Genomic DNA, 72,089 nt, shown 5'->3' with positions numbered 1-72,089 from the left:
TAGACCCATGGTAATAAGCATAAATATTAGTCGTGGATATAGATTAATTTTTTTTGATTAATCTAGATTAAAATGGCTCATTTGAATTCTGCCTAATACATTCAGAATATGTGTGCTACCCAAATAATGACAAAGTAAGTCTCTGAGAACGGATTTCTCAAGCCAGGTGGCGCATTAGACCAGAGACTCATCTCCTGTTTCCAAAATGCATCACAAACTGCTTGAGAAAGCTGTTCTACTATGATAATTGGTGATGAAGAAAATGATGTTCAATAAAATGTACTTGTGTTTACTTCCGCATTAGCTAAGGGATGCTTTGCGTTTAGGTGGTACTTGAGACTGGAAGAGCTCCTACAGTAAACCAATTCCGCATTGCACAAGGTGCAAACAACCTTAGTCTTGTCGATGTTTCCATTGGGAAGCTTCTAAAAAATAAATTTTCCCTGAAGCAAACCCGGCGGCTTCAAAGCTGCATCCATGTTAGCACGTCACGTTTGATGTGGTAATTTCACAGTAACGTTATGTTGTGTTCAGACCAAACGCGAATGGCGCCTCAAGCGCGAGTGATTTACATGTTAAGTCAATGCAAAGACGCGATAGACCTACTTATGGCGCAAATAACGCGAATTGTGCGAATGATGAGGCGGCGCGAATTGCGAGAGTTAAAAAATCTTGTTCTCACCCCCTACAGTGCAGTTAAGCTGGTATACATCCGCGCTAAAATATCAAGGTGAAATTCATCATAGCTTGCGTTGTATAGACCCAGCTCCCAACCCAACTTTGAGAATAGATTAACGGCAACATTTTTTTTATCGCGCGATAAGAGTCTCACGTTAACGCAGCACATTAACGCCGATAACGGCCCACCAATAATAAATATATAAACTGTATGTGCGCAGTACAATCGCAAAGCCAACTTAATAATGATCACTATAAATCGCTTTGAAGGATGCTTGGTTTGTCATGCCCATACTTGTGTACATATGTAATAACAATCACAATGTTTGATCAGTGCAACATTCAATATTGTGATCCTTCAATAGATACCCGATACTTCTAGGATTGTTACAGCCATCTCTTTACGCAGCTCTGACAAGAGGTCCATTCTAGAATGTATCACGATTTCTGATGGTGTCACTGGAAAAGCCTCCACTACCTCCTTAACCATCTGTTGTGAATGATAAATAGCATATGTTAAACTTGCAAAATACTAAAGTCATAGCAGAATAAGAAATTGAAATAGTACACTATTGAGGTTAATGTAAAAATGAGTGTTGTTAAAAGGTAATTCAAATGTTATAGTTGTCATGAAACTCAGTGTGAGACATGGCGTGAGAACCCAAGTGCAGGCAGACACAGACGGTATTGATGTAGACAAAGATATTTATTAAATAAACAATAAGACAAAACAAAGACCCACGATGGGGTAAAAACAAGACAGGACTATAAATATAAACTTTAACAATAAACGAGGACACTGACTAAACTAAGACTACAAAACAAACACTGGTACAAACACTAAACTGACACTTACTACAACTGGGGGAAACAGGAACCAGAACAAGTACAGCGGTACACGAACAAGAACAGCAACAGGTACAGACTGCAACATCAAACAATGCAAACAGCAGACAGCAGACAGCAGACAGCAGACAGCAGACAGCAGACAGCAGACAGCAGACAGCAGACAGCAAACAGCAAACAGCAAGAAGCAACAAGTAATGCACGAGCAACGAGACAAAGAAACATGAGGACTCTTTATAGGGAAGGTAATTAACAGAAACTAGGAAACAGGAGGGTAGGAATGATCACGCGACTCGGGGAGAGTATGGAAGACCGTCATTGTCAAAAACATCTCTCCCCACATAAAACCATCAGGCAATGCCATGGCTCCACTTGAGACAAGAATAAAACATGACATGATAGTGGAACCATGACAATAGTCACCTGCATAACATATACTCCACAGCTGCAACCATCTTCCTGTAGACTGTGGTTCAAGACACCATGAGTCTATGGCACATCCACCTAGACTGTTTTACCATGATATATCTGCCACATTTTGAAGTATCTTCTGCACGTGTTAGAATTGTATATTATTGAATTTAGAACCGGTTAATATTACAAAACTGTCAAGTTAATTGTTAATAACCCTGCATTAATATGTACTGCATGATTATAAAAAAATTCAATAATACAATACCTGAATCTTGCGGCGGCAATTTTAGATTCTTTCACTTCATCTCTTCCTTGGGGATCCACTACAAACACTTTCTGCATTGTCCTGTTGAGATACTATTACAAACATATAGTTTTGTTAGCTTTCGATGTCTGTAAGTTATGAACTATGGTTTGGCAATGGTTTTAATCACCAGAAATTTCCAGTGGTTATGTTGTACTTGCATGAATCCAATTATGGCCTCATAGTTTTGTAAGTTGACCTGCAAAAAAGTTTAAATATTACACATTACTTGAATTTCTCATTCCGACCTTTTCGATTTGCATTGAATAGTATCTGTGAAGTCTTACCTTTCGGAATCTGTGTTTAGACATTGCAGCCCTCTTATCAAACACAACAATACCAGCGGAGTAGTGGTTGAACAAAAATATTTTTCTTCCATGTTTTGAATTAAACAGTTTTTGGATGTAGCCTTCAATAATCTGCAAACATTAGAGAAAATTCTATTCATGAATTTAAATTGGTACTAATTACAATAAATAAACAATTATTTGTCAAATATATCTTTGCTTACTAGACTATAAGTAATTTGGGGTGAAATTCCAAGAACTTTAATAACTGTTTAGCATTTTGTTAAAAGTTTTAGTTATTACTATAAAATACACTCACACTCAAAGTCTACAAATAGCATGCTGCATCCTTTTACATAAAACTGTAACACTACAGTTTTGAAAATACATACTCAAATGTATGTTTGGAATACCATAATTAACTCTGGTGGCTGAAATACTTATCTATCTGGGGGATAAATCCCTGATAACAAATATAGACAAATAATTACCTTCTCGTTCAACCAGTTGTGTGGTTTCAGGATTTTGAACTCTGTTAGGCGCAATGTATATGTAACATTCTGGTCAATTGACCGAATTACTGCTACAATACTTTTACTGCCTTTGGAACTCCAACAAGCCTTAAGAACAGAGACACAGACACAGAGAGGTGCACATGTGTGTGCACACACACAAACACACACACACACACACACACACACAAATTAGATCCGTATTTATTTGTAATGCAGAGATTTAATCAAGTTGTTTTGTTTACAAAAGTCCTGATCAGGTTGTTTGAATTTTTGAACCTTTGGGAATAAACCCAAAGGTTCACATACTTTTTCCACCCTGCACTATGAATGTTTACATGTTGTGTTCAATAAAAACATGAAAACGTATAATGTTTGTGCGGTATTAGTTTAAGAAGACTGTGTTTCTCTATTGTTGTGACTTAGATGAAGATCAGAACACATTTTATGACCAATTTATGAAGAAATCCAAGTAAGCCCAAAGGGTTCACATACTTTTTCTTTCAACTGTACATAATATAACAAACACAAACATCATTTTTTTACCTCCAAAATGTCCTCATGGTAGACATGACTTGTTGCATCAGTGGCACAGTCTGCATCTCTCTTTCTGGACTGCCGCTGTCCAGTAGAAGGTTTTGATGCCTGTGGGGACAAACAGAGAAAAAGGAAATATATAAATGTTGTGAAACACAATAAAATGTTAGAGAGTATGTGAGATGTACTTCATCATATGAGGAGTTTTCAAGCTCCTATGTTAATGTTCTGTCATTTGACTTGATTGATAATGAAAAGAACCAATTCATTGATATTAAAATAAAATTACCCAACCGAAATGTACAAGCTTGATAAAAATGATCATTTTAGGAGAAAATTTGAGATGGCACTTGGAGGCTTCTGCATCAGAACTCTTCATATCATCATGCCCATTTGATATTGTTGGAGTTTAAAGGCGTCCTGCATGTTCAAAAATTGAAGGAAGGCAATCTCTAAAAAGTATTGAAGTTTATTGGTCAGAAAGTATCAAAATACAGCGCCGGGTTGCTGGACAACACTCCTCTGTCCTTCCCAGGAACAACCACCCCCACAGCACATATTCACAGCATTTATTGTTATTTCACGCCGATCTCTCTTCTGCTGGGGGGCCAGGATCTTCCTTGTTTTCACCAATCACCAACTTCTGCCTTACCTCGTTCCTGTAAAACACTTCTGAAGCAACATTCCAGATACCTCCCCCAACCCCCTAAACAACTGCAGCCGAAGATGCCCCGTCTCCCCCCAAACTCACATTCCTCTGCTACAAGCAATTCCCATCAGGACACAGCCTGGGCATCAAATGCATGCATCAAAACACTCACAATATTATGACTTCACCTTCAAACAAGACAAAACCAATTACAATTATTAAATGCAATTACGCAACTGATTAAATGATCAAATCCTTCAATATGCCAAAATTGGACTTTGTCTCACCTGTGAAGATTTTGATGCCTCTTCGCCATTTCCTGATTCCTTCTTTCTTGACTTAGCCTGTCCAACAGAAGGTTTTGATGACTACAAGGACAGGCAGAAATCAAGGATATGAAGCAGACTGTAACAAGGAGCCCTTGTTACACATTACATGTATTTAGTATAATATAATTCGTATAAATTATGCATGATTACACGCAAGTAACCTTAAACCACAACATAATCCCAACCATAACCATATTGTTAGTAAATGTAAATAAATTGTATTATTCCGTACTTGTATATGTATAATTACAATGCAATAAACAGAAACTTTAAATAATGTGTGACCTATAGAAGCACTTATTACATCATCTTTGTGTGGTAATTGTGAAAATAAGAATTTATTAATTGTTACTGTACTCACCTTTTCTTTAGGAGAAGGCACTACTTCTGGGGTATGAAAGTATTTAGTTTTTCCTCCTTTCGGTCAAACACGCTCTTTTTGGACCATATTTCTTCAAAGTCCTCCAAGCTGCTTTGTTTTCTTTTGCAAGGCATCTGTAACATTTGGTCCGGAAGGTCATGTTTTATGATAAGTTCTCTGTACCTTCCTTGTAAGGATGCATACATTTTTTGTATAATGTTGCTGGCCTGTGGTACAGTTTTATCTGTAGGATTTTGGCTTTGACAATACAAAACCAGTTTTCAGCATGACAATTTGTATCATGTGTTTTTTGCTCATTGTCATCTCTGATAGACTCTCTGTCAGTGTATCTTTTCAGATCCCTAAGCATTATTCCTGACCAGAGTGGGAAAATCATGAGCATTTCCAGTATCCCTGGACATTGATATATGTTATTGTCCATTTCAGTTTCCTTCTCCAGATCTTTTATAGACATGACAGCCTCAAGTACAATTGCAAAGTCTTTTGTGAATGGTGACCTTGCCAATATTGTGTTGGCTTCTGGGATGATTTTTGAAGACACACCTTTACACATTGTGTGTTTGTTTTGGAATAGAACACATGGCGCATGCAGTTGAAAATGTCTAATGCCCTCTTCAGACTTGTGGTGTTCAACAGTTGTGCCGTAAAGTGAGTGGCAAACTCTTTTAATCCCTTGTCTGTTGTTCTTCTGCCAAAAGCTCCTTGGATTGCCTTGATTATATGTGCAGAACATAGGTGAAGAACAGTCAGTCTCCTGAAGTCTGTGATTGTGTGGTTTCTTTTCACTAAGTTGTAGCATTCCATCAGGTAAACATGTATGTCTAGTTTATTGAATGACAACAGGACACTCTGGATCAGTGCCCAACTGAAGTCGGTTTCAAGCCTGGTGTATGTGGTAGACAGTGAGTTTTCGTATTTTTGTTACAGTCTGATGTAACCAGAAAGAAACATTTGGGATTATGTGGTCATTTGTTATCATTTCAGACACAGGAAGAGGAGGCTTGTTTTTTCCCTGTCCTGGTAGATTAATGCTGTAGTACAAAACTCTCTTTGTCTGGCTTGGAATTCAACTAACAACCCCTCAAGTAGCATCCAAATGCAGTGTAACAGGATGTCCTTTTCTGAGATGTTGTACAAGAATCACAAGTCCTGTCTCCGTGTATAGATGGACTCCAAATGGGTCCACCTGCAGATGTTGGATATATCCTGGCCAAAACCTATATGACAGATCTGTGTCTTTCATGATTTTCTAAGTCATCATCAGCTCCAGGATCATCATGCAGTCTGCAGCTTTTATGAATTTCACTAGAAATTACTTTGAGTACATTTTTATTTAAACTTCTAGTGATGTTTCCTCCCATCAACTCCGGAACTGGTGTTTTCCTGAGATTTTTGTTGTAGAAAATTACGTACTTCTTGAACCACTTCTTTGGGAATCTTGCCTCTCTTCTGGTAACTTGCTGGGCGGGATTTTACCTCCCCTTTCAAATGGGTTATTTTGCCAATTTGTCTTGTCACCTGAATTGGAATTTGTTTGTCACTGCTTAATGGTTTGTGTCTAATCTGGAAATGTACTGTGCATTGCATGTTTTGAAGGAGCATGATGCCTTAATTGTCAAGTATGGACACTTGTACTTTCTACTCTGGGTGACTCTTAAATGCTGGTATTTAAAAACCAGTGTGCAGCAAGGATTTTGTTTTAGGAATTTTTCATAAAGGACAAGTGTCCATGACTTCTGCTGTCCAATTTTCTGCTACCCGGCAAAGGCCTTTTCCTTTTCCATATACGTGTGGAAATATAGATTGTAAAAGACTTGGATCCTGGCTTTCTGTCTCTGTTGGCTTCTTAAGGCGTTTCTTTTGGTCTGCAGACTTTGTTGCCACGTCTGTCACGTTGCCTTATAATCCCAAATGTTTCTTTCTGGTTACATCAGATTGTAACAAAAATACGAAAACTCACTGTCTACCACATACACCAGGCTTGAAACCGACTTCAGTTTGGCACTGATCCAGAGTGTCCTGTTGTCATTCAATAAACTAAACATACATGTTTACCTGATGGAATGCTACAACTTAGTGAAAAGAAACCACACAATCACAGACTTCAGGAGACTGACTGTTCTTCACCTATGTTCTGCACATATAATCAAGGCAATCCAAGGAGCTATTGGCAGAAGAACAACAGACAAGGGATTAAAAGAGTTTGCCACTCACTTTATGGCACACGTCTGTCACGTTGCCACGTTTGTCGCCTGTCTGTAAGCTCCCAAGATGAGACATGGTCTGCAGACTTTTCATCACTGTGTTTATCATCAAAGCTTTTTGGTTATATTACAAGTGTTCTGAGTCCTCTTCTATTTTCATTCCACACAACATAAACCCATTTATGGTTTTGTAAAGTATTAGCTCCAAACACAGCTGTAGACAATTCAGACCATATCTATGAACTCCAATGAGTTTTCCTTCGTGTTATATTGACATCATGAAAACTGTTTAACAGTTGGCAAAATCCTCCACTTCGACTTCATAAATCATCTTTTCCAATTGTTTTACCTCTCTTCACTCTACCCATGTCAACATGAAACACTTTCTAAAGCAATATCATAATAACAAAATTGCAAAACATACTATTCACGAAAATCTGCATCAAATCTTAAAAAAACAGCTGTATATTTTCCAAATGACACGTTCAGGCTATGTCCTGTAGTGATGTAACGGAAGGTTTTACGACCGAGCGGAAGTCAATTATTTAATATAAATCATACAATCAATCAAACAAAAATCATGTTTACTATTATATATTTACATTCCAAAACACTTTATAAGAATGACAAACGATATCATTGTAAAATTATATTTGTTGAAATTGGATGTGTGACCACACTGCCCACTAGTGCGCATAGGCTGCTATATTCCACTTAAATTGAGAAATTAGACTTTTTCAAAACTTAAGTATAATACTTAGTGTTAATAGACACTCCGTTTCCTTAATGAGTACAAATAGCCCGCCTTGTTGGCAGAGACTATTTTGACCACCTGCGCCCATCAATAAGTGATTGGAATAGACCAATCACATATTGGTGCGTAAGAATGACGCTATATCAAATCTACGCCTCCAGTGGTGTAGGGTGGAACGCCTGTATAGCTTCTCAGTGTCTAAGACAAATCTCATTTAAGATTTCAAATTCTTTTTTAAAATAAAATTTAGGCTAACATTAGGGGTACGTATAGGGCTTTAATATCTCAAGAAGTTGCCATCATTTTAATATTTTTTTATAAATATAATGATATTCACTTGTTAATATTGTATAATGTTCAATGCTGATGTGCAAATAGTAACATTATCTGATATTTAATATATGTAACAATATAATAACTTAATCCACAGAAAATACAGCTAACTTCGGGAATACAGGTGTGCTTCAGGCAAAAAAAAATATGGTGTAGTTAGTTTTAAGGTATAATTTTATTTTAGGGTCCAGTACTAATTTGTTAACTAATTTATGATTTGACAAGGACCTAATTATATTGAGGTGCTTCCCTTATGAAATAAGATATGCAGCAATTTAAATAACTGTTCAACATTACTTTTTCTTGGAAAACATATGGAACTCTTCTTTTGCATTCTTCAAAGTTTTAGGCGAGGGATTCTGTATGATCAGGATCTTATCTAGAAACAAATCCAGATATCAAACTATAGTTCTAAAGAGATTTATATTTATATTTCTTTATCAATATTTTTTTTAAGTATAAGATTAGATTCAACTTTATTGTCATTATGCAGAGAACAAGAACAAGCTAATGCAATGCAGTTAGCATCTAATCAAAAGTTCAAGAACAAAGTGTTTTATATGCAGATTGAAGGGTTTTAAAGTCATGTTTTTTATTACAATGTTCATTTGAGTATAATCTATGTTTTTATACATTTTATTTCTTTTTATGGCTTATATATAATCAATAGTAGAATGTGTGTATTAGTATAAACAATTATGAATAAAGTGTGTGCTTAAAGGTTTGAAAGATTAAGGGTGAATATTAGAGTGCAGATGGAATTTTCGACAGGATATGGGGGTTGGGATTCAGCAGCTTGAGGGTTTGCACGAGAACTCAGCAGTTTGACCTGAGGTCATCCTGCACATGCAACACGCATACCCATAGAGCACGGGTTTTAAGAAACAAGGTTATGTGGAGACCAGGGGGGAGGAAATATGCTGTTTTGCAGATAGTAAAAGAAGAAGAGTGCGGCCGGAATGAGCACGAGGGGGGTCATCACTCCATGGGACACAAAGAAAGCAGCAAATGTGGAGGCGCTCGGGGGAGGCACAGCTTGAAGAAAGAAGATACACCCTCTCACATACACACTATAAATATGTTGTACACTGTTTGAGCGAGGCTGATTCTCTGTGAAGACTCTTTTGTCTGAGACAGTCCAGCGCTGAGTTCAACTTAATAAACTTCAACTTTTGTTCATCCGAAGTCCATAAGTCCAATTTTTGAACGCGCAGGACAGCAGATGTCCATCAAGATAAGCATAACTTAAGCATAACTTATATACAGTTTACATACACAATATAAAGAAATGATGTACAGTATATAAATAGTAGTGCAATGTAGGGTTATACCTACAGTAAGGTCTGCAGTAATGTAAGGACAGTGGTAAAAATACACATGGTTGTACATGAAGTAGCATTGTTAATCAATGTACAGTCTGTGAAATGTTATTGCACTGCTAATATTTAACAATGGAAATCGTTTACTTGGACAGTATCATTGTAAAACAGTTTCTTTATGACTTTCTTTCTTATACAGACAAAAGAAGATATTTTGAAGAATGTTGGTAACTTGCAGGGGTTTTGAGTTTTTTTTTGTGTTCTGCAGAAGAAAGAAACTAATTTACTGATGCTGAGGAAGGAAACATAATGTATTGTTGGGTGGAAACTTTTGAACAGAATAATGATGTGTTAGTTTTTCTTATTTTTTACTTTTTTTCTTTTAGCAGTGTGTGATCAGAAGCTAATGAAGATACTTGTATGTTTTCCAGAAAACAAAATAAGTACAATTTACACTGATCTTAAATTCAAAGTCTTCACTCCTCTGCTCTTAATGCATTGTGTTTCCTTCATGGCATCCATAAATGTGTACAGCTTTTGTAATATTTCAGGGCTTTAGACTAACATTTGAGAAAGGTGTTTTTTAAGGTGGCAAGTCATGGGGGGAGGCAAGAAAAATTTTAACACTAAAACTACATCCAAACTTGTTTAATATGTTAATAAATTAAAAATGTATACAAATCACGTCTTTAAGCACGTCTTTAACAACTAAAATTGTTGTATGTTACTTTTTTCCTGTTTTCCTACATAACTCGTATATTTGAGTAACAGCTCAGATCACTTTTCAGATCAGCAAAAAATGGAAAAGAAATCTAACTTTGTTTTTATCTCTTCCTGTTTTTTTAATCAAAAACTACATTCCAAATATTCTAAGGCTTTAAATATAATGATAGGCTAATAGGACTGACTTTTCCTGTGAAAGTTAATTAATTGTGTGTCTTAAGAATGCGTATAGAGAATATTTTAGTTTTTGTTTTACAAAGAATAATGCATAAGAAATGTATTTAAATTGATACATTGTCTCTAAAGATATACTTGCAGAAATGTGCTATTCATAAGTGCGTTTAACCACTACTTTCAGACCGGGGAAGATGGAGATGCTTATTGCATTTTTCTTCTCAACAGGAGCAGTAAGGAAAAACCAGTGTTGTGCCAGTGCAGCAGACAGTGAAGTTGATTCTTTCGCCATCCGATGGTTTAACCTAGCTTCTGACCGTGGTGGCGGCCGAAAAGAACGAGCGAGAGCAAAAGAGGCATTATCTGAGGTAAATAACTATTTTTCATCAACATATCATTACACTGAGTAATATTGGCTTCTTTATTAAGAAAATATGTTATTCAACTTATAAGCAGTAAATGCCAAACCCATTTGGACCTCTTCCACCGCAGGAATGATTTCGTAGTCCTTTAAAGAATGAGTCCATGTCCTGCCCTTTCGTTCCACTAGTCTTAAAAAAATGTGTGGTCTTGTGAACAATTGGTTTATAGTCAAAAAACAAGGTGTGACATAACTTTACCACAGGCTCAAATAACCCTGTTTTCCCCTACAGTGTAAATATGGAAATATATTTTGCAACCTGTATTCTCTAGCTAGTGTATACAGCTTTTTGACCGTTGACTAATTTACACTAATTTAGACAGGAGAGAAAGGCCCTTTTCCTTGTCTCATCAAACGTTTGTGGTCTTTTATTTGCAGGTTCCTCATGGGATTTAAATGCAGATTTGAGCATGGTTCCTACCTGTCCTGTTTGGTTTGTGTTTATAATTCATATGAAATGTTTTAAATGTATTTCAACACACCTCTAATGCTGTTCTGCTTCAAATATATATATATTGATCCAAGTGATGAGATTGTTTAACTATTTTTGTTGCACTATTTTAAGGTCATTGGAAGTCAGTAAGCATAGTAAAGCTGCTTTAAAAGAAATATGTTTTTGCATTGTTTTGTGCAAATTTGTTATATGCTAAATAAATGGAAGGTGCTTCTTCAAAAAGTGCTTGAATGCGTTCAATTTACTTTAATATCAAGTTTTATTCTGAATGTTTGTTTACAGTGTTTACAGTTAGTGTTCAATGGGTAAATGGGGGTTAGGTTTAGTTGGAGGGTCAGGGTATAAAATAAACAGTTTTTACAGTATAAAAATAAAGATGTCATGGGCAAGTCCCCCTAAAACATGACGAAGTAACGCGTGTATGCGTCTCTACAAAATGAGCGTTTCAGATCTTGAATGGATTTGGACCAGATCCAGAACAAAACTGTCTCAGACCTGGCCCACACTTGGGGCAAATCATCTGTATCTGATCCGGAGCTGGTCCTTAGCTGGCCCACTGCTGCTCCAGATGAGAAAAAAACGGATATGTGCCAGTATTGTCTCGTTGTGCTAAAAGACACCGGCCCAAGTCTGTTGTGAGGATATGGCCCAGAACTTACGCTGGATCTGGGCCAGATCCAGACCAGATGATTTTTGCTATCTGGGATAAAATTGTGTTATCAATGCATAATAAATATAATGGTACCAAATGGGTCCATTTTTTTAAGAAACCTACCCACATCTAGGGAGTGATAAAAGAACATATGAAGATAGAATACGGTTTCTTTTGTTTAAAAGCTGAGACTCAGTTCCTTCATTGGACATATTGTTTTCCATATATTCTTTACAGAAAATGTACTGTGAGCCATTAAAGTTTGGTGAAAATGTTAAAAAACGCTGGCTGGCAACTTAATAAAAAGGCTGGCGGGGAAAGAGTTAATGTGGCAGCATTTGACCATAAGTCATTGAGAAATCATGGAAAAACTGAGCATAAATATTTCACTATATATTGTATAACTCAAATACCTGTATGTTTTTTTTCTTTCATTAGCTCCGAAATGGCCTCAAAAATGAAAACCCCATGCAGCCGAATGTGCGTTGTGTGGGGCTGCGCACAAGCCGCAGAACCCTCGGCTACATAGAGGTTGAGGGTTTTATAATCCCTGATAAAATCCACATCACCACGTTGGCAGCACTGTGGGATGGTAAACAAGTCTATATCTCCCCCCAAAAAGGCAAACAACTCAGTCTTCGAAAAATATGTGACTTCTTACGTAAAAAATGACCAAGTCACAAACAAATACGGGAAGGTTTGCTTTGATCTTACCCAGAAGGATGGAGTTTTTAAAACTGCTCAACTCCCACTGAGTGAGGAGGAGCATCAGAGGGCCATGGAGGTCCTCCTTCCATCATCCAAATCTGGTGAAGAGCACAGCTTGTTTGTGGACGGAGGTTATGTTACCTTTACAGGGAAGAAACATAATGTGAGTAGATTTAAGTTTAACATAATAGAAGTGCAGTTTTTAACACTGTCATTATTTTTAATGGGGCTGTAAAAACAGGCAATAGTCCAAATTCTTAGATAACGAGAATCAATGTTTGATATTTAACCTATTCATTTCACTATGATTTCAATCTTTGGCATGGCCTCACTCAGTATTAAGATATCAACGTTATATTTATAACAGAATGTTCTTATGTAGTATGACTTTATGTAGAAAACAGTTAATCTAAATAAATACTTTTTCACAGGCAGGGTGTGACATGTGACCGTCACATAAATCAGATTGTATATACTTTGCATTATTTGCACCTAAATATATTTGTATTAACAGCTGAAAGTCGTAAGGATGACAACATCAGTCACGGGGGATGTTCCTGATGTTCCTGGACCTCAAGTGTGGCTCCACTATTCTGAACATTACACTGTGGTGTGATGAAGTCCTGTCATCAGTTCACCTTGATGAAGAAATCTTCCTAACACACCTCAGACTCAACACTTACAATGGAACGAATAATCTGACTCATCAGTTTACACAGGGTACCCGCGGGGTCTTAAAAGCATTGAAAAAGTCTTAAATTTGATAATCTAAAATTAAGGCCTTAATAGCCTTGAATTTGGTATACAAAGTCTTGGATTTCGTTACAAAGGTCTTATTTTTATTTTTTTACTTTTCCTAGGATTAAGTTCATACCATAACAAAATGAACTGTTACTAGTGTAGGCTAATTAAAAATTCACGTCATTGCAGTAAGCGCGAAAGCTCGCGCACCCGTTACTATGGTTACTAGGCGAGTGAAGTAAATTACAGAACAAGATAGTAGCTAGCCTAGTTTGTCGGCTAAAATGGGAAAGTGTCGGTTTAATCCGCTGTGGACAAGGAATCCGAATTACGTTTGGGTCAAGCCTGTGCCAGGAAATGAACGCGAGGTCTATTGCTGTTGGTGCAGGAAATCTTTTAAGCTAGCGACAATGGGTGTTACGGCCCTGGACTCCCATATGAAGGGTGCCAAACACACCGCGTGTAGCACCGCTCGCCAGCGCCAAACACCTATTGGCCCGTTGTTCTGTGCACCGCGGATCACTTCGGTTACTGAAACAGCTCTTACTATCAATAATGAAGACATTTCTAAAATAGAAATGCCACCACAGCCAAGGAACATTCTATCGTACTGTGGCTCGACACCAACTCTGCGGGCAGAGGTGATGTGGGTCCTTAAAACAGTCTCTGAGCACTACTCTTACACTTCAAATGAAAACGTTAGAGAGATTTTTAAAATCATGTTTCCTGACTCCGAGGTTGCAGCTACATTCTCGTGTGGAAGCAACAAAACGGCATATATTACTAAATTCGGATTAGCTCCCTTTATAACGAAAGAACTGACTGACCATGTCAATATGTCCAACGGGTTTGTGATCATGTTTGAGGAGAGTCTCAATAAGATGACGAAAAGTAAGCAGTTGGACTTTCATATTCGCTAATGGGTGGTCGACCACGTCCAGTCACGATACTTCGGCTCGCAGTTCATGGCTCATGCAACTGCGGTGGACTTGCTCAAACATTTCAAAGTAAGTTTTTATTCTGAATTTTTAAATAATATATGATATAGTAAAGTAACATAACACGACCAAGTGAGCTGTTCTATAATATCACGATTGCAAATGTTACATTGAATGTATAGTTTAATAAACAAGTAGCCTAGCTAATATGTAGTCTTTTACAATTTAGACGCAATATCGTTTTGTTCTATTTCAACGACGAAAATAGTTACAAAAGACAAGCAACACTAAAGTGCTGTTTTGTTATTGAATGATTCAGCATTTTGAACAAATCGTTTTAATGAATGACTCAATGATTCATTTATTAAGACGGTCACTTGCTGCCACCTATTAGTTTATTGTTTAAAGGCATCATTGTTTTTTATATATTATTTGTTTAAACATCAATCTCATCAAAACTATTTATTACAGTTGCAATTTTGCAGTGTAAATGACTTAATTTGATTGATAACGGCAGCCTTATTATTAAAACTGAATTTGATCAAATGTAAGAATTTGACAGGAAAATACACACAATCACACAAAAATACTGCACAATTATGCAGATTTAAGTATGTAAAGTCTGATGAGAATATTGGTTCAAAATAAATTTGATTTATTTATGACAGACATTATTTAAAAAGTAGAAACATATTATGTCATTAAAAATGTATTGTAACATTATTATAAAAACTTCCTTATGTGTGATTTAAATGGAGGTAGCTTACAAATAAATCATTTTATAAATAATTTAAATAATAGGGTTCCAATTTATACAGATTTGACATTTTCCCCTCATACTTCTGTAGGAATGGGTATGAAGTTGGCATTGAATTTCATTTAAAATGGTATTAAAAAGGTCTTAAAAAGCCTTGAATTTCATTTGGAGGATCCTGGGGGTACCCTGTTACAGTCACGGTACAAGTAACCCTCCCAAATTTTTTCATAATTTGAGACCAATTTGAATCTGCCAAATGAATAAATGTAAGTAAAAAAAACAGATTTTTATGTTTATGAGAAAACAAATGTGTTTTTTTTCTTTACCGCAAACCGAGTAAACACGCTATATTACACCAAATACAAACAGTAATGTTCGTTTTAGCCATGCAATATCACCCCTTTAATGAAAGAAAGAAAATACACTATCATAATTATTATTTGATGATGATTCTATTTATAGCTCATGATTTTGCATGTACCTTTATTATTTTATCCAGGTTCTTGAACTGAAGTCCATTGAAGAGGACGTAGAAGTTATGGCAGTGTCGGAGAAAGAAGACAGGCTCTGCCTTATGACAGAGGACTTTAAGGAGGTTATGATGCCCTTTGATATTTGCCAATTGACCAGCGATGACATCTTGGTAGATCTGAAAATTAATTTTTATGTTGTGCACATTAGTTAGAAAATCACACAAATTGAACGCTTTCCATCAGAGATGTGAAAGATTAAGTAATCAACAGTCTGTTATTACAATACGTTCATTTAGGTTCATTTATCGTAGTTGTAATGTTGCAGTTTAACTTTGTGAGACGGGACTAGCAATGTTTTTGAAGTTGTTTCTTGTTCTTTTAGTTGAACTTAAATAAATGCATATGTTGTGCAGGCACTCATTTTGAATGGATCATCTGTCTTTACTCCTTTTGGTACTTTTGGAGTACATTCTGTACTATTTTTAAATGACAACGACTCTGTCCCAATTAAATCACCATTAACTTATAGAATTTTACATTTCTATGCATTTTGTATGCAAATAGTAGTTATTTTGTATTTTGATAAACATGTACATATAGCTTCTGAAGAGCAGCACGATATAAAAAAGCCTTCATGCACAATAAGTCACAAAAATAGCCTTCATTTCATCATCCTTTTTTAAATATTTATACCAGTTTGTTCTATTATCATGTTTATGAGCATCATTGTTTACAGCTTTTAATTGTTATAAGTCCTTCAGTTATCCTGTGTGTAAAGGGTTAAAATAATCAGAAGATGGTGAAAAACATATATGCAGGACGGTTAAAGATGATATGTTAAGTGCTTATTACTATCCTACAGCAACAAACAAAGCTGAACAAATGTTGTTTTAGTATTAATTTACAGTATTTCACAATAGTATACAAATGTTAGAGTAACACAGACATACAGTACAATCAATAAGTTTCATGTTTAGTTTCATACTGCAGAGACTGAAATGGTATGAATCTTTAGACATTGCATAAAGACTGTGCAGGACTAAAGTGATAAATTGAAACTTACGTTACATTAACCTTTTGACTTGTTTATCTTTTTACTTGTAAACACGTGCATCAGGGCTTGTGAACACGTGCGTCTCATCCGTGCAAGCTCTCAACTTGTAACTTCTGTAATTATTTAACGGAGAAATAACGAAATGTACTTTGAAAAGAGTGTTTGTGACACTGTTTCATATGTTCTGATGATAACTGATTAATCAGCTGAACAAGATAATCAAACATGTAGATCGATAGAAACATTATTTTCAAAATTCATCCTCAAAACATACAAACAGACACTTAACAACTTACATTGTGCTAAAACCATTCTAAATTACTAACATGAAACCATAGATATTTAATATTATAACACAGCTACTGAATCACCTGAGTTACCTTTCAATCAAGTAGACAAAATGGACTCCTGTTCCGAGGAAACCGGAAGAAGTTCTCTGTTACAACAAAACACACGCCACCTAGTGCTTAAAACCTAAAAATGTTGTATCAATCATAAGAATGTTATTAAATATCTTTCCTGTAGCTCAGTGGCAAGAGCATTGCGTTAACAAAGTAATGTTGTGGGTTCGATCCCTGGGGATTGCAAATACCTATGTAAAATGTATAGGATAAAGCAATGTGCATACCTGCACATAACCAGACAATCAATCAGACATGGAAATTAAAATATCACGTGTTCAAGCAGTTGAACTTTCCCCGAACAAACTCATGCGACACAACAAACTATGCTTGTACACATTCATCTTTATTGGCTGTGTCTAGTAGCATACCCTATTCCACAAATAAAATCTAAACATAATGTAATACAATGTTTTCAAAAAAAAGCAAATTTACTTCGCTTGATAACACATCTGTACACACCCATACACACCCATGTGTACAATTACATACATATTCATATGCACACATGTAACTTCATGCAAAAAATACAAATCATGATAGCCAGAGCCATACGGAAATTAACCATACTTGTACTTCAGTAAAAAAAACACTACATAGTACAACCATGGTTGTCACAAAATAACTATAGTGTTGAATTTTTTATTTTTTAACCCATAGTAAACAATATTCTTTGGTTTTAACTTTTAACTGTAGCAAAATCATGGTTATTTTTTGTAAACATCAGTTCACATGAATCTTTTTCTGTCGCTGTCTGAACTGTTAAAAAAAGACAAAAGTGAGCAGACCACATCATGTGTATACACATCTGTTGTCTGATGTGAGACGGTTCAGGTAAAGTTCAATCGGTCAAAATGAGCACGTCTGATTGGTTGTTTTGACAGGTGCAAATGCCGTCTAAGAATTGACTATAAAACCTATTCTGCGTTCATCGGATACATTCTGCACGTCTGAGCTCCACAGACGATGAAATGGCTTCACCAGCATAAATATGGAACTTCGACTATACCGATATCGTTGTTGGTTTTTTGCACTGCGTGTCAGAACTGAAAATCTCAAAAGTAAAGAAAGCGAAATATTTCAATGCGATTTTACATGTCGATCAAGAGGAATTTGGCAATTTAGTTGGATTCTCACTCAGGAATCGAGTTTCCTACCTCCAAGCTCAAAACGCCAAGACAGCAGTCAAACTAACCAACGTGTCCAAACCATTAGGTGAGTATTTATAAATTAAAAAATTCTGTTACTATGTTCAAATTATTTAAACACTTAAAATGATATTCTTTTTCCTACAGGTCGAGCAGGTGATTGATATTTTGTTCTGTACAGGTGGACCACCGAACCTCTGGTTGTGGATAACGTCCACTTTACTTCCAAAGATCCACCTGGAAAAACACAAAAAACTGTAGCTGAAATCCTACAAATGGGTGCCAAAGATCCGCTGAGTTTTTTTAACAAATGCTTTAACGCTTTTATTATGTGTTCTACTGGTTGCCACTACCTAAATATTTTGTCTGTGTTCTTATACGTTACAGGTTGGCTCCATGGTTGGACATTTAGTCTCTGTACATGCAACAGGTGGTACTTTCAAAAGCTGATTATATCAGTTTTCCGCTATTTTGTTTTGCTGTCACAATTCCGAGTGAGCATCTCATTGCCTACATTCCTTCCCTAGTTTTTTCTACCCACAACGCATTTCTGATTTTGAGTCTAGATACAATGTCCATTCGTTCACTCATTATTTCATACGAATCAACCGTCTGATTAAAAACAGCTGTTAGAGAGTGACCGCTAATGCCATAGATTTCAAGTTAATGCCACGATTGATCTTATACTTTATACTCGCTTATACTTTGTTCTTTACAGTTATTTTCTACTTAACATTTGTATAAAGTCTTTGTGTTTAATATGCAATTTTCTTTCTTTATATCAGCCGCTTTCAGGAAATGGCCTGAAAATAATTGATAGCTCAATGCATTTATACATTTAGACGTTGTATACATGACTTCCTGAAGTTCAAACCAAACATCAAAATGGGGAAAAAATGGGAGATATTATATGATGTGGTTCTACCAAATAAGCATCATTTTAATGGCACGACCTTCTAGAATATTATTGCACACAAAGTCAATGTCCTACTCACCAAGGTGTATCCATCTTCTTGTGGCTACTTCCTGCAACCATGAATGTGAATCAATGAATCCATTTAAGATGGTCATGGATTTTTCTTATCAATATTAATCCTTCAGAACACAAGAGGCTATTTTGAAGAATGTGCATTGTATTAACAAAAAATACCTAGATCTCTGCAATAGAATATCATGCAACCAACCATTTAGACTGACCTATATCTCTTGGGTAGAACATCGTATAGACACAGGGGCTTGGTTCGTTTCACTTGTGGCTTACTGTGTTATCAAGTGGCAGATGCCATGCCACACCCATAGCAACTAAACAAGTTAGCTAAGCAGCCTAGACCTATATCGCTGCAATTCAAACTAGTCCTAGGTTTTTCAAGCAATTTAAAAATTTCCACCACAGTCCAATTCTCTGGACTCTCTTTATCAATCATTATTAAAAACATTATCAACTTTTTAATATCTGTGACCATAACAGGGTCCTTTATTATATTACTTGGAAAAGTTTACCTGATATCTTGCTACTCCTTAAGAAATAATGCAACAGACTTGCCCTGAAGTCCATTTATACATTTTGAATGCCTTCATAACAGTAGAAAATATCATTCATTTCAATGTCTTTTTTCATACACTTCTATTATAACCACAAGGTGGCAGTAGAGGATCGTTCATAGGCCTTTTCTATTCATTAGTAGATTTTGCATATCAAATGTATGCTCAAGTATTTAAAAAACATGAATATGTTCATATCATTTATTAGTTGTAGTTATGCTGAACGACTTTTTTTCAATAAAACTGCTGTTTATCAAATCATTGATTTCAATAAATTAGTTTTGTTCTTTGCTGGTTAGGCTTGTGTCCTCATTTCTAACTGTTTATGAAAATGTGTGTATAGTCTCATTGGATACACTGCAACTCTTTATAATTATAACTACAGTAAATGTTTCATCCAAGGGCCGATTGTAGGTTTGTGCTCAGCGCCTTCAATGAGAATTTATGAAGAGTTTGATTCTAAACTGAGTTATCTCATTTTCTCTTCATTAAATAAATATATTTATCAACAATCTAATCTCAAATATCTCTATTAAATACTGTATACATTAATAAAATAAATAATTAAGAAAGATTATTCAAAGTAAAGACAAGTTAGACAAGCTTTTTTTCATACACTTCTATTATAACCACCAGATGGCAGTAGAGGATCGTTCAAAGGCCTTTTCTATTCATTATTAGGGTTTACATTTCAAATTTATTATCAACTATTTTAAAAACATGAATATGTTCATATTGTTTGTTAGTTGTAGTTATGCTGAACGACTTTGCTTCAATAAAACTGCTGTAAATCAAATCATTGATTTCAATAAATTAGTTTTGTTCTTTGCTGGTTATGCTTATGTCCTCATTTCTTACTGTTTATGAAAATATGTTTATTGGATTCACTGCAACTCCTTATAATTATAAATACAGTAATTGTGTCATCTAAGGGGCGATTGTTGGTTTTCAATGTTTTGTGTGTTCAGTCTCCAATGAGAATTTATGAAGTGTCTGATTTCAAAATTAAATAATACAAACAGTATCTCATTTTCTCTTATTTTAAATAAATATATTGATCAACTATCAAATATGTCGACCACAGACTGTATACATTCATAAAATAAATAGTTAAGAAAGATTTCTCTTTACATCAGCTGTTCAGAGCGGACCGCGACGCAGAATCAACGGGAGAATCGCGCGGAGGTGGGGTATGTTTCTACATCAATGAAAGTGGTGTACAGATACAACAGTGATGAAGAAGATGCGCTGTCTCGACCTAGCAGCACTCTTCATTAACTTTAAGCCCTTTTACTCGCAGAGAGAGTTTTCCTCCTTCATTCTCATGTGTGTTTACATTCCTCCGCAAGCGCACGTGAGCGTGGCGTTACAACAGCTCGCCGATCACATCACGGACACAGAGCAACAACATCCGGACTCTGTTATCATTATTCATGGCGACTTTAATCATGCAAACTTACACTCGAGCTGCCAAAATACAGACAACACATCACATGCCCTACCAGAGACAAAAATATTTTGGACCATTGCTACACCACAACACAGAATGCATATCGCTGTGTCCCTAGAGCAGCTTTAGGACTGTCTGATCCCCTTATCCCAGCCTAAATTCAGTAACTAAAATCTGCCAAACCTGTGGTAAGGACTGTTAAAAGATGGACCAACAGAACAGAGCGGGTCCTGCAAGCCTGTTGAGAGAGCACCGATTGGAGGGTTTTGGAAGCTGTTACCACCGATCTGGACGAGCTCACAGAGACTGTGACATCATACATCAGTTTCTGTGAGGATTTCTGCATTCCTACTAGGATGATAAACCCTCCCACATAGCAAAAGACTCCGGGGCGGATCCGTCTTCAAGTCAGCTGGTCCGCTGTTCTCTCAGATTCAGTTCAGTCATCCGCACAGAACATGTCCCGCCTCCACACAACGCGCTGTCAACTCGCGACGGACGCTGAGCGAAGTCTGACCGAATGCAGTCACGATCATCTCCTCACACAGTGGAAACGGTGGAGCCGGCTGGTCGGTGAAGACGGAACACGGTAAGAATAGTTAAATATGCTTGATTTGTAAGTTCATGTCTGTTGTATTAAGACCTTTGGCTGTTAGAAATGTATGTTGGTCAAAGCTCAAGCACATTACGTTAATGCACTTGTCCACCATATCAAGGAAGGCTTGGTGACCTGGTGTGTGTGCATTTGTGGTTAAAGTTAACATTTAATGAACACACGGTGTAGCTGCAGCTAGCAAAGGGGTTCACTGTTAAAGCTGACTGGAAAAATATTTTCAATTACTGTCAAATAAATGTCACCAAGACATGTGAAGCCTGACAACATTTAACTACAAACACATTATGTTGAAAACTATAAAAAGGAAATATGAGTGCAGATTGCAGATACTAACTGTGTGTGCAGAAGATGTTTTGACCTCCACTGAGGAAAGTCAGAATGAGGGGATGTCACTGAGTACATCACACTATTTCTTAAAGGGCCGTTTACCCCAAAATGACAGAGTAGACGGCAAATACAGGGACGCATGCAAATGCTGAATATTACTATGAAAATAGAATATAGATTATCCAAATTATTTGTTTTATTAAATACATTGCTGAGGACAATAGGAACTTTCAAAAAAGATTTTAATGTTGTGTAATGTTTCCACTTTTTAAACTGACTGAAGGTAGTTAAGCAGTGTGAGGGACATGCCAAAATCACATACATCGAGTCAAAGAAAATTGTTATAAAATGATAAAACACATTTTAAGAACCTTCTTATTGCAGTTGTAAGTGTGTAAATATTAGTACATTTATAATAAAACCTCTAAAAGCTATTTTGTCAAATACAGGGTGTGTTTAAATGCATATTCTTAAACTGGTTGTTTAATAAGCAGACAACCAAAGGCTATAGATATAGAAAGATGATTTACTACTATTTCTATGAATGGGAGAAACTGTGACGTGCAATATGGCAGAACAAGTCCCATAGAAGAGCCAATTGCTGCTTGTTTAAGTGACTTCAGCTGCAGCCGTTAGAAGCTATATATACACTCACACTTACGACTGCTTATGCGCATTGTCGCGTTTAGCCTGAAAAATAAGCTTTTCTAATGTTCATTATTTTGGTATAAAAATACCTCATACAGGTTTTTCTTTCAGCATGAAGAAGTTTTGTTTGTGCAGCGTGTGTCACACAGTGTGCAAATAATATATAGTTTTTTTCACATCTTCCCTTTGTGCCTAAATGGACAAATTCACACAGATGTATCTTAAAATACCTGCCTTTGCACTAAGCATTACAGAAAGAACACATGTGTAACAGTACTGTATATTGGATCCGTCCATTTGTCTTAAAGGGATAGTTCACCCAAAAATGAAAATTCTGTCATCCTTAACTCACCCTCAAGTTGTTACAAACCTGTATGAAATTTTTTGTTCTGTTTAACACAAAATAATATATTTTGAAGAGTGTGAACAGTTCTTGGGCACCATTGATTTCCATAGTATTTTTTGCCTACTATGGAAGTCAATGGTGCCCAAAGTAAACTGGTGTAAGAGTCATCAGGTCACTGAACTTCATCCATAATCCTCTTGGCCTACCACCGGCACACATTCTTCCATACATTCTACATGTTGAATCAGCCGAAAAAAACAGACCGTGATGGCCAATGGTGCAGAACACATCGAAAAAACGTAGTCGGTCGATGTTTAAGAACGGCCCAACGTTGCCTGACAGTCGATAGTCAGCTTGGTATGAATATATGTAATTATTTAACCAGTGTTAATTGTAAGAAATTGACAGGATTTTTTTTACATTTCAGATTTCCTCCCTGGCAACTATTGGGGGCCATGACACAAAACGTGTCACATGAAACATCCTTTCCCACATGTTCCATGATGATGTTGGGAGGAGGATCAACTGGAAGGGCATAAATGGGAAAACAATCTTTTAATCAGATGGAGTCTAGGAAAATCCTCATGTGTAAGTAAATGTAATGAAATTTGCCTGGTTTAAAGAATATGCACATCACTTTTTTTGGTTAAAAATGTATCTAACGAGCGAGTACATCATGTATCCTTCTTGCGAAGTTTGTTTTTGTCTTATCCTGAATACACCTAGGGTTTAAATAGTGTTTTACTGTTTAACTTTAACTTGTGTGTTCAGTGTTCGTTTACCAGTTAAGATAAGGACAAGTTTACTACTTTAAAAAGTATTTTTTAAGTTTATATTCATCAATCTTTTAAAAACCCATTTTTTTTACAAAAATTATATTTAATTAAATGATTCTTGAGCTACATTAAAAAAAGTGTTATTTTCCTTAAATAAATAAAAATATTTGTACAATTTATGGTTGCATTTCATTTTCTGTAATACAATTGTATACATAAATACAGTCTGTAATGACCTATTTTTCAAGTTTAATTGTTACTGGCTAAAACGGGTGAATTTAGATTTATGTGTTTAAATAATTTCCTCATGTGTTATTAATATTAATAAAGGCAGGCATATTAAAAATGAAAGCAATCCATTCTACCCAAAGTTGGTCAATGATATTTGAAATATTTCTTTAGCTAGTTTTGGCCAGAAAACTATTAAATGAGGGATCTGAAGGTATCTAGAGAGTTTAACTAGATCCGTGGTGGATCAGCTGCTTTATAAACGGGTCCTGAACGGGTCTGCCCCAGATCTGGTCTGGATCCGCCATCCTTAACTGTTCTGGATCCGCTGCGCTGTGCATGTGGACTCCATTACGGATCCGTTTTGCACATCCGTTCCGGAGCTTGTGGTAGTTCCGGGGCGGATCCGTTCTGGAGTCAATTTGCTATCTGACTTTTGTACTGACTCAGAAAGCAGTGATGAACAGCACATAAAAGGACAACATCTCCCCGCATTGTCTTAAAATCTTTCAGCTTCTTGCATTGTACAGAATAAAGGAATAAATACAAGAGTGTGCGGATGTCATTGTAATTACTTGTATGATATCACATGGAATGTACACAGTGGCCCAAAGTTTACATACACCTTGCAGAATCCTGAAAATGTTTTAATAAATTGTAATTTATTCATGTTTTTAATTTAGTTCTGCCCTGACAAATTATTTCACATATAGACCACAAAACAGAATAATAAAGGAATTTATAAAACAGAATCATGTTCATGGTTTACATATCACTTATTCTTATAATACTGTATAATGTACCTGGACAATCAATTACAGTTTTTGTGTGTCTGACTGTTGTTTAAGAGTTTTTGTTTATTTAACTTGTACACTGATCTTCATACAAATCCCTCAGGTCCTACACATTCTGATTTTCAGCATCTTCTCCATGTCTGACCTCTGTCCAGCAGTAACTCTGATGTTGAGATGTTCTTTACACACGGACATATAATAGTTGTGTATGAGTGATTGTTGTCAGTCTGTAAAGATGAATCTAACATTGTATAGTCACAGCTGGACATTGGTCAAACATGCAGAAAATGCAAAAAAATCAAAGACCAGTGAACAGTTTAATGGACCAGGACAAACAAGAAACGCTTAAACAACCGCACACACACACTGGCATTGATTTTCCAGGTTATATTATACAGTATTAAGAATCAGATGTATGTAGACTTTTGACCACCATACTGTATATCTCTTCATAGGCCTGTCTATATGTCATGTGCAGGGCAAATTTCAAAGTAAACGTAAGGCAATATGATACTGTATAATGCTTGATAATAATAATAAAATCATCCTCTGTGTGATAAGAGGAAGCCTCCCTGAAGTTGCAGCAGAAAAATAAAAGACTGAAGAAATAAATTGAAAGAAATGTACTTTTTGAAGAAAAAGTTGAAGGCAAGAGCAGTCAGATGACTATGTCTGGGTGAGGTGTGTTAAGAATAAGATCACGTTAGTTTTATTATTTTATAAAATATTCCTAGAGGTCCACTCACAGTATAATATTTCTAACATTTCTATATCAAACCATGTAAAGTGAACAAGGTACTCCAGGGGGTCCAATCCTGGTCCTGGAGGGCCACTGCATGCTGAGTTTAGCATAAAGACTATTTAGGGAAGTCATGCCACTCAGTGGCCATGTTTGCAACACGCCTCCGACAGTTAGGGATGTTATTATGTATTTCAAACAAGACCTGAATAGGGAATACTGATATTTAAACAATCACTGGCTAAATTAAACAACATTTTTAAAAACAAAATTTAAAAATGACGTAAACTGTACACATTTGTTTCCTATGATCAAATGCGCTTTAACACATTATTTTTCACGCTGCTTTAGATAATAGCATGCGAAAAAATTCGTAAGGCAGCCATATTGAGTGTTGTGTTCCTCCTGATTCATTAAAATTTTAGTGACGCATCTTGTTCATATTGATATCTTTGGTTTAGCTCCAGCCCCAATAAAAAACACATGAACAATCTAATCAAGGTCTCACTAGAGAAAACATTTTCCAATGTTACTACAAACTTCCAAGGGATGTGTAGAGGCAAGCTAAACTCTAGCAGAATAGTGCTCCTCCATGAGAGTGGACATCCCTGATGTAGTCACTGACTGCGTCTGAAACCTCTAGTATAACAGTACGTACTGAATTAGAATAATATCTACCTATTGACTTATAACACAGTACGTTCTATATAATATGTGTGGGGTAGTATGAATACATTTTGGACATACTGCATCCGCCATGTTTTATTGTCACGTGATGTGACCCGCATGCTCTTTGACCTATGACATATTAACAACAACCTGTACATTTGCGTTGCTAAAAACTCAATTTAGTCACATTTATGCGTACTTGCATTTGAAAACGGACATCTGCTTAAAGTTTTCCCCTATTTTTTTCAGTAATTTTGGAAAATTTACCGTAACTCGGCTCCAATGGCATCATGGGATAGAGAAGAGTTTTCAGACACACGCACAAATCTTGGCCGAAACAGTAAACCCTCCGGGTATTTATCGCCTTCTGTTTTTTGCACACTGAGGTTTCGGACATACCATTCAAGCCTCATACTTATTCTTGCCTACTATATAGTATAGTAACCAATGTAAAAAAATGAATGCAAATAATGTGTGATTCTGTGGGTCCTTGCCTGTCAGAACAATCACAGATCATGGATTCGTTTTTATAACTTACACGTTTTCTCGCATGTTATGCCATTACTGTCAGACCTTTAGTACCTAGGTTGCTCCCTATTACTTTTAATTGTATTATTATTTGTAATATTGTATTACTATAATATTGCTGGGGTGGATAAATGCAAATGAGAACTGCATTGCATTTGCGACATCAGGATGGGCCTGATTTCAAAATAAGCTGCTTTTGTAAAGTATTTAAAATGTCAAAATATTAACTAAGTAAATATTGCATACTTCAGTTCTTTGTCAGATAGCATATTTTTACTGTACATGTACATGCTAATATGATCTCATAAAAATGCACATTTATTTATTTTTTGGCTTGCACATTAGGTCTATTTATTGTGTTGATTAAAAATAAAAATCGCAGTTCACAAGCTCTTTTTTGTGGGAGCAGGAAAGTCAAAGAAGTACAGATCCCATGAAGATGATTGAGATGATTCAAGCTCTAGTTCAACCTCCAGCTCCACCTCAAGGTCCACCTCCATTTCCTCACTTTCATCCTTATCCCCTTCAAGCTCAAAATTGGGAAAACCAAAAACCAAAAAGAAGAGGAAAGAAAAGTACTATCATCCTCTGGCAATGGCAAGAGGTACAGTAAACAGTATACCTTCTCTGTGGGTGGAAAGCCTTTGTACATTTTGGGACATTGTGTAACTTTTCTACAAAGAGGAACGAGTACTATAAGAACTAATTCAGCATGTACAAACCCAATTCCCCAAAAGTTGGGACACTGTACAAATTGTGAATAAAAACAGAACTCAATGATGTGTAAGTTTCAAATTTCAATATTTTATTCAGAATACAACATAGATGACATATCAAATGATTAAACTCAGAAAATGTATAATTTTAAGGGAAAAATATGTTGATTTTAAAATTTCATGGCATCAACACATCTCAAAAAAGTTGTGACAAAGCCATGTTTACCACTTTGTGGCATCCCCTTTTCTTTTAATAACAGTCTGCAAACGTCTGGGGACTGAGGAGATAATTTGCTCAAGTTTAGAAATAGGAATGTTGTCCCATTCTTGTCTAATACAGGCTTCTAGTTGCTCAACTGTCTTAGGTCTTCTTTGTAGCCTCTTCCCCTTTATGATGTGCCAAATGTTTTCTGTGGGTGAAAGATCTGGACTACAGGCTGGCCATATAAGTACCCGGATCCTTTTTCTACACAGCCATGATGTTGTAATTGATGCAGTATGTGGTTTGGCATTGTCATGTTGGAAAATGCAAGGTCTTCCCTGAAAGAGACGACGTCTGGATGGGAGCATTTGTTGTCCTAGAACTTGGATATACCTTTCAGCATTGATGGTGCCTTTACAGATGTGTAAGCTGCCCATGCCACACGCACTCATGCAACCCCATACCATCAGAAACGCAGGCTTCTGAACCGAGTGCTGATAACAACTTGGGTTGTCTTTTTCCCTTTTTAGTCCGGATGACATGGCGTCCCAGTTTTCCAAGAAGAACTTCAAATTTTGATTCGTCTGACCACAGAACAGTTTTTCACATTGCCACAGTCCATTTTAAATGAGCCTTGGCCCAGAGAAAACGCCTGTGCTTCCGGATCATGTTTAGATATGGCTTCTTTTTTTACCTATAGAGTTTTAGCCTGCAACGGCGAATGGCACTGTGGATTGTGTTCACCGACAATGTTTCCTGGAAGTATTCCTGAGCCCATGTTGTGATTTCCATTACAGTAGCATTCCTGTATGTGATGCAGTTCCGTCTAAGGGCCCGAAGATCACAGGCATCCAGTATGGTTTTCCATCCTTGACCCTTAGGCACAGAGATTGTTCCAGATTCTCTAAATCTTTGGATGATATTTTGCACTGTAGATGATGATATCTTCAAACTCTTTGCAATTTTTTCTCTGAGAAACTCCTTTCTGATGTTGCTCCACTATTTTTCACCGCAGCATTGGGGGAATTGGTGATCCTCTGCCCATCTTGACTTCTGAGAGACACTGCCACTCTGAGAGGCTCTTTTTATACCCAATCATGTTGCCAATTGACCTAATAAGTTGCAAATTGGTCCTCCAGCTGTTCCTTATATGTACATTTAACTTTTCCGGCCTCTATTGCTACCTGTCCAACCTTTTTTGGAATGCGTAGCTCTCATGAAATCCAAAATGAGCCAATATTTGGCATGACATTTCAAAATGTCTCACTTTCAACATTTGATATCTATATTCTATTGTGAATAAAATATAAGTTTATGAGAATTGTAAATTATTCCATTCCTTTTTTACTCACAATTTGTACAGTGTCCCAACTTTTTGTTTGTATATCACGTGTATATTTGCTCTAATATGTTATTGCATTAATGGTGAAGCATGGAAATGTTGTGTGATGTTTTAGAAACAGTAGAGCGCGTGCTTTTTAAATGTATTAAATATGATATTCAGCCATATAGTCTTTTGATCAATGTAAAGAATAGGCCAGTGAGTGTTGTGGAGCTTTTGGGAAAAGGTTTGAGTGATAATATATAAAGCGGTGTTAATATTTGTAGAACACACAGGACTAAAACACAGGATTTATGACTATATGAGGATGAGAAGGTTCAGGAGTCCAGTGTGGAAGCTGGAGGAGCTGAACACGCAGGGAGAGTTTCCTTTAGCCTACAGTAGGTGGCGCTAATACTCCTGACGAGAGAACGAACATTAAACAACACGAAGAAGAAGAAGCTCAAAAACGAAAGTAAAAATATTCTGAAAATATCCGCCATCTCAGAGGCTCAAACTGTCGTCAAACAAACACAAACAAACACGGTAAGAACTAATCGATAAACTTCCCTTCAGCTTCTAATATAATGTCTTTATATCTGATCATGTTTTTATTTCACTTGTTGTCGTGTTAATCGATCTGAACGCTTATTTAAACCGATGAGATGTTGAAGATCCAGACGAGCGCGAGGATGATCATGAAATCAAACATCACAGAATCACATCTGACACACATCACATCATGATAAAAGAGTGTTTGTTATTACACTAGACTATTAACATCATTTGCTCTGTTTCATGGTGTTTTTGGTCATTCTATGAAACGACTTTACGATCACGTGACCAAAACCGTTATATCCCTGCTGAGAAAAACATTAGAAACACAATAAAAACTATTACAGAAACTCTAACGGTTTCTATTAAAATAACATTATGAACTATTAGCTTTTTCCATTGAAACCATTACAAAATTCAGTTTTGTAGTGTTATTTTGGTCATTATTCCAATAGGAATTTTTTCGATTTTTTACAGTTTCTTTGGCATGATTCTATTGTTTTTTTAGCTGGGATGTGTTATTGTTTTCTTTTCTTTGTTCTTATATTCTATCACAGGCTTTATTTATTTTTTACAACATCTTTCTGGTTCTCATTAATGTTTCTGATATACATATAAACGTATGTATCTGCACATGGGTGATAACATGTGATGTGATAGGACTTTCTTTCACTATCATATTATATAGATCATATTTTATCTTCCAAGAATCAATATGATGTCACATAATATTAATGCTTCCAGATAGTAAGGCATCCCTGCAGGCATATCTTTCTCCAAGCTGAAGATTGTTTGCGTACTGAACTTTAACTGATGTTGACTGAGATCTAAATCAACACGTCAACAAACGTCAATATTGGAAAATGGCCACTAGGTGACGACTAAACACCATGATTTTGGAACACGCACACATGTCAATATTGGCTGTGTGTCTCTATTTATTCAAAGCGCTCATGATAAGAAATGACAGCCTGTGATGTAAAGGTCTTTATCACACGCTTTAGATAACAGAAATTACCGTGTCAACTTGCTACATGAAAAACAAGCGCATTTTTACATTAAAGTGGCGCTGTGCAATGGGATTAACACATTCTCAGTGACATGGCTTTTAAAAGTCTCTCACTTTCATTCACACGCATGCCCTGCCTCACTATTTCTCTCTAATAACTTCACTGAAGCAGCACAGCGCACATTTAAAAGACTTTTGAATTACTGCACTTTCTACTTACTCTTACTCACTACTGACTTGGAATTACTCACTGGACTGCTCTCTTCTCACATGAATACAGAAGAGAGACTAAAGTGATAAAAACACACAGCAGACTGTAGAGTTGCCCGATAATTCTCATCGTCAGATCGTCCAATCATCAGCCTGTCGATCGCCAATACAGGAGGGTCGGGACAATTATTAGCTTATTCATATGCTCAAATATTCATTGCTCCGCAATGCCCAGAAACAGATCAATTTACCTCAACATATGCTGACAACGGTCAAAATTATTGTCATTATTTTATATATATCTTGTGCCACCAACAGTAATGTAAATAAAAAGTGAGAAAAATCAATCATAGTCCGACTAGAAATAATTGTAGGTAATTACAGCAAATAACCAAAATATTGATATAAATGATTTAGGGATGCTCCGAGCGATCGGCCACAGATCGGAATCGGCCGATGATCACATTTCATGACCCGATCGGTACTCACGAACTTGGCCGATCTCACAAACAGATCCTTATTTGAGGACGTCATCACGTGTGGACGTACGTTTGTCATGTCTTGTGAAAGAGTGAGCAGAGAGCCTGTGCACTTTCTCTGTCTCCACACAGGGTGTGAGTTCATTCTGCGTTGCGCAGGCCGATTGGAATATCCTGTGCAGGCACTGCAGAAGCAGTCATAAGCAGTCATGCTTTCATAACAAAACGCTCTCGCAGAAAGGTGGGTAATGTCATATGCTGATCAATCTGTGCAGTGCAGTGTGAAGTCTCCAACTCTCTCTCTCGCACATAATAATCGAAAGTAACAGACACAATGACCAAAGGTCGGAAGACCAAATCCATGTAGCACATGGCACATTCTGAGACCTTTTCTTCTCTGATGCGCACATGACGCAGGTGACATATCCCACACTTTTAATAAACGAAGATCTATCCTATCCAATGATAAAGTGCTTTCCGTGTTGACTTGTTTGTGATTTCTGTCCTAAACACAACGACACAATGTGTAGTTAACGTCTGCTAATGTTCGATTCATGACATATTTGATTCGTTCAAATGAAGGGTTGAAAGAATTGATATGTCAAACAATGAACCTCAGAACGTTACTGTGCTTAGATCCTTTGGCAACAGTGGCTGATATGATTTAGTCTAAATAATCCACAGTATTTGCAGTTTATTCATATGAAAATGTGTAGTATATTACCTATAAAATCGTTAGACAGAAGAGGGGTGAAACCAGAACAAAGCACAAGATGCTGTAAGGAATTAATTTAAGTATGTGGTCAAAATAAGAACTGCAATATTTAAAAAAGGAATGGTTTTAAAAGGGGAAGATACTTTTAATTGCCCATATGATATGTTTGCAAACAGTGACTAGAAAGCTTATATCAGTTATATAAAGCTTAAAGCATCGAAATTAGGATCGGCTGCAAAAATCCAGATCGAAGCATCCCAAAAATGATTATGATAGGCGCATTATTGCCATTTTAATTATGTTGGTATTGTAGGATTGTGCAACACGTTGCGGATCAATGTATGCCATGGTAGTAAAAGTCCTGGAACAGCTTCCTTGCATCAAAAGGGTTTTTGCTCATGAAAAGAGCCTAACGTGACATGGCAGGACATTGCTGTACTAGAAGCGGTCTGGGATGGGTTAAAGCCCGTTGCAGAATTCACTGATGTATTATCAGCTGAGAATTATGTGACAGTCTCGTCTCTGCTGCCCTTGCTGCTGCATATTAAGGACGCCCTGAAGGAGGTGGAGACCGATGTAGAGATAACGGCATGAATCAAACGGCCGATCCTGGAGAAACTTGACTCGAAATATGATGACAATACCCTCCAATTGATGCGCTAAAGCTTCCCTCCTTAATCCATGCTATAAAAACGACCACATCGATGCCACACACCTTGATGTGATCAGAAGTCAGCTCGAGGTTGAGATGGTGGAACTCTGGCAAACAAAAATGCAGAGTGGAGGATGCTGCACCCGGGGATGAGGATCAACCGGCTAAAAAGGCCAAAACACTGGGTCGTCTAATCTAATCCATCCAGTAAAGCCATCTATGCCCACAATACCTGCACACCAGGGAGCAAAATCAGAAATCCAATCTTACTTGCAAGAGGAAGTTATAGATGGTGATGACAAGCTACTGGAATGGTGGAAAGTCAATGAAAGCCACTTTCGGTTAATGGCATACTTGGCAAAAAATACCTGTGTGTTACCGCAACCAGCACCCCGTCAGAGCGTGTGTACAGCACGGCCGCCAAAATACTGACCTTCTCAATCCGGAAAAAGTTAATCGGCTTGTTTTTCTGGCAAATAATCTGAGAGATTGCTGAAGCATATCTTAAGCATGGTAAAGAAAGAAACATACTTGTGTCTTACATCTGTAGATAAGCAATGTTCACTGCACAAGGTCTTGGTCCCTTTTCGCTTGTTGAAGCTGTTTGCTTAGTTATTATTTTTGGTGACTAAGCCTCAATAATAATTGATGTGTAATATTTTGTGTTACACAAATTGTCATTTGACAAGACGTAAATCTAAGCAATGTTAAACCAAGATTGCGTTCATATTTAAGCTCTTGGTACCTTTTTCGCTTAATGAAGCTGTTTGGTTATTTATTATTTTTGGTGACAAAAGCCTGAACATTGAATTGATGTGTAATATTTTGTGTTTAACAAGTTTCAATTTTCATACCTGAATGATTATTGTGTGCAAAGTGTTCAGACGAATAAAGTAGTATTTGATTAATATTACTGTTGCTACTACTATGACTAATATTATTATTACTATATATTATTATTGATTTATTTGCTCTGCCATTGTTTCACTTGTGCATTTAAAGGTAAAAAATAAGCACCTTTTCTCAGCTGATTTAAAAATATTTCCTACATTCAAGAATTTGGTCAAAAGTGATTATCAAAGAGACTGTAGCCTATACTTGTTGTGTCTATCAAAACAGCGTTTTCTTTTTTCTTAGATAAAACTTAAAACGGATATCAAAATAATATAAAGTTGGCGCTATTAAAATGATTATCATCATATTTACGTGTCTCAGGTGTATGTTTAATGCCGATAAATACGCTAATTTGGACGGAAACCTGTGGAGAGGTAAATTCATTGTAAAATGAACAGAAAAGCCAAGTATCGTCATTGACATCAGACAATCTTCATTGACATCATTAACAATCTGCCTGCTGATATAAAGTCATGTAGATGTTTCATTGAGTGTTTCTGTTTACAGATCTGAGGTCAGTTTCTCATGATGGAGAACATTGATTCTGAAATGATACAGAAGAAGAGAAAGAGTCAGAAAACAGCCTCATCATCTCCAGAACCCAGTGTTGTGTCTCTGAAGAGTAACATGTCATTGCCTAATCCACCTGATCTCAGTGATGGACCAGTATCATCTGAACCTCTGTGAGTAGAAACATGTTGTTGTTTATCTGATGCTGTGAAACTAGGATTAGATCACAGTTTGCTTTGATTTGCTCACTTTCATTTTACTTCAAAATTGTTTGTCGATATATTTTCTTATGTAACAGAAAATTTGAAACATAATAACATTCATGATCTTTTCTATACATCATAATGAAACCATATGACCAAAATCATCACAGTTATCAGTGATTATCACAGTTTTGTTCAAATATGCTTGAAATGTCCAAAAAATACAGAGGCACATAAAGTTGTATATTAATTTTACATGTTAAATGCACTTTTTGTTTCATAATCATCAAATAAATCACATCAACAGTAATTATTGTACAATGCGGTCGTGAGGTGAAAGTTTCTCTTGTTCAGATTGAACAGTAGCTAAAGTGAGTAAATCAGACGTTCATATAAACACAACACAAGTCAACAAATCATCTGTCAATGTGCCGTGACAAATCAGATCTACTTCAAGACAGACAGAGTTCAACAGCGCTTCAAACTCATCAGATGACATCATTTAATAGAAAAGATTGGTCTGTCTAAAGAAAGATCAAGTTAACGTGCATCAATATATTGATGTTTCATGATAATTGACAGTGATGAACAGTGGTGGAAGTTTGAATCAGTCAAGTGATTCAGTTTGTTCCTCAAAACGATTCGTTCAGGTTCATTCAGTGATTTGTCCATTAGTGTCATCCTCACGGACCGTTGTCTGAACGTCTGGTGCATACGGTACACTTCACTGAAAACTATAGATATATAACTAGATGTCACATTCGCAGGTGTTTCTCTGGCCTGATATATTATGTAGATCGTTCTCCTCCAAATACACAAGATGAAAGATTGATTCCATTATTCTGAGATGAAGTCACAATGTTTATATTTCTTAAGGACGTCCCGATCACACTATTTGTGCCCCCATCCGAGTCATTTTTCATTTGAGTATCTGCTGATCTGAGTCCTGAACCGATACTTGTTACTAGGTGTACTTGTTGCTAGGTGCACACTCCAGGTATATTAAAGGTGCCAAAGAATTCATTGAAACAATATGTTCGATTGTTCTCTGATATCTACATAGAAGGTGTGTGGCTTTATTACTTACACAGATGATCCAGAAACAGTTTAACATGTCCATTTACAGCCTCAGGATTTCTCCCTAGAATGAAATGGTGTGTTATCTTATTTGGAAGGGTCATGAATATTAATGTTGAGCTCTGCTCTGATTGGCTGTTTAGCTGTGTGGCTCATTGCTTCTGTCAGAAATGAAGTGGATAAGATCACAGATCACTGCTTACTGCTTGTGGCAGGGCTTCTAATGACAATATAGTCACAATTGTCCCCTTCTTAAATAAGTATCAAGAAGCTGAGCGCAGCCCGTGACTCTCACTGCTCTGTGCTTCAAATGGCATTGTAAACAAATATAACAAGGATTAAGTGGCATATAAACTCACACGATACAGATGCGTTGCGTCTGACTTTATAACGGTGCATCTCATTCTGTTTGATGAAGATGCTCAGCTTGCGCAGACCCGTCTGACTTTAAAACTGTATGAAGAAGACACGCATGAGTTTATAACTGAGAAGCTTGCACTGTACAGACGACACACGCCTGATTGATAACTGCCCAGCTCTTTTGACACTTGAAAGCTGTTTGGCTTCTTCTCTCTGATCACAGTATATTGTATTTTAACACAACTGAATGTTATTTTCATATATTATCTGTTCTGTTGTCAGACACAAAACGACTCAGTAACACCTCATGTTTAATCCAACCAGCTGTCACTTCAACTGCTGCTAAAATCCTGATTTATAAACGTGACATCATGTGACAAAATCACCGTACACTTACATCGATGAGCGGATATATATCTCATGCAGCGCATGTCCTTTACTGCCGTTGCTCTTCTCATCAATGTGTTTTTGTGTTATAAGCACTTTTTTATTTTAAATGCAAGTGACGGTCTCTGTGTGATCACAATGTGTGTCATGAATGACTGTATTAATGAAAGAATGAATGAGTGAGTTTACACCACTGGTGCTTTAAATGGGAGGAGATGGAAAGAAACTCTGGGTTAACCAAAGATAAGCTGCTCCCGACCAGGTTAGGTTCACAGAGTAAGTTGCTATGGTAACTGACTCTGAGTTGAAGTGACCTCTCTTTTAGAAACGGGCTTGAGTTACTCCACTTTCTCAGGTTTGACAGATACCTCACATTCTGAAACGCAAAACCCAGAGTTTGACTCATTTCAGTGTTAATATACTCAGAGTTTTCACTAAACCTGCTTTCTGAAGCGGTCATCAGATCCTCTAAAAGAGTCATTACTTTGACCAAAACACATCATTCATGTCATTATTACTGTACGTGAACAGTCTTGATTTGTTAAATATGATTGTAATACAATTCAAAGTAGGGAAGGAAGGAGTCGGGAACCAGCAAACATTTAATTAAAAAACAGCCCCTCACGGACGACTGCCGGCGAATAACACAAACCACAACTAAATGCCAGGCCTGGTCCTCTCTCATAAACGGTCCGGTCGCTCGTCCTCTTATGCTCCCGATCTCCTCTGTGATACTCACGGTCTCGTCCCACCTACTTCACTACAATGATTATAGGAATATGTTTATCATTTACTTACAGTGCTAAACTCTTATTGAGAAAATGATCTGAACAGACCACTGTTTAATCCTGGTGTTTATAGAATAATATCCACAAATCTAACATGTTTTTACAACAGCAACTATCGACACGCTATATTTTTATAGAAAAATAATTTGTATTAATGTAGTAAGACATTCAGTCTCCATCATCAAAGAGAGAGAGAGAGAGAGAAATATGAGTCAGTGCATTTCATGAATGAGAACATCACTAATACAACAACACTTTATAATCCTCACATCTGTCAAGCTTCAGAAGAGACCGCTGGATTGTGTTTGAAAGAATGATTGATGTTTTATATACTACACTTATTTCTAGATCAAAGCGTCAGAGAAGAGCTCGTGCAGAACCCAGTGTTGTGTCTCTGAAGAGTAACTTCTCCATGGGTCATCCACCTGATCTCAGTGATGGATCAGTATCTTCTGACTCTCTGTGAGTAGAAACATATCTGTCTGATTATTCAACTGATGATCACTGATGGAAAGTGAAGCTACAGTGAGACATGAGACAGAAAATACACTCTTGACATTTGATTTACACAAGAACTCCTTCACATTCCCACATTGTTTTCTGTGTGTTGTGTGTTTATTTCTCTGTAGATCAAACACTAGAGGTGAAGATGATGTGAGTGCAGACGTGCAGCAGGATTCTCATCATGAATCAGTGGATGATGTTCTGCAGAGAGTCAAAGACAAACACAAAAGCATCATGAAGAACAAGTATGAGAATTTATTTGAGGGAATCAAAGCACAAGAGAATCAAACCCTCCTGAAGAGAATCTACACACAGCTGTACATCATAGAGGGAGAGAGTGAAGGAGTGAATGAAGAACATGAGGTTTTACACATGGAGAAAAAACACACAACACTACACTCACAAGACACTCCCATCTACTGCAATGACATCTTTACACTTCAATCACATCAAACACACAAGATCAAGAGTGTTCTTACTAAAGGCATCGCTGGAATTGGAAAAACAGTCTCTGTGCAGAAGGTCATTCTGGATTGGGCCGAGGGAACCGCCAATCAGGACGTAGATTTCATGTTCCTGCTTCCGTTTCGAGAGCTGAACTTGATTCGAGAGCATCGCTACAGTCTTCACAAACTTCTGCTGGACTTTCATCCTGAACTTCAAGATGTGGACTCAAAGATTTATGAGGAGTGTAAAGTTGTGTTCATCTTTGATGGTCTGGATGAAAGCAGAATGACTCTGATGTTTTCAGAACACAGTGAGAAAGTTTCTGATGTGACTGACACTTCATCAGTGGCTGTGTTGATGTCAAACCTCATGAAAGGAGATCTGCTTCCCTCTGCTCTCATCTGGATCACCTCCAGACCAGCAGCAGCCCATCAGATCCCCTCCAAATACATCACGCGTGTGACAGAAATCCAGGGATTCAATGATCATCAGAAGGAGGAATACTTCAGGAAGAGAATCAGTGATGAACATCAAGCCAGCAGAATCATGTCACACATTAGAAGAGCAAGAAGCCTCCACATCATGTGTCACATACCAGTCTTCTGTTGGATCTCATCCACTGTGCTTCAGAAGATCCTGACACAAGATCACAGTGAAGAAATGCCCAAAACTCTGAGTGAAATGTACATCCACTTCCTGCTGATTCAGATGAAGATGAAGAATGAGAAGTATGATCCAGAGAGAGATCCAGAGATCAACAGAGAAGTGATTGTGAAACTGGCTGAAGTGGCTTTCAAACAGCTGATGAAGGGCAATGTGATGTTCTATGAGGAGGATCTGAGAGAGTGTGGGATAGACATCACTGACGCCTCGCTGTATTCTGGCATCTGTACTGAGATCTTTAAGGAGGAATCTGTCTTTCATCAGAGGAAGATCTACAGCTTCGTACATCTCAGCTTTCAGGAGTTTCTCGCAGCGCTCTATGTGTTTTACTGCTGTTTACTGAAGAAGAACACTGAAGATCTGCAGATGATTCTGGAGGAGAGATATGATAATGATGAAATCTCTCTGTCTCAGCTACTAACATCGGCAGTAGATGAAGCTGTTGAGAGTAAAACTGGTCATCTGGATCTTTTCTTGAGATTTCTACTGGGCATCTCACTGGAGACCAATCAAAGACTCTTACAGGATCTACTGACACACACACACAACAGCTCAGAGGACATCAACACAATCACACAGCACATTAAAGATACCATCAAGGGTGATGATGATGATGATTATGGTCTCTCATCTGACAGATCCATCAATCTGTTTCTGTGTCTGTCTGAAGTGAATGATCAGACTCTGTACAGAGAGATTGAGGAGTTTGTGAGATCAGACAAACACTCAGAGGAGAAAATCTCTGCCGCTCAGTGTTCAGCGATAGCATACATGCTTCAGATGTCAGAGGAGGTGATGGATGAGTTTGATCTGAAGAAATACAACACATCACAGGAGGGCAGAAGAAGACTCATACCAGCTGTCATCAACTGCACAAGAGCACTGTGAGTCTTCACTTCTCATCTGTGACATTCAGTTGTGTGTTTCTCCACATAAAGTCACATGTTCACACGTGTAATATTCAGCTGTCTTATCAATCATCACTATAACTACTGCTTATAGACATTTACATCTCATCATCACTTGAGCTTCAGACATGAATGATCTTTAAATCATCAAACTTGTTGAGCAGAAATATCATGATGATGATAAATAAAGAGACGATGTTAGATGATGTTGTGTAACTTTGTGTGTCTGTAGGTTATTTCATCCGTTCATCTGTTTTAGATGTATTGACTGTGACCTGCATCCTGATAAATCTGCTGTCATAGATGTTCTTCACAACCTTTTTTGTGTTGATAAAAATGCTTTTGTATCATTTTGTTTTGTGTTTAGGTTTTCCGGGTGTGATCTGACGGATGAGTGTTGTGTAAGTTTGTCTTCATGTCTACAATCATCGACGTCTCTGAGAGAGCTGGACCTGAGTAACAATGATCTGAAGGATTCAGGAGTGAAGCTGATCTCTGATGCTCTCAAGACTCACAACTGTCAACTACACACACTGAGGTCAGAAACTTTCACTGAAAATACTTTCAAAGGATAAATGATAGTGTCTTTAATACACTAGATGTTCTTTATTCACTTGAGCTGAAATGACTTGTGTTATTTATATAGTTCATTTTTACGTTGGTGTCATTGAAAATCATTGTTTCTGTTTTTGTTTCTGTTGACATTTGGTTCTTAATGTGAGTTACAGCAAATCATTATTAGACACAACTCAAAATATTAAATTAAAATTAATTTGATTCAACTTAAAAATATCCCGGTTGAAAAAAACATCATATGAACGTTTAAGCTGGTCTTGTGCTGGGCTGTGTTTCCCGATAACGTTGTCTTTTATAGTGCTTCGGAGACTCTAAAGGTGCATCTGAACTACAGGTTTTCCTCTTCTACTTGTGTTTCCTGACTATACCTTAGGAGTAGAGTTGAGCCGGATACTCGGCTGAAACGAGTATCCGGTATGGATAAAGCACTTTTGCCGAGTACGATTATCATACGAGTAATACGAGTCAATATCTGTGCTCGGATTGAATAAAAATCCTCATTGGGTAACTGACTGTGTCTGTGTTCTGTGATAGTCACAGCACCCCTCCTCTACACACATACAGATGTATTGGGTAGCTGACTGTGTCTGCGTTCTGTGATAGGCTAGTCACAGCGCCCCTACACACATACAGTTGTATTGTGTTGCTGACTGTGTCCGAGGCTCTCTCTCTATCTGTCTTTCTCTCTCTCTCTCTCTCTCCTTCAGTCACTCAGGTTCGCGCGTCTTTTCCGTTAATGTTTAGGTCTCTTCAGCTTCAGGTTTGTTTTTTACTTCGGTTTGTAGTACTTACTTATTAACCAGTAGAGTTTGGTAAACGTGGGGTTTGTTCAGACGTGGTGCTTGGAAGAATGCGACTCGAGTTGCGTCTCCAACTGTCAGTGTTTTTTTTTCTTTTTCAAACCGTCAGCTGGCTCTAATCAGTTTTTAATTAAAAGTTAAAAAATAAAGTTATGTTGAGATGAAAACTCTTGTTCATTACATTTTACTTCATAATTGCAACCGCATGTGTTGTATTCATTGTTGCAAAACTTATTCTGTATATAGTTTGTTTGTTATTGTGATCAAAACCATTGATCTGAAGCTCAATGCTGATGCTGTCATGTAAATATTTTTCTAATCAGCATTAAATATAACAATTTCTGATCAACCCATATCAATTGCATGCTTAAAATAACATACCGGTTAAAGCCCCGCCCATCTCAAGACAACCCAACCCACTTCCGGGTTAAATCCCGCCCATTTCCGGGTTATGCCCCGCCCAGTCCGAGTACAGATAAGGATACAGATAATTCATATGGTTGACAGATACAGATACAGATACAGATAATGCTGTACTCGCTCATCCCTACTTAGGAGCTTACATTCCTACGTGCCATGTTAACAGGTGCTGTCCATGGCGGTGGGGCTGAATTAATGGATATCGATCGATCGACAATCAATTATTCACTCTTTATAAAACGCTCAGTTCTGATCCTTGATTCTGATTGGTTGAGCTTAGTTCTAAGCCGTTATCAAATACCCCCATATATATCGGCTGACCGTATTACATAGCCTAAATATCATTGTATTTCCTTAGTTTTATTAAACCTTGCTAAGCATGTGGAGTAACCGTTTTATAAAAGCAATAAGCCGTGTGATGCAGTGTGTTACAGAGCATTTTATAACAGCTGAGGGGTTTTAGGCACTCGCTTCAACGCCCTTATTGCTTTAATACAGACTGCTTTATGTGAGATAGCAGAGTTCTTAATAAAAGAAGCACTTTCGAAATAGTTGAAGTTGCATTTATTAGGACTCATTGGATAAAAATAAAGTAAGTCACAAAGTAAATCCAACCGTGGTTTTGATTTAATTGTGAAATCAATGTGAACCCACAATCTAATGCCCAAATGTCTCAACACGCTACACTAACTGGCCGTATGGTCATTTATATCAAAGCTTCTCAAACTTTGGCTGATAAGGAGGGTCACGCAAAGCCGCTTGCTGTTGCGGTGCATTAAAAACCTTTATTCCAGCAACTAACAATTACACTTGTATAGTTCACAGGTTTATTGTGCTTGGACAAATGATGCTCAAGTGGCGTGTTTACAGCACCAAGCGTAGCTTATGGTCGCGTTTATTAAAACATTCAAATATGATCAACATTATAAATCACACTTACAATATCAAGAGCAATAATATAAACAGGTATGCCATAATTGTTCAGCCCTGAAATGTGTTTTTTTGATATTGCAATGAAATGTTTTTATTCATGTCAAGAAAAAGAAAAATACTTAAAGGGAGTGAATGTGTGTTTTTTTCCCCTATTTTCTCATTTAAAAGTGTGCCATGAGATACCTTTGTTTGGGAACACCTGGTTTATATGATCATAATATATTATATGTTGCTATAAAAGACATCTGAATTCAGGGGCTGCTCCGTTGAGTTGGTCTTGAGTTAGTTAGAACAACAAGATCTAAAAGCTGATGAATCTGCTCCCGTGGCAGGCGACATTTTTGTAGAATTGTCTCTTCTCATTTGGTAGCCAGGAGACTAAAATGTTGTCTTATGAAAAAGTGCACAGGCACTAACTGACTCTGCAGACGCTCGTCTTTGATTTAGGACAAATATTCACTGCCAAAGTTTGACCAAACTCCCCATAACATTCATTCCTAAGTCTTTTCTGTCGAAAGATTTGCCAGCTAAAGTGCCTTGGGATAATAAGCTATAATTACAAAAGCTTACAACCATCAGTGTATGGCAATTTTATGAATGAAAACACTTCAATACACTGGGTGTATTACTACTTGACTATTTTATTTGTCAAATGGAAACTAAGTTAAAGTAAAAAATATAAATGTAATAATAAATCAAATTTTATATTCAATTATTATATTCAATTGTATATGTGGAATTAAACTGCTATGTAGAATGAACTATCAAAGGCAATAAGGTATAGCTAAGAGCATTCTAGACCAACCTTACGAGTGTATGACTTACAGAAGGTATAAGACGGTTTACAATGAGGCACAGCATAAGGTATAACTTAAGAACGATGTAGCGTTAAGAAGATTTCTGGAAACACAGCCCTGGTCCTTGGCTTGTCAAACCAGCATCAAAACATACCTGACCCAGCATATGCAGTTTTTTTCAACAGGCATAACAGTTTTGAATTAAAATGACTCATTTTGTTACAGCCAATTTGACTATTTAGATGATTAATATCAATTATATTTATGGGTTGGTTGAGGATGATTTGTGTTGAGTTACAGTAACATAGCTGAAGATTTACCAGCATTCTTTACAAGGGAGTGGATCATGAGAGCGATTGCACGGAACAGTTCCACGAGCAAAAACACACCTTTGCGAGAGTGCATTTATATTACATGTAGGCATTTAGCAGACGCTTTTATTCAAAGCGACTTACATTGCTTTATTCTATACATTTTACATAGGTATTTGCAATCCCCTGGGATCGAACCCACAACCTTGCGTTGTTAACATAATGCTCTTACCACTGAGCTACAGGAAAGTATGCTAAGAATACTTGTGAGAGCGCGTTTCTGCTCCGCTTGAGAAAACTCAGTCCATGAGCACAGGACCGTGATGAGTACTCACACAATTCTCTCTGTTCTCTCAACTGCTCAACACTCACTCGCTCACAGAGTTGACTTCTGAGACTTTGGGGGCGGGACAATGGCTGATTTCTCCTCTCCTTTCATTGGTCACTTTTAACACAGTCACACACAGTCTCTGACGTGTATCTTGATGATCACCTTGTTTTAGATATGTGTTGGAATTGAAGCAAGTGACATTTTGATTTCTTACATCTGTCATTGAAATTGATGGTGTATAATATAGTTTTACTTCCATTTCATGTATGACCTTTTCAAATTCAAATCTTCTATAAAAATATTCAATTACATTCAATTACATTTCATTTGACAGTGTAGCTCTTTTCGTTGTTGTAAAGCAGCTTTAAATACATCATAATCAAAATAATAATAATAAAAGTAATAGATTAGGAAAAAATTAAAAGACAGTATTCAATGTTCACTGATGGACCTTCACAGAAATAAATACTTTGTTAGATTGTCAGAAAAACCCTTGAGAGAGACCAGACTCAAGCGGGAGAGCCAGTTCTCCTCTGTCATATTAAAACAGCACTGCTGCAACTACAGAGAGAATGATGTCAACTGTTATTAACCCGCTGAGAAGTGAAAAGAGAAAAGAACTTGTGGGGATAGAAATATTCTGGTAAAATATGAGAATGAAATGTCTTCTAGAGTCAGTTAATTTGAGCTATCTAATAACATTGGTTTTAAACTATTTCTTTTTTAACTTATGTGGATCCATAAAGTCAAGGGCATCAGTAACACTGTAACCCAAGTTTAAAAACTGACAAATAAATGTTTGGTGTTGTGTCAAAGGAGGAAGTTTCTGTAAAAGTCAGAGACTGTATGTGACTGGTGTTAAAAGTGACCAATGAAGGAGCGAGGAATCAACCATTGACCCGACCCCAAAGTCTAAGAAGTCAACTCTGCAAGCGAGCGAGTGTTGTTATATATTTATTTATATTATAAACCACTTTACGTTGCACTATATACATCAGACTTTATTTTATGCTTTGACAATTTGAATGTATATTTTGTCATGTCAATAAAGCACACTTACATTGACAAAGAGAGTGTTGAGCAGTTGTGAGAGCAGAGAGAGAATTGTGTATGTGCTCGTCACGGCCCTGTTTTCGCTTGTGGAACTGTTCTGTTCGCTCGCGGTTTTCATGCTTGTGAGTTTTGGGTCTGAATGAACGCCATAAATGTTACACGTTACAACAAGTCTAACACAAGGAATAATTTGAGGAAAACTAATAAAAGGTTCTAAGTGTAGAATTTGTGTCATTACAACTGCTTTTGTGTCTTTTTGTTTTGTTTGTGTTTAGATTGTCGTTGTGTAATGTGACTGAAGAGTGTTGTGTAAGTTTGTCTTCATGTCTACAATCATCATCGTCTCTGAGAGAGCTGGACCTGAGTAACAATGATCTGAAGGATTCAGGAGTGAAGCTGATCTCTGATGCTCTCAAGACTCACAACTGTCAACTACACACACTGAGGTCAGTCACTTTACCATTTAACATGATTTGGAAGGAATTTGGATTTTTTATCTTTCAACACAATACAGGTCAAATAATCTCTATGAATACATTTATAATGATGTGTCAGGTTCTTAGAGGCCATAAAGCATCTGGCCCACACCACGTCCCAATCAGGTTGATCTAAACCATCCCTTTCCCAGGAGTTAGTAGCTGGAATGTAGGAATACTACATGACAAGATGTGAGTTATAGTCCTTAGAAAGTAAAGCAGTAAAAGAGGTCTTATAGAGTCCAGCCGCTCCCATAGAGGTGTTAGTGACCCAGAGAACACCATCGGCTTTAACAGCTCATCTCAGTCTGAAAGAGAGAAACAGAAATTATTTTGAGACTCTTGTCTTTAAAAATATCTTTCAGGGTATAATGGCCACAATCACAGCAGGCTTTAAAACGTCTTGGTTACATCTGTAACCTCAGTTCCCTGATGGAGGGAACGAGACGTTGTGTCGAGAACGACAGATGGGGTTCGCCCTTGAGAACCAATCAACTCTGACTACTATAGAAAAGGCCAATGAAATTTGGCGAATGAAATTTGCATGCCGGTCTCCGCCCCCGGATGTCCGGTATAAAAGGAAGCTGACGTGCAGTACAGTTACCTCTTGTTCTGAAGAGCTTGAGAGCCTCTTAGACTGCAGCAGAATACGATACGTGTTTGTGGCATAAGGGACACAACGTCTCGTTCCCTCCATCAGGGAACTAAGGTTACAGACGTAACCAAAGACGTTCCCTGTCTTTCGGTCTCTTGACGTTGTGTCGCTAACTTCCAGTGTGTTGGTCAGTGGGTTCCAGTGCTTTCTTGGAGAAAGATGGGTACAGACCGGTAACCTTTCACAGAAGGAGGCCTTAGCTCTCTACTGGCGAGAGGCCGTCCGGCTCGGGTTTACACCGGGTAAGCTCAACTTCCTTAATTAGGGATGCGCTGCAGAGGCCACCTCCTACCCATGGGGAGGGATATGGTGGATATAGGTATGGTCCCGTCCTTGGAGGGAAACGCATGGAACGTGCGGACTGAGTAGTTAACCGCAAGGTGGAGATCCCCCAGGGGAAGCTCATGGGTTACAAGGAGTGGGAACCATTCTCATGAGGATACATCAGACAGAACGGCCCACGGAGGGGGTGTTACAGACGTCCGGTAGCACTAGGTCCGGTTAGAGCTATCTGTGATAGTTCATATGGTGTCCCGGCCTAAGGGGGAAGGCTGCTCTGCCCAGCCAACCCCCAGGGGGTGCTTGCTTAGTTATGGATGGAATGCCTGTTCTTAACCTGTGTTTGGGTAAAAAGGAAGGTTGGTGAGATACCTGTTCTTAGCCTTATGTTTGGGTAAGAAGAGAGGTAGATAGCACACTGACCCAACCTACTGGAGGGTGGGAAGGTGCTTTCGCAGGCATATGCCCCCCCGGATGCCGGTCCTACATGTCGCCACGCAGGACGTGGGCTGACACCGGGTTTACGCGAAGGTTGTTACCCTTGCGAAGGTGTTTGGGCGTAGCCCAACCCGCAGCTCTACAGATGTCTGCTAGAGAGGCGCTTCTGGCCAGTGCCCAGGAGGTGGCTATACCCCTTGTGGAGTGAGCCCTCACTGCCAATGGGCATGGGAGATTCTGAGACCGGTATGCCGTCGTAACGGCATCCACGACCCAGTGCGCCAGCCTCTGTTCGAAGACAGCCTTCCCCTTATGCTGTCCTCCAAAACAGACAAAGAGCTGGTCAGAGCTTCTGAGCTCTGTGTGTGGTCCAAGTAGAGGCGCGTACTGGACACAACACGGATGGGGTTGGGTCTTCCTCCCCGATGGGGAGCACCTGCAAGTTCACCACTTGGTCCCGAAAGGGAGTCGTGGGAACTTTGGGCACGCATCCGGGCCTGGGTGTCAAGATAACGTGAGGGTTGCCAGGGCCGAATTCAAGGCAATCCGGGGACACGGAGAATGCTTGGAGGTCCCCTACCCTCTTGAAGGAAGCGAGCGCCATCAGGAGGGCCGTCTTACTCGTCAGGTGAGGAAGATCGGAACCTCCGAGGGCTCTTGGGGGGCCACGTTAGGGTCCCAAGAGGGTATCGAGCGGAGACGAGGCGGATTCCGTCCTCTCGCGCCCCTTAGGAACCAGGTGACCTGGTCGTGCTGCCCTAGAAACTTTCCATCAACTGAGTCGTGAAGAGTGGCATACATACACATTCAGTGTGGAGGGGAAATGTTAGTCTCAAGTCTCTTAAGAAGGACAACACGATTCCGATCGAGCACCTCAGTGGGTCTTTCTCGTTGAGAGAGACACCAGGACGAGAAGAGGCGCCATCTAGAGGTGTATAGCCACCTAGTAGATGGGGCCCTAGTCTGTGCCATGGTTTCCGCCACAGAGAGGGGCAGCCTGCTCAGGATCTCCTTGTATCGTCCAGAGACCAGACATGGAGGTTCCAGAGGTCTGGTCTGGGTTGCCAGAACGTGCCCATCCCCTGAGAGAGCAGGTCCTCTCTCAGGGGAATGGGCCAGGGGGGAGTCGTTGTCAAGAGCATCAGCTCCGAAAACCAAGTGCGGTTGGGCCAGTATGGCGCAACCAGTAACACTTGTTGCTCCTCTTCCCTGACGTTGCACAGTGTCTGTGCAAGGAGGCTCACTGGGGGGGAAGGCGTACTTCCGCTTGTCCCGCTGCCAGCTGTGCGCCAGGGTGTCAGGGCATCTGTGCCGAGGGGGGCCTGGTCAGGGAGTACCAAAGCGGGCAATGGGTGGTGTCGTGGGGGGCGAACAGGTCTACCTGTGCCTGCCCGAACAGCACCCAAATGAGCTGAACTGCGCGGGGGTGGAGTCGCCACTACTGACGAGAGAGCGTGTCGGCTGTCTCGTTCAGTTCGCCTGGGATGTGCGTGGCCCGCAGTGAGCGGATCACCTGCTGACTCCACAGGAGGAGGCGTCGGGCAAGTCGTGTTAGCTGCCGTGAGCGTTGCCACCCTGGCGATTGATGTACGCTACTGCTGTCGTGCTGTCCTGGCGGACCAGCACGTGCCGGTCCTGCACGAGAGGCCGTAGCCTTCTCAGTGCAAGCAGCACTGCCCACAACTCTATGCCATTGACATGCCAGCGCAGACGGGGGCCCGTCCAGCGCCCCGCTACTGCGTGCCCGTTGCACACTGCACCCCACCCCTGCAGTGAGGCGTCCGTCGTCACCACGACGCGCCTCGTAACCTGCCAGTTACGAGGGGGACCCCTGCCCGGAGAAAGGTCATGGAAGACCAAGGGGTTAGGGCGCATCCGCGGAGAGGCGTCATCACCATACGCCTGCTGCCGGTGTGCCACGCTGTCCTCGGAAACTTGACTGTGTAGCCAGTGTTAAAGCGGTCTCATGTGCATCAACCCGGGGGGTATTACCCCCGCCGAGGACGCCGTGTGTCCCAGGAGCCTCTGAAATTGTTTCAGTGGGACAGCTGGCTGCCTGAAGTGTTCCAGGCAGTTCAACACCGACTAGGCGCGTGCTGCAGACAGTCGCGCCGTCATGGTAACAGAGTTGAGTTCCATACCGAGAAAATGGATGCTCTGCACTGGGGAGAGCTTGCTCTTCTCTCGCTTGACCTGTAATCCCAATCGATCTAGGGACCCAAGCACCAGGTCCCTTTGTGTACCCAACAGATCTCGCGAGTGTGCCAAGATAAGCCAGTCGTCGAGATAGTTTTAGTACCTGCAAACCTTTTTCCCGAAGGGGAGAAAGGGCGGCTTCCACGATCTTCGTGAAGACCCGTGTAGACAGGGAGAAACTGAAAGGGAGGACTCTGTACTGATATGGCCGCCCTTCGAACGCGAACCGTAGGAACGGCCGGTGTCGTGGGAGGATCAAGACATGAAAGTAAGCGTCCTACGGCCGGTGTTCAGGGTACGCAGATCTAGAATGGGGTGCAACCCTCCATCTTTTTTTGGGAACGATGAAGTAAGGGGTGTAAAACCGGCTGAACATCTTGCCTTGAGGGACGGACTCGATTGCCTGTTTCGCCAGAAGGGTGGAGACCTCTGCCCGAAGTACAGAGGCGTCCCTGCCTCTGAGAGAGGGAGAGATGATGCCCCGAAACTTGGGAGGGTGTCTGGCGAACTGGATCGAGTAGCCAAGACGGACCGTCCGCATAAGCCACCAAGACAGTGTGGGCAGCTTTTCCCAAGCTCCCTGTGACAGGGGGACCAAGGGGACGGTCTGCTTAACCATTCCCACGGGGGGTGGTTTGGCAGCTGGTGGAGCTAACCATATGTCGTGGGGGGTCCCCGGAGGATAGGTTGGTTCCGCCTTTTTGCCTGCTGGCGGGACAGCTGCACGCACTGTCGGTTTGAGAGTGGTGACAGCTGTCGTGTATGTACGGCCCTACGCCTATCCAGGTCGTGAGGTCGGATTGCCGGGCACAGTCCAGTTGAGTGTGCGATCGGCTGCAAATACACCTTGGGAGAACGGAAAAACTCTGTGAGTAAGTGGGCGCCAGGCCCTGAAAAGGGTCCGGCTTTCGTGACGAGGCAGGAGCCGTCCCGTACCGACCGATCAGAGCCGTGGCTGTGAAGGTCGGGCCCGATGTTGTGCTCCCTGGGGTCTTCCCGTCAGTGTCACTTCCCTGGAAGGTTGCTGACGGGGTGGAGGTTTCTCTTTCGACTTCCTCTTCCGGGGTGCAGCCTGGGGGTGCACAGGAACCGGTGTGGATGTTGAAGGGGTCCTTTGCTGCCGGGAAGCAGACGTCACGCGGGATCTCGGAAGCCTGTAGGCGGCCGCGGCGCGGTAAAATGTTGCTAATCGCCACTGTCTGCTTGTTCACTGTCAAAAACTGCTGAGCGCAATCCTCGACGGTGTTACCAACAACCCACCCTGCGAGATGGGTGCATCAAGAAAGCGGACTTTCTCTGTGTCACTTATCCGTGCAAGGTTCAGCTGGGGCTGTCAGTGGCGGCACGGAGACCCTGCATTATACCCGGGTCGGCCTTACCCTCGTGGAGCTCTCTCAACGCCTTGGCCCGGCGGACCTGCAGGATGGCCATGGCATAGAAAGGAGGCAGCCTAGTCCGCGGCAGCGCAAGCCTTCGACGCTGGTGATGCCGAAGTCCTATACGCCTTGGACGGTAGACGTGGCCGATTCCCCCAGGTTCCACCTGGGGGATCTCGACGTAGCCTTTGGCTGCCCCACCATCGAGGTACGTGGACACGATCTCTAACAGCTCCGGAACCACCGAGACGCCCAGGGGAAGATCGCTGCAGGTTGGGATGATCCGCTGCTCTACGGGAGACATAGTCCCTCCAGCATGTCCTAGGTCTTCCCCGGGGTCTCCTCCCGGTGGGACATCCCCGGAACACCTTCCCGGGAAGACGTCCAGGGGGCATCCGGAAAAGATGCCCGAGCCACCTCAGCTGACCCCTCTCGGTGTGGAGGAGCAGCGGCTCTACTCTGAGCTCCTCCCGAGTGACCGAGCTTCTCACCTTATCTCTAAGGGATCGCCCAGCCACCCTGCGGAGAAAGCTCATTTCAGCCGCCTGTATCCGGGATCTTGTCCTTTCGCTCATGACCCACAGCTCATGACCATAGGTGAGAGTAGGAACGTAGATTGACCGGTAAATCGAGAGCTTCGCCTTGCGGCTCAGCTACTTCTTCACCACGACAGACCGGTACAGCGACCGCATTACTGCAGAAGCTGATGACAGAATTCCAGATGACAGAAATTATTTCAGGGGGATTCCCTAACTGTCTGGACCTTTGTTCTTTGGCATCGAGTCCAGGACCAGTTTCACTTCATCAAGGGACAATTGAGCATCTTCTGATAGTGTTCATAAAGTTTAGGAAGATGAAACTGCTGAAGGACAGATAGAATGAATGAAATGAGCCCACCCACTTATCTCTAAGTGGTTGTACTGCAAAGTTATTCAACATAATAGATTTATAATGCCTTATATGGGCCTGTTCCCTGTCCCATGTTAAGTCAATGGGGAATATTGCCAGTATATTTCACTCTTAGGTATGAGTGAAACGAACCAACCCCCATGTCTCTACGATGTTCTGATGCAGAGATATAGGCATTGCAAAATGGTTGTTAGGCAAACGTTTTGGTTGCTATGGGCGTGGCTTAGCGTCTGCCTTGCCAGTATATGTCACTCTTAGCTATGAGTGCAACTAACCAACCCCCGTGTCTCTACGTTGTTCTGATGCAGAGATATAGGTATTGCTAAATGGTTGCTAGCCTAAGCTGTTTGGTTGCTATGGGCGTGGCTTAGCGTCTGCCTTGCCAGTATATGTCACTCTTAGCTAAGAGTGAAACGAACCAACCCCCATGTCTCTACAATGTTCTGATGCAGAGATATTGGTTTTGCTAAATGGTTGCCAGGCTAACCTGTTTGGTTGCTATGGGCGTGGCTTACCATCTGCCTTGCCAGTATATGTCACTCTTAGCTATGAGTGAAACGAACCAACCCCCATGGTTCCTACGATGTTCTGATGCAGAGATACAGGTATTGCAAAATGGTTGTTAGGCTAACCTGTTTGGTTGCTATGGGCGTGACTTAGCATCTGCCTTGCCAGTATATGACACTCTTAGCTATGAGTGAAACGAACCAACCCCCATGCCTCTACGATGTTCTGATGCAGAGAAACAGGTATTGCAATATGGTTGTTAGGCTAACCTGTTTGGTTGCTATGGGCGTGGCTTAGCATCTACCTTGCCCGTATATGTCACTCTTAGCTATGAGTGAAACGAACCAACCCCCATGTCTCTACGATGTTCTGATGCAGAGATACAGGTATTGCAAAATGGTTGTTAGGCTAACCTGTTTGGTTGCTATGGGCGTGACTTAGCATCTGCCTTGCCAGTATATGTCACTCTTAGCTATGAGTGAAATGAACCAACCCCCATGTCTCTACGATGTTCTGATGCAGAGATAAAGGTATTGCAAAATGGTTGTTAGGCTAACCTGTTTGGTTGCTATGGGCGTGGCTTACCATCTGCCTTGCCAGTATATGTCACTCTTAGCTATGAGTGAAACGAACCAACCCCCATGTCTCTACGATGTTCTGATGTAGAGATATAGGTTTTGCTAAATGGTTGCCAGGCTAACCTGTTTGGTTGCTATGGGCATGGCTTACCATCTGCGTTGCCAGTATATGTCACTCTTAGCTATGAGTGCAACGAACCAACCCCCATGTCTATACAATGTTCTGATGTAGAGATAAAGGTATTGCAAAATGGTTGTTAGGCTAACCTGTTTGGTTGCTATGGGCGTGGCTTACCATCTGCCTTGCCCGTATATGTCACTCTTAGCTATGAGTGAAACGAACCAACCCCCATGTCTCTACGATGTTCTGATGCAGAGATACAGGTATTGCAAAATGGTTGTTAGGCAAACGTTTTGGTTGCTATGGGCGTGGCTTAGCATCTACCTTGCCAGTATATGTCACTCTTAGCTATGAGTGAAACGAACCAACCCCCATGTCTCTACGATGTTCTGATGCAGAGATACAGGTATTGCAAAATGGTTGTTACGCTAACCTGTTTGGTTGCTATGGGCGTGGCTTACCATCTGCCTTGCCAGTACATGTCACTCTTAGCTATGAGTGAAACGAACCAACCCCCATGTCTCTACGATGTTCTGATGCAGAGATACAGGTATTGCAAAATGGTTGTTAGGCTAACCTGTTTGGTTGCTATGGGCGTGGCTTACCATCTGCCTTGCCAGTATATGTCACTCTTAGCTATGAGTGCAACGAACCAACCCCCATGTCTCTACGATGTTCTGATGCAGAGATACAGGTATTGCAAAATGGTTGTTAGGCTAACCTGTTTGGTTGCTATGGGCGTGGCTTACCATCTGCCTTGCCAGTATATGTCACTCTTAGCTATGAGTGCAACGAACCAACCCCCATGTCTTTACGATGTTCTGATGCAGAGATACAGGTATTGCAAAATGGTTGTTAGGCTAACCTGTTTGGTTGCTATGGGCGTGGCTTACCATCTGCCTTGCCAGTATATGTCACTCTTAGCTATGAGTGAAACGAACCAACCCCCATGTCTCTACGATGTTCTGATGCAGAGATACAGGTATTGCAAAATGGTTGCTAGGCTAACCTGTTTGGTTGCTATGGGCGTGGCTTACCATCTGCCTTGCCAGTATATGTCACTCTTAGCTATGAGTGAAACGAACCAACCCCCATGTCTCTACGATGTTCTGATGCAGAGATACAGGTATTGCAAAATGGTTGTTAGGCTAACCTGTTTGGTTGCTATGGGCGTGGCTTAGCATCTGCCTTGCCAGTATATGTCACTCTTAGCTAAGAGTGAAACGAACCAACCCCCATGTCTCTACAATGTTCTGATGCAGAGATATTGGTTTTGCTAAATGGTTGCCAGGCTAACCTGTTTGGTTGCTATGGGCGTGGCTTAGCATCTGCCTTGCCAGTATATGTCACTCTTAGCTAAGAGTGAAACGAACCAACCCCCATGTCTCTACGATGTTCTGATGCAGAGATATAGGTTTTGCTAAATGGTTGTTAGGCTAACCTGTTTGGTTGCTATGGGCGTGGCTTAGCATCTGCCTTGCCAGTATATGTCACTCTTAGCTAAGAGTGAAACGAACCAACCCCCATGTCTCTACAATGTTCTGATGCAGAGATATTGGTTTTGCTAAATGGTTGCCAGGCTAACCTGTTTGGTTGCTATGGGCGTGGCTTAGCATCTGCCTTGCCAGTATATGTCACTCTTAGCTAAGAGTGAAACGAACCAACCCCCATGTCTCTACGATGTTCTGATGCAGAGATATAGGTTTTGCTAAATGGTTGTTAGGCTAACCTGTTTGGTTGCTATGGGCGTGGCTTAGCATCTGCCTTGCCAGTATATGTCACTCTTAGCTAAGAGTGAAACGAACCAACCCCCATGTCTCTACAATGTTCTGATGCAGAGATATTGGTTTTGCTAAATGGTTGCCAGGCTAACCTGTTTGGTTGCTATGGGCGTGGCTTAGCATCTGCCTTGCCAGTATATGTCACTCTTAGCTAAGAGTGAAACGAACCAACCCCCATGTCTCTACGATGTTCTGATGCAGAGATATAGGTTTTGCTAAATGGTTGTTAGGCTAACCTGTTTGGTTGCTATGGGCGTGGCTTAGCATCTGCCTTGCCAGTATATGTCACTCTTAGCTAAGAGTGAAACGAACCAACCCCCATGTCTCTACAATGTTCTGATGCAGAGATATTGGTTTTGCTAAATGGTTGCCAGGCTAACCTGTTTGGTTGCTATGGGCGTGGCTTAGCATCTGCCTTGCCAGTATATGTCACTCTTAGCTAAGAGTGAAACGAACCAACCCCCATGTCTCTACAATGTTCTGATGCAGAGATATTGGTTTTGCTAAATGGTTGCCAGGCTAACCTGTTTGGTTGCTATGGGCGTGGCTTAGCATCTGCCTTGCCAGTATATGTCACTCTTAGCTATGAGTGAAACGAACCAACCCCCATGTCTCTACAATGTTCTGATGCAGAGATATTGGTTTTGCTAAATGGTTGCCAGGCTAACCTGTTTGGTTGCTATGGGCGTGGCTTAGCATCTGCCTTGCCAGTATATGTCACTCTTAGCTAAGAGTGAAACGAACCAACCCCCATGTCTCTACAATGTTCTGATGTAGAGATATAGGTTTTGCTAAATGGTTGTTAGGCTAACCTGTTTGGTTGCTATGGGCGTGGCTTAGCATCTGCCTTGCCAGTATATGTCACTCTTAGCTAAGAGTGAAACGAACCAACCCCCATGTCTCTACAATGTTCTGATGCAGAGATATTGGTTTTGCTAAATGGTTGCCAGGCTAACCTGTTTGGTTGCTATGGGCGTGGCTTAGCTTAACGATGTATCTGTGATACTGATTGGTTGTCTGAGTGAAATGACCACACCCCCTTGTCTCTAAGTGGTTGCACTGCAAAGTTATTCAACATAAGAGATTTATAATGCCTTATATATACACTAGATGTTCTTTACAAACTAACTTTTGTGTCTTTTGTGTCATTGTGTTTTGTTTGTGTTTAGATTGTCGTTGTGTAATCTGACTGAAGAGTGACACTTTACTAAACAAACACCACCAATACATGAGAATGTGTGTCATACACTAGATGATCTTTATAAACTAACTTTTGTGTCTTTTGTGTCATTGTGTTTTGTTTGTGTTTAGATTGTCGTTGTGTAATCTGACTGAAGAGTGACACTTTACTAAACAAACACCACCAATACATGAGAATGTGTGTCATACACTAGATGATCTTTATAAACTAACTTTTGTGTCTTTTGTGTCATTGTGTTTTGTTTGTGTTTAGATTGTCGTTGTGTAATGTGACTGAAGAGTGTTGTGTAAGTTTGTCTTCATGTCTACAATCATCATCGTCTCTGAGAGAGCTGGACCTGAGTAACAATGATCTGAAGGATTCAGGAGTGAAGCTGATCTCTGATGCTCTCAACACTCACAACTGTCAACTACACACACTGAGGTGTTTGTCTCTACACACTGATGTCACAATAGAAAAGTGAAGAGTGTGTTGACATGTTTGTGTGTGTTTGTAGGTTGTCAGGTTGTATGGTGACAGATGAAGGTTGTTGTTCTTTGGCTTCAGCTCTGAGTTCACAGTCGTCACACCTGAGAGAGCTGGATCTGAGCTACAATCACCCACAACACACAACACTTCAGCTGCTCTCTCACACACTCAATGATCCAAACTACACAATCAAGTATGACACACAACACACACATGATTCACACACACCAGACCAATGTCACATCATGTTTCTGTCTTTTATGTGTGTGTGTTTGTGTAGTGTGAGTCATGGAGGAGAGAGAAGAATTACAGCAGGACTACACAAGTGTAAGTCTACACACACACACATACACACACACACACACACCTGAGACACACATGCACTCACCTGAGACACACACACACATACACACACACACCTGAGACACACATGCACACACCTGAGACACGCACACAGACAACTGAGACACAGAAACATGCCTGAGACACACACACCTGAAACACACACACACTCAGACAAAGGCACACACAGGCACACACATATTGCTTTTGTGTTGTTGTGTTATAAATGTGTCTTCTTGTGTTCAGATGTGTGTGATCTCACACTGGATCTAAACACAACACACACACACACACACACACACACAGATTGATTTAGTGATTTTTGTGTTGTTTTGTTATAAATGTGTCTTCTTGTGTTCAGATGTCTGTGATCTCACACTGGATCTAAACACAACACACACACACAGATTGATTTAGTGATTGTTGTGTTGTTGTGTTATAAATGTGTCTTCTTGTGTTCAGATGTGTGTGATCTCACACTGGATCTAAACACAACACACACACACACACAGATTGATTTAGTGATTGTTGTGTTGTTTTGTTATAAATGTGTCTTCTTGTGTTCAGATGTCTGTGATCTCACACTGGATCTAAACACAACACACACACACACACACACACAGATTGATTTAGTGATTGTTGTGTTGTTGTGTTATAAATGTGTCTTCTTGTGTTCAGATGTCTGTGATCTCACACTGGATCTAAACACAACACACACACACACAGATTGATTTAGTGATTGTTGTGTTGTTGTGTTATAAATGTGTCTTCTTGTGTTCAGATGTCTGTGATTTCACACTGGATCTAAACACAACACACACACACACACACAGATTGATTTAGTGATTGTTGTGTTGTTTTGTTATAAATGTGTCTTCTTGTGTTCAGATGTCTGTGATCTCACACTGGATCTAAACACAACACACACACACACACAGATTGATTTAGTGATTGTTGTGTTGTTTTGTTATAAATGTGTCTTCTTGTGTTCAGATGTCTGTGATCTCACACTGGATCTAAACACAACACACACACACACACACACACACAGATTGATTTAGTGATTGTTGTGTTGTTGTGTTATAAATGTGTCTTCTTGTGTTCAGATGTCTGTGATCTCACACTGGATCTAAACACAACACACACACACACAGATTGATTTAGTGATTGTTGTGTTGTTGTGTTATAAATGTGTCTTCTTGTGTTCAGATGTCTGTGATTTCACACTGGATCTAAACACAACACACACACACACACACAGATTGATTTAGTGATTGTTGTGTTGTTGTGTTATAAATGTGTCTTCTTGTGTTCAGATGTCTGTGATTTCACACTGGATCTAAACACAACACACACACACACACACACACACACACACACACAGATTGATTTAGTGATTGTTGTGTTGTTGTGTTATAAATGTGTCTTCTTGTGTTCAGATGTCTGTGATCTCACACTGGATCTAAACACAACACACACACACACACACACACACAGATTGATTTAGTGATTGTTGTGTTGTTGTGTTATAAATGTGTCTTCTTGTGTTCAGGGGTCTGTGATCTCACACTGGATCTAAACACAACACACACACACAGATTGATTTAATGATTGTTGTGTTGTTGTGTTATAATTGTGTCTTCTTGTGTTCAGATGTCTGTGATCTCACACTGGATCTAAACACAACACACACTTTCCTCAAAGTGTCTGAAGAGAACAGAATGATCACATGTGTGGATGAGCGTCAGTCGTATCCTGATCATCCAGACAGATTTGATGATGGTGTGTGTCCTCAGGTGTTGTGTAGAGAGAGTCTGACTGGACGCTGTTACTTGGAGGCTGAATGGAGCGGATCAAGTGTTCTTATATCAGTGTCATATAAAAGCATCAACAGGAAGGGAGGGAGTGATGACAGTGTGTTTGGACTCAATGATAAATCATGGAGTCTGATCTGCTATGATCACAGATTCACTGCAGTTCACAATACTAATGAAACACACATTAGTGTCTCTTCAGGTGTGTGTAAGAGAGCAGGTGTGTATGTGGACCAGCCGGCCGGCACTCTGTCCTTCTACAGCGTCTCTGACACACACACACTCACACACATACACACATACTACACAACATTCACTGAGCCTCTCTGTGCTGGATTTTATGTGAGTTATAACTCCTCAGTGTGTTTGTGTGACATAAACAGCCTCTATAGAGCCTCCTGTTAAACACAAGAGTGACACACACATAACCACATGAGTTATTACACAAATAATGTCAAATCTTTCTCTTCTGCTTTCTGTCTTCTGGACATTATGGTGTGTGTGTGTGTGTCTGAAAATGAGCAAAGAAATCACAATAACTGTCAATAATGAGTAAATATATAGATCATAACAGACATTAAACTGTATTTACATTATTAATATGTTTGTGTGTCAATATTTGTCACGTCAGACTCTTAGTCACTAGTTTGTGTCCATCAGAGACAAAAGTCTTGTGTGAGTGGAGGAAGATTTCCTTTGTACACAGCAAAATATCAAAACACAAAATAACTCTATAAGAGTTAATTTTAATACTTTGAAAGTGTTGCCACTCTTAAATAGTTAAAAACTTACTCCGCATAGAGTTAAAACTCTAACTACAGCCAACTCTAACCAGTGTACAATAATTGATGTAGGTTGTTACAAATAAGCTCACCCCCAGTGTAATTTGTTAACTCCTGTGGTTTTTCATGAAGTTTAAATACGTGACCCTTAACAAAACCTTATGGCTCAATTTTCAAAATTGAGATTTTAACATCATGTGAAAGCTGAATAATTAAGCGTTCTATTGATGTAGGAGTTGTTAAGGGCAGGACAATATATGGCGGAGATACAGATGAATATAACTCTGGAATCTGAGAGTGCAAAAAAATCAAAACATTGAGAAAATCGCCTTTAAAGTAGTCCATCAGGGGCCCGTTTCAATAAGGAAGTTCAACCAACACTGAGTTAAAATCTGAACTCTGAGTTGATTTACTCAGAGAATCGCTACTCTGAGTTTTCAGTTTCAGAACAGCTGATTTGAGTTAGTTTAATCAACCCTGAGTAAGTTCACTCTAGGTTACGCGCGTGCAGCATGGCGATGAAAAGCCATCATCAATTGAGTGAAGATAGCACGATTCACCATGGCAACGTCACATGACAAAAAGCGCTCTGTTCATTTCTAGCCAATCGAATTGAAGGTACTGTTACAAGCGTACAGTGAATATGAGCTCATATTTAGAAAAAAATGCAACACAGCCGCAGAAGCAAAAGAAAGAGAGTTGGCGTGGGAGAAAATTGCTTCACGTGTTAATGCGCAAGTTTGTCAATAACTTTTATATTTATCTTGTTGAAACTGTGAAAATGCGAATTATATTTAACTCTCTCGCTCTCATGTAGGTGCTTTCCTTCTGCAATAAAAAGATCTTAGCAGCAGCAGAATATGAAATATACGACGGTGTCGTAGAAAAAAAAAAAGATTTCGAGAATAAAGTCGAAATGTTCCGAGAATAAAGTCGAAATATTTTGAGAAAAATCACAGAATTGCTAGAAACAATGGGTGTGGAGGATTTCGTTGAATCCTACTTTAGATTATGATTTAGCAATAATGAAATTCTTTGTCTTTTGGCGCATCATCACGGAGTTATAATTAGTAAAAGAACACTGCAGCGATCATGTAGGAAACTGAATTTATTCAGAAGAAAAAATCTGACACGAACTACGAATTAACTCACTGATTCAGATGACGTGCTTAAACATAACTTCAACTCTTAAACTACAACCCTCACGAAAATAAAATAACGACGAGTTTATTCTCGTAATATTTCGACTTTAATCTCGTAACATTTCGACTTTATTCTCGTAACATTTCGACTTTAATCTCGTAACATTTCGACTTTATTCTCGTAACATTTTGACTTTATTCTCGTAACATTTCGACTTTATTCTCGTAACATTTCGACTTTAATCTCGTAACATTTCGACTTTATTCTCGTAACATTTTGACTTTATTCTCGTAACATTTCGACTTTATTCTCGTAACATTTCGACTTTATTCTCGTAATCTTGAATTTATGTTATTTTTAACGTGGCACTAAAACGCCATGGTAGAAATACAATAATATCATTCATTCAGGAAAGTTTAAAGAAATAAAATGCTCTTGCTAGTAGGATGTCTGATTGGGAAATGTTAAATATACTTCTTAAACTGGCCTTAAAAGTTAAGATAAAACGTCCAAACGGGGCCTCACAATTCTCTCCCGACATGAATATAATTCTCTGCGAATTAATGCAGCTTCCTCTTCTATGGGTTCCTGAATAAACGAACATGCTATTTTAAGTTCTGTGTGACTAAATAGAGCGCGATAAGGAACATGAATCAATAAACAAATGACGTATGTAATTTCAACACCGCTCGCGCTTCGAAAAGGAGGCGGAGATTGTAACAAACCCTGGGTTTGCGGAATAAAACCTGCTCCCGACCAGGTTAGGTTCACGGAGTAGGTTACTCTGGTTACTCACTCGGAGTATAAGATACCTCGATTTCTGAAATGGGCTTGACTAACTCCGCGGTCGCGGGTCTGACATACCTCGCGTTCTGAAACCAAAAACCCTGAGTATTCCGTTTTCTGGGGTTGACTTACTCTGAGTTTGCACTTACCCTGCTTTCTGAAACGGGCCCCAGAGGCGCTGTAGCAGGCCATCCACTCACAAAAATAACATTTTTATATATTTAAGGTAAGAAATTTACAAAATATCTTCATGGAACATGATCTTTACTTAATATCCGAATGATTTTTAGCATAAAAGAAAAATGTATCATTTTGTGCCATACATTTTATTTTTGGCTTTTACTAAAAATATTCCTGAGCTACTTAAGACTGGTTTTGTGATCTAGGGTCACATATGGACAGTAATGCTTTACTTTGGGAAAATATTTTTAATTGTGCTAATTTCAGACGACATTTTTAAAATGTAACAGTAAGGCACCAAGAATTCTCGGTCATCCCCATAATAAAACATTTTATCGAGGGGCTTAAAATATTTAAGTTGATCTATATTAATAACAGAAAAGTGGTTACTACACTCCTTAATTTAGTATGCATTTAAGTGTTCATCAAAGTACAGCGTTCACACATCACATGCAATAAAAAAAGCATTCTGTCCATGAATGACAATAGTACAGATCTTTTTAAATAGGATACTCATGACACATTCCAATACAGACTAACAGATTTATCTCGTATTCTGTACCATAAGTTTTCACCCAGCTGGTAGTTGACACTTCTGAAAATGGGTCCAACTTTAGAGTTCGTTGAAGAATTTCATTGCAAACATTTCTCACTCTCACGAAATGCCCATCAGGAGACCGCGGTTATCCACTAAAGGCGTGGTTGTAACCCCCCTCACCAACCCACAAACTGACCGAGAGCGCAAATAAAATGATGCCCATTCTCGCACGCGGTCCGAGTTGTAGAGCGGGCGATTGGGCAACTGAAATGTCGGGAGCGCTGCCTTGACAGGACTGGGGGAATGCTGCTATACGCCCTGACAAGGTGTTCCGCATCATGCTGGCCTTTGGTGTGCTGCACAACGTTGCGTACAGGCACGGCATACCACTTGGTGAGGTGGTGGCACAACCAGATGACCCTGACCCAGGACCAGTGTATGTGCAGCCCAACCAACAAGCCATTCAGAACCGTCAACATGTGATTGTGACAATATAAATGGTAATCAGACACAATGTTTATTTTTTTACCAATTTCTTATATCTGTGAATGCGTCACTGAAATTTTGCAGGTGACTGTTAATTTCTCCGATGGCCCGAACGGATTGCTGTTGTGACTCCAGAAGACTCAAGACGTGGCCAGACGAACTGGACTCAGCATCGGGGGGAGTACTGGAAACATTTACATTCATTCATTTGGCTGATGCTTTTATCCAAAGCGACTTACAAGTAGGGTGCAGTGGGCAGGGATAAGGTGCCTTGCTCAAGGGCACTTCAGTTATTTCCTGGTGGCACTGAGAATTGAACCAGCGACCTTCTGATTACGAGCCGAACTCTCTAACCACTAGACCGCAACTGACCCCTGGTAACGCCGGAGAAACGTCGGACACAAAGGCCTCTGGCTGCTCCGGAAAGGGGCGGACTCTGAGTGCGTGCCAGTGGACGTTCCTGCTGTTGCACCACACAAGTCTAAAACACAGGCACATGTTAACTGTGATTTGAGTTTGTTCATTATTAATGGGTACACGTATTTGGCATAAATGCAAATGGTACGTAAAATATGTAGTGTAATTGAGCTAGATTGCATTCATTTTGCTGCTTGGTTTTTCCATTTTCTTACTGCTTGGTTTTGCCAAAGTTGACTCATTACCATATTCAAATTCATTTGATTGAGGGAGGAGACAGAGTGCTGTGCATTTGCGCTCAATTCCACGTTAATTGTGATGTACTAAGAGAATATACGTGTGATCCTGTGTACGCAGAGATTAATACATCTGAGGTTTTTGTGCGTATGCACATTGACAGCTTTGTCCGTACGCAATGTTTTAGTATGAATTCAACGGAAGTCTTTGTTCATGAGACCCCAGGAAAGATTTTATGTTTGTGTGGCCGGCAGTCGACCGTGCGGGAGCTGTCGGCATTTTACTTTCGTTTTGTGGTTTGTTTATTTTTTATTAAAAGTTGTTTAACGCTCGCCAGTTCCCGCCTCCTCCTTCCCATTCCTTGAATTTGCTACAGCATTTATCATCTGTCGCAAATGAAACGCCTACCAGCATTGCTGGATTACGGTTTACAGGTTATATATTATTTACAGAGATGGCGGGGATTTAACCATCACCTTACCAGTTTGAGCCTGAGTCTGACGAAGAAACATCCGAAGACGAAAGTAGATAATAGATAGACGATAATAGATTGAACACTTAAATTACCCGAGTTCGTAGATAGATAAACAAACTGTAACACCCCAGAAATAACGGTACATGTTAACATTAGCGTTATATGCATTATCTAAACACAGACATAAGGTACACAAATATTCAGTCACACTTACAGGTACCGCAGTAAAGATAGTTTAGCGGTTTGACATTCAGACGTTTATAAGTTGTGAATCCGCATCGCTCTGCTGTGTACATGAACACATTATTACATTTTGCACACAATGATTTGTGAATTCATATGAATGGGTTTCCCCCGCACTGTATCCGCGTTTTCTTTTTGCGACTTTTTGTTTTCAAACGCCTATAACTCATGAAGCTGAAGACCTAAACACATAAAAAGAACGTCATCTTGTCCACTTTGATTTGTGAATTTTTCACAAAAAAAGTTTGTCTGCCAAATCGTGTTAAGTTGTGAGATACAGAGGATGACAAATACACAGTCTCCATTCACAGCTACTTTCAGTGTACATGCACTCAAAGTTGATCCCGATTTACTTGTTTATGCAGCCTAATCCGGTATAACTTTCACGAACAAATTCGTCTTTTTTATATAATCTTACACCTGTGTTTATTATGTCCTGTATAATATTATTAACGGTTTGAGATATTATTCATAATAAGCCTGTGAATTAAACAAGACAAGTGAGTCATACAAGTAACTGTACCGTTGTGATTGGTGAATTGTTTCAGTGTTTTGTTTCTCTTTCACATGTTGATTTACTTTATATAGATAGTTTCACAAATGGCATTGCAATTTTCTCATGTTCTTATTCATAAAAAAGCTGCGTCATTGTTAGGTCACCATAAAAATGTTCACAAATTGACTTTATCACTTAAAATGTCTTTATATAATGCATAAGCATAGTGAATTATGGCTTAAAAGGAACAGAAGGCATACTATTCCTAAAAATGGCCTGCGGTACCCTAACCTATGTTTTTGAGTTTAAAATGACTCTTTAGATTTGTGAAACAGATCACAGATCAGTATTTGCCTAAAACACATTCCTTGAGTCCTTCATGTGAAAGGAAAATTAGTTAATTCATCATCACTCAAAAAACACTCTTTTCACACAAAACTTTATTTGTGAAAACATTTCATTATTAATTTCATAATTCATTGTGAGATGTGCATTTAAAGAGACAGGACACATATGAAACCTAAAAATGAAGAAAGGAACAAAACAAGATAAAAGGGAACATGAAATACAATCATACACCTCAACGACTGACATCGACAATTAAAACACAAGTACTTAAATACACTGGGATAAACGAGAAGACAAGAAACACCTGGAAGAAAACCAACCTGAGGCCAATAATCATAAAAACTAGGATACAAAATGAAACAGGAAACAGGGCAAAATCAAAAACATGCTAAGAATCCAAATAACAATGAACATGGAACACAGGCTGGATCACAACAAGAACTACATGTACATTTGCTACTGTGTATTTATTATTATGTGCCATTATTATTATTATCATATATCATTATTTATTATTACTTACATATGTGTATTATTATTTAGGCCTAAATAAACCTTATGATAACCATTATTACTGTAACTTATCTCAGGTTTACAGGAAAAATCTGCATCACATGACATCCTATCATCATCTAAAATATAGTGTTGGGCAAGCACTCCTTCATGAAAACTTCCGCTGACTGATTTTACTCTCTTAAATTCCTTTGTAGCCTTTCTGGACTGTCAACAGTGTAAAATTAAACACCATCGATTATTTTTTAACATATTCAAATGTTTATTCAACAAAAGTTGGGACAGTAAATAAGGGAATAGAGACATTGAATGTTTGGGGTAGCACAAATATAACAAGTGGCTGTGCAGGACTATGCATCCTATGAACACAAGGATGATCAGTCCAAGGACTTGATTAAATCCAAAATTGTTATTATTGTTTAATAACGATAATTTTTCTTATGTTTCTTTGAAAGTATATGAATAGAAGTTGATTGTCAAGATGTCATCATTATCATTATTATCCTTGCACATTCATAATCATTAATCATTTTTTATTGAGTACATTTTTATTAGTAGTAATAGTAGTATTTTCTCCATCCTTGCACATTCATAATTATTAATTATGTAATGATAATAACCACTTATTATTATTATGTGTTGAAGTAATAGTATCTTTGTGTTATTTAAACAGTAAATATTAACTATATGACGAATAATTATTTACTTTGCATCATCAGATGTTATTCCATTATGTCACAGCAAAAGACTAACTTGGTGCTTTCTAGCCTTTTTCACATAAGTTTAAAATGTTTTAACCAAAACTAAATGGCGATGCATTAAGCTCGTCACCCGAGTGTTGTTTCTTTGCTGCTGACTGGCAAAGAGAAAATTTTAATTCATAACATTGGAAGACCCCAATAAACAAAAACATAAATTTAAATGCATCTCAATTTGTTTTACTTTTAGGCAAAAACTGTAATCAAAAGATGTTTATTAAATGTAATACTATGTTGTTTGCACACAAAAAAATCCACAATAACTCACAACAAATTCGTAATTTATTTACTGTAAAAAGAAAGAAAAAATTATGAAACAATGTAATACAAATATAAGCTATAGCCTATAATAAACATTATGTGGCTTAATTACTACTGTGTGTCATCTTATAAGGCAAAGTGTTAGAATTTTAAAAACGTTGCTCATAGAGGCACTGCGCGTCCTGTGTCCGATTTTGACTGTTGCATCCATCGCGCACTCTGTGTGGCGCAATAGTTGATTTGGCTTATTGAGCTATACAATAAAAGAACGTCAAACACTCACGTAACACAAAGACAACACGAAAAACATACATAGCTCCAAAAATAGACTTGTGCTCAGGAGTTGTAGGATTACCAAAATGCGTATAATTAAGAAATGTTAATTAACCTACATTTGTGTTGATTTAACAATCCTGCGGGGGGTGCTAGAGCACACCAGTACCCCTTCATTTTCGCGCACATCAGAATTGAAAAGACATTGCATATTAAATAGAACATCCGGATTCACACCAAAACACACCGAAAGAACGACACAAAAGGAACATCATCTGCATCAGATTCTTAAATGTCAATTATGTTCGATCAGTGTATTAGATGGTCATGACCAAACCAAGCAAAAAAGAGGAATAAAGCATGGGGCCCCAGACCTCTGGGGTGACTGTGGAGGCAGTGAAAGGCTTGTCGAACAATTTTTAAGAGTTGAAATTAATCTTGAGAAAAGGATTCCATCATATGGAGTGCTATAGCCAAAAATCTTTTTGGACGAGCCACACTTGAAAACAGAAAATTGCTGTCAGTTGTATGGCACAGTAACCGAAAAAATGTGCAGTCCACAGTTCTTAAACTTTTCCACCAAAACAAGAAACCTACTGACCTGGATGAGAATGAAGAGAACAATTCTGATGCAATCACATCAGAGCATGATCATATTTGTAATGACATGGCTGAAGAGAACAATGATGTGAATTGCTTTGAAGACATCCATTCACCTGAAGATGATGCACTGCAAAATGTTGACAGCAGTTGTGGACCAGAGGATACAGGACAAAAGAACAAAAGTAAGTGGAGACCAGCAATACCTGCCAAAAAGAAATTAAAAATTCACATCAGTAGTGAAGACTGGAAAAAAATAGCTCCCAAAGAAGGAGAAATTAAACTCAGAAGACCCTGGACCCATGTACTTTATAAACAGTTCAAGAAAATAAATCCATCATGCCCCATTGCATTCAAGTACCAAAGAGTTTGCTGTCCTCAAAGTAGAAAAAAGGGTCCATATCTAAGATCAAAGGCAGTTTGCACATTCTCTGATTGTCAAGCAAAATATGTTTTTACTTGTAATGAACCAGTACAAGACAAGAGAAAAATCAGCATCTATGTCACCCGATTCGGCAATGTCAAACATGCCAAAGCTGAATTAAAATTTCGTAGGGCAAGTTACACTCGCAGCGGCAAAATTGCAAAGGCGCTAAAAGATGGAATTTCACATTTTTACTATAGGAAACTGAGAACTACTTCTTCAGAGGAGCTCATAGCTGGAAACCTTTCTAAATGCCTTATATGCTATAGTTTTAAGAACATTTCTTGTGAATTCAAGAGGAGTCTTCGGTTACATGACAATGTTGTTATGGAACTCATGATCACTCAGAAATTACTCAAAGAATGTGACAGAGGGTTTTTCAACAGCCCAGGATAAATGCAGCATTTGCCAATCGATCCATTTGGAGTGCAAATGTACACAGAAGAGGGCATGATGATCCTTGTGTCACATCTCCGGAAAAATCGCAACACATCTCTCTGTCTTGATGCGACTGGTGGCATTGTTAGAAAGATTCCAAATCAACACAAGAAAGTTCTGTACTATTGTTCTTCAAGGAGATGGTGACAACAAACCTCCACTTCCAGTTTCAGAGCTGTTGACAAATGAGCATAATGTGCCAAATATTTCAAGTTGGCTTCTAAAATTTGTGCACAATGTCTGCAGGTTGACCTCAATCAGAGGGCATCACGTCGAGACAGATTTTAGTTGGGCCCTAATCCAGAGTGTTCTGCTGTCATTCAACAGAGAAAATGTCGACACCTACTTGGAAAGGTCACACAAAATCTGTCAATAAAGATTTGAGAAAAGGGATATACCAAAGTTTACAGTGGTGCATATCTGTGCAGCACAAATGGTGAAAACCATATCAATGGGAATCGGTAAAGTGACAAAAGACAAAGGATTGCACAACTTTGCTGTGTTTTGCTTTGCACTTTTGCAAAATTGTGTGAGTCTTGAAAAAGCTAAAGCAATCTTTTTGCAGATGTGCTTTGTCTTTTTGGGTGTAAAAAATACTCCCACTGTACAAACTGGAATTAACAAGCTCAACAATTACAACAAGCAGATCACTTTGGAAGATGTTGATGACATTTCCTTCAAGGCACACCTCCCCTCGGAAGATGACATTCCAGTGACAAAATACACAATAATTGGACGTTCTCATCTTACCATTGAGTTTGGTAAAGTCCAGGAAGAGGCAATGGATGTTATCCAAAAAGAAGACACACTAAGCGGTGTGGAATTAACTTCTATAAGTTTGAAGAAATTATCACTCTGCTGACAGGACACCACTTGGGCCTTTTCCCATTGTGGAGTGGAATTTTCCTTGGAAAGATGGAAAAGTATGCTTCAGAGTGCAAAAACAAACCGGACAAAAATACAGAAAATATTGAGAAAACCAGAGACACCAACAGTCATGTTGAATGTTGGTTTGGAATTGTAAAAAATGTAATTCTACAAAGAAAAAGGAAAATGAGGCCTGCTGATTTTATCTGCAGACTTCATGCATCCTTAAGGAACATACAAGGAACACATGACTGTACATGGACTGCCACTTGGATCAGAACTTCCACCAACAAAGAGAAAAAGGGAAGCACTAGAGCTAAATGAAGAACAGTGGGCCAAAAGACAAAAGACAACAAAGTCTAAATACTACAGTGTCCCTGTAATCATGCCTGTGCCAAAACAGATAAAAAACAAAAATCAACACAAAAGACACATAAAATCTGTTAGACATGGCAAACAAAACACAAATGTTCAAGATTTAACCAAACCAAATGAAACAAAGGAATCCCATGCATGCAAGGTTGCTATTCAACAATCTGATAACAGCAAAAAAAAAGAAAAAATGGTCTGAAATTGCTGCAATAAAAGATCCAGATGAAAAGGTATATAATCTTGTTCTTTAAACTTTTTATTTTATATTATAACACTGTAAATGAAAATGAACCTGCCATTTCTAATTATCTTGTAGACCTACGCTCTCTGGGACACAGACATTGAAGAAGCTGTCATAGCCACACTGCCTTCAAATCAAGACGCGAAAAACTCTATGATTTTGAGAGTAGCAGACTTCAATGGCTATGTGGCGAAGTAAGATGTTTTAACTCAACTCGTAGTGAAATAACAGACATCACATCAACAGTTTAGAAGCATTATAATGACTGCAATTAAAACAAACTTTTGAATGCTTTATTCAGTTTTTTATAATGGATTTCTCATTTCTGTTTGCCTACAACTCTTTGTTTGAATACAAGATCATTGCATTATATTTTTAGGTAAATATATATATACCACTTTTAAAATTCGAAAATCGAAATGAAGCTGCAAAAAAGTACTGATCATTACACTGTTGATGTAATACTGAATGAAAAAGATGAGGTGGTAAAAAGACAGTTGATGTCAAAGGTAAGGACTTGCAAACAATATATAATTGATATTTTTTAACATATTGTTGTTGTGTATTTAATAAAATAATAATATTTTCCATAGGTTAATTTTGATAACTTTGAGCAGCAGTAGGCACCCTAAATGTAAATCATTCTCATTGGATCTTGGTGGTGAGTTAGGCTGAAACAAATACAACCACAAATTGTATCATTAGGCTTTTTTCTTTTGGCTGGGGGAATGTTTGCAGTACTTTCATTTAACAAATTTGACAAAACAAGAAACCCATTAATAACAGCTTGAATTGTAATAACAGCTTGTTTAACACAAATAGCTAAATTTAGACAAAGCATGAGCATATATATAAATATGTTCTTTATACACATTGCTTATATTGAATGAGTCCCAAAAAATGAGTCCATAGGCTAGCTCAACATTACCTGTTAAAGCAACAAAATGTGTCTACAGTGGTGGCCAAAAGTTTTGAGAATTACATAAATATTGGAAATTGGAAAAGTTGCTGCTTAAGTTTTTATAATAGCAATTTGCATATACTCCAGAATGTTATGAAGAGTGATCAGATGAATTGCATAGTCCTTCTTTGCCATGAAAATTAACTTAATCCCAAAAAAACTTTCCACTGCATTTCATTGCTGTCATTAAAGGACCTGCTGAGATCATTTCAGTAATCATCTTGTTAACTCGAGTGAGAATGTTGACAAGCACAAGGCTGGAGATCATTATGTCAGGCTGATTGGGTTAGAATGGCAGACTTGACATGTTAAAAGGAGGGTGATGCTTGAAATCATTGTTCTTCCATTGTTAACCATGGTGACCTGCAAAGAAACGTGTGCAGCCATCATTGCGTTGCATAAAAATGGCTTCACAGGCAAGAATATTGTGGCTACTAAGATTGCGCCTAAATCAACAATTTATAGGTTCATCATGAACTTCAAGGAAAGAGGTTCAATTCTTGTAAAGAAGGCTTCAGGGCGTCCAAGAAAGTCCAGCAAGCGCCAGGATCGTCTCCTAAAGAGGATTCAGCTAAGGGATCGGAGTGCCACCAGTGCAGAGCTTGCTCAGGAATGGCAGCAGGCAGGTGTGAGCACATCTGCACGCACAGTGAGGCGAAGACTTTTGGAAGATGGCCTGGTGTCAAGAAGGGCAGCAAAGAAGCCACTTCTCTCCAAAAAAAACATCTGGGACAGATTAATCTTCTCCAGAAAGTATAGTGAATGGACTGCTGAGGACTGGGGCAAAGTCATATTCTCCGATGAAGCCCCTTTCCGATTGTTTGGGGCATCTGAAAAAGGCTTGTCCGGAGAAGAAAAGGTGAGCGCTACCATCAGTCCTGTGTCATGCCAACAGTAAAGCATCCTAACACCATTCATGTGTGGGGTTGCTTCTCATCCAAGGGAGTGGGCTCACTCACAATTCTGCCCAAAAACACAGCCATGAATAAAGAATGGTACCAAAACACCCTCCAACAGCAACTTCTTCCAACAATCCAACAACAGTTTGGTGAAGAACAATGCATTTTCCAGCACGATGGAGCACAGTGCCATAAGGCAAAAGTGATAACTAACTGGCTCGGGGACCAGAATGTTGAAATTTTGGGTCGATGGCCTGGAAACTCCCCAGATCTTAATCCCATTGAGAACTTGTGGTCAATCCTCAAGAGACGGGTGGACAAACAAAAACCCACTAATTCTGACAAACTCCAAGAAGTTATTATGAAAGAATGGGTTGCTATCAGTCAGGATTTGGCCCAGAAGTTGATTGATAGCATGCCCAGTCGAATTGCAGAAGTCCTGAAAAAGAAGGGCCAACACTGTAAATACTGACTCTTTGCATAAATGTCATGTAATTGTCGATAAAAGCCTTTGAAACGTATGAAGTGCTTGTAATTATATTTCAGTACATCACAGAAATAACTGAAACAAAGATTTATAACTAATATTTATGTAATTCTCAAAACTTTTGGCCACGACTGTACATGCAATCATGTCTCAAGTCATGATTTTCAATAATAAGGACAAATGTTTCTAACATGAGGTGCACAGCTGTACATAACATAAGAGCATTAGTTGCAGGTTACCACTACCTCACATTATTCAATATCGTAACTGAATGACAAATTCATTTTTTCAGTATCTGAATGCTACTTCAAAACAAGTCACAGTTTTAGATCCTTTCGGAAGAAATGAGGAGGCCCAAGCAAGGAAAGCCGGAGAAAGATTTAGGTCATTTTACTTTACATTATTTCTAACATTTAATAAAACCACAATAGTTTACAAGATTTTGTTTGTAATCATACTTTAGGAGGTTCTTCAAAATGCGCCACAACATTCTGAAAAGAACAGAAAAACAGAGGAAAAAACAACAACAAAAAAGCGATAAAGATCATTTTTTGATATGTGGTTTGGAGTCAAAATGGAGCATGCATGGGAAGGTACACATTTTCTTTATTTCTTCTTGGTTCTAACAAGATAAACAATCAATAACAAAGCTGTTTATCAATAATTACAAGCTGTTTTTCAAGAATAACAATTTATAAAGTTAAAAAGCAATCAAATATGTTAACATAATCTTTAAAACATGATTTTTATTTAATATCAGTGAAATTAAATATATACACAGTTGAAAGGATATTCAACTAACTAAATTTAAAAATAGCTTTGGGTAATGATTTGTACTTCACGTCCAAACTATACTGTAAAAAGAATGACTGCTTTTTTCCTATTAAAGGTCAAATGTTGAATAATGGTCTATGTAGACATCTGATGCGGACATTTTCTGTAAACCTGAGATATCTCACAATGGTAACTGTGATCATACAGTGTGTAAAGATTACTGTATGAAAAGTTACTGTACTACATGTAAAGCTTAATGTACTATGTGTTACT

The 72,089-nt window shown here is 39.0% G+C and overlaps 1 protein-coding gene and 1 long non-coding RNA gene across 4 annotated transcripts in view; one reads left to right on the top strand and one right to left on the bottom strand.

Annotated features, from left to right (window-relative positions):
• The window catches only part of LOC130416959 (uncharacterized), a 4,567-nt gene extending 1,437 nt beyond the window's left edge, over nt 1-3,130 (bottom strand). Inside the window, exons 1-6 of the long non-coding RNA XR_008906071.1 lie at nt 3,021-3,130; nt 2,530-2,661; nt 2,373-2,441; nt 2,204-2,295; nt 1,948-2,074; nt 1,048-1,168 (exon numbers count right to left, since the gene is read on the bottom strand). This is a non-coding gene — a long non-coding RNA (uncharacterized LOC130416959). The remainder of the gene's footprint in view (nt 1-1,047; nt 1,169-1,947; nt 2,075-2,203; nt 2,296-2,372; nt 2,442-2,529; nt 2,662-3,020) is intronic.
• A 26,432-nt stretch (nt 3,131-29,562) lies between these two features.
• Nucleotides 29,563-58,419, top strand: LOC130416955 (NACHT, LRR and PYD domains-containing protein 12-like). Of its 3 annotated transcripts, none has more exons than XM_056742316.1 (10): nt 29,563-29,640; nt 34,116-34,291; nt 37,282-37,395; nt 37,563-39,431; nt 39,823-39,993; nt 44,952-45,122; nt 55,446-55,616; nt 55,690-55,854; nt 55,942-55,988; nt 57,657-58,419. In XM_056742316.1, the coding sequence occupies exons 2-10, from the start codon at nt 34,134-34,136 to the stop codon at nt 58,220-58,222; spliced, it is 3,432 nt and encodes a 1,143-aa protein (XP_056598294.1). In that variant the 5' UTR covers nt 29,563-29,640; nt 34,116-34,133; the 3' UTR covers nt 58,223-58,419. The 3 variants fall into 3 exon arrangements, with proteins under 3 accessions (XP_056598294.1, XP_056598297.1, XP_056598295.1); XM_056742319.1 differs by lacking the exon at nt 57,657-58,419 and adding an exon at nt 56,365-57,635; XM_056742317.1 differs by lacking the exon at nt 55,446-55,616.
• Nucleotides 58,420-72,089: the final 13,670 nt, after the last annotated feature.

Source organism: Triplophysa dalaica, unplaced genomic scaffold (genome assembly GCF_015846415.1).
Source record: "Triplophysa dalaica isolate WHDGS20190420 unplaced genomic scaffold, ASM1584641v1 Contig3, whole genome shotgun sequence".
Classification (NCBI taxonomy): domain Eukaryota; kingdom Metazoa; phylum Chordata; class Actinopteri; order Cypriniformes; family Nemacheilidae; genus Triplophysa; species Triplophysa dalaica.
This window is presented reverse-complemented; position numbering and strand designations above follow the sequence as displayed.

Coding starts and splice junctions, on each gene's coding strand:
- LOC130416955 (XM_056742316.1), top strand. CDS start 34,134: ATGATGGAGAACATTGATTCTGAAATGATACAGAAGAAGAGAAAGAGT. Junction 39,994..44,951: donor TGTCAACTACACACACTGAG/GTCAGAAACTTT, acceptor GTTTGTGTTTAG/ATTGTCGTTGTGTAATGTGA. Junction 55,617..55,689: donor TGTCAACTACACACACTGAG/GTGTTTGTCTCT, acceptor GTGTGTTTGTAG/GTTGTCAGGTTGTATGGTGA.